Raw genomic sequence first — 72,089 nt, forward strand, 5'->3', positions numbered from 1 at the left:
AATATAAATATTGGACACCAAATGGGGCACTGACAAACACCAATCACATGTACTTTTAATGTTAAGTATAAATTAAGACTCGATTATTATTCCCTCCGCCCCATACCAGTCCATATTATTAAAATAACTATTCCAATTTAGTTGTTGATTTTTAAAACTAAGATATAATTAATTATATTTTTATTTTATCTTTATAATTATTATTTTTTGGAATGTGTAAGTAAATTTGAAAAAATTTAAAAAAAAACTTTAAGAGGTAAATTAGTAAAACTATTCTTCTCATTTATAATTTCTCAAAAAATGTGTACAAAATAAATTAAACAACTAATATGTTCAATATAAATATTGGACACCAAATGGGGCACTGACAAACACCAATCACATGTACTTTTAATGTTAAGTATAAATTAAGACTCGATTATTATTCCCTCCGCCCCATACCAGTCCATATTATTAAAATAACTATTCCAATTTAGTTGTTGATTTTTAAAACTAAGATATAATTAATTATATTTTTATTTAATCTTTATAATTATTATTTTTTGGAATGTGTAAGTAAATTTGGAAAAATTTTAAAAAAAACTTTAAGAGGTAAATTAGTAAAACTATTCTTCTCATTTATAATTTCTCAAAAAATGTGTACAAAATAAATTAAACAACTAATATGTAACGGAGAAAAGTAATTACTAGGTGTGTTTTGTCTATATTTATAAGAGTATTTTTTGGTGTCAAGGTTAGTGATAAACTAGTTTATTGATTGGAAATCTATCTATCTATATATATATATATATATATATATATAAAGGTAGATAAAAAAAAGTGATGTGGCACCTCTCAATGACCAAGAATCATATTTATTTATTTTTTGTGGTTTTTTTTATATTTATTCTATTTTATTTCAATTATTTTATTTATAAAATCATTTCTTTAATTCATACATCTTCAATTACATAATTATATTAGTAACATCTATAACTCCTAACCTTTCATATTCATAACCTTCAAATCATTTAATATACAATTTTATAACTCCTCAACATCACACTTATAAAAACCTATTTTGAGACATATATGATGATTGCTATTTTCATTTTTTTTTATTCCTCATCTTTTGTCTTATTTGCAGGAGAGATATATATAATGAAGAATATTAGACAATTTTGCATAGTTTACTTTTACGAGGTAAAATGATTTGATATGCATAATATAATTATCATTTTTTCTATTGTAATTATATATTTAATTATTTTTTTGGATTCTTGATTATATGAATCATGAGTTTTCTTTTAGAGAAAATTATTTGACTTTTTTTCTTTGCTTCTCTTTGTAGGTTCCTTATTTCCTCTTTAACTCATAACTAAATATTCTTTAAGGTTTTTACTTGATTAGTTAATTTTATTTTTATGTTTTTTTATTGTTAAGGTTAACTTACCGTGTTTTCAGGTATGGATATTTTTAAAAATAAAAATAGAAAAGGGAGTTAACATATACATGTATGCTACTCAAGAAAGCATGATGTAATTTTATAGTTATGTGGATCAACTTTTTATTAATTATAATGATAGAACATGAGAATGTAAAGTTAATTAATTTTCAAAATACAGTATAATTCATAGAAGGATTCACTATTAATACGTAACTTTGTGATCTTCTTATTTTTATTTATTTATTTATTATTAAAAGTTCTTAAGTTTTTGATTCCCTCTTTTTAAAAATACATAGATAAATAAAATAATAATTCTATTAAATATTTAACATTTGTTGTTTGAAAGATTAATACTAATTAGGAGTATATAGGTTTCCGTATAGTGCTTCAGTGAGTCTTCACTATCGGAAATGTCTATTGATTATAGTGCTTTAAGATAATGTGTTATTGCAAAATTTATTAAAATTTACTTTTGTAAATGATAATAATAGTAATTATTATTATTATTTAAAAATGTGTTTCATGAGTTACAAAAAAAAAATATCTATGTATTTGCATTTTCTACTTAAATATCATGCATGTCTTCTCAACTTCCTTCTATTTATTTTTTCATGGTTAATCAATCTATAAATAGCAATTCTCCATGGAGTTATTTCAAAAATAAGCTCATTATTTAGAAGAATTAAATGGAGAGCACAACCAAGGAAGGAAAAAAGTTGTACAATATACTAATTTTTCAAAAGAGAAAATACCAACAATATTACAAAATCATGTAACATATGCGTTAATGAACTTACATATGAATTACTTTTTATCAATTACATCATTCTAAACTAATCCTTTACACCTTTTTCATTTACTATATTTGCATAACATATCTTTCATAATAAATAAATAACGATACAAATCCCCAACTTTCCTCCAATTATTTATCAAAATCTTGACACTTACTTTTACACAAACATTTAATAAATAAATAAAATTAATTCATAATTTAAACAATTAAATGGATAGCACAACTAACAAATGAAAAAAGTGGTTTAAATACCATAAACAAAACTAAAAACATCAAGACACACCATTTATCTTCATTGCCACTATATGCTCATAGTAATTAATTGAGGTTAATTTTTCAAATGTTCAATATTATTATATTTAAATTAGATTTTATTGCAACACTTTATCTTAGTTTGACTTTGACAAATACTTATACAAAAGTACTACAATTGAATAAGAAAATTATGGATCATATTAGTTCGGAGAATTGTCAAGGTAAAATATTAATGTTAATATTCATAACTATATTAAGGTGTAAAACATTTATTTTTGAATACAGATGCAACTGAAAAATCAAGCAAAGCGCTTAAAGTGATGTATGAAAACATTATAGCGAATTGCATATTTCAGAAAGAAACAAGAGCACTTGAAAAAATATGTACACAAAGGAATTTCACTAGATCAATCTTACAAATAATGATGAGACGTTTTCCATGTATTGGTTTTAATGTAATAGGGAGATGAAATAATTTTTGATTAAAGAATATATTTTGTAAAACTCAATCTAATAACAAATGATACAACGTTGTCATACTAACAATTCCCCCATTTAGTGCAATGGAAATAAAATAAATTTTTATAGAGCATGTATCATTTCAAATGAAGAGATAATGATATGGTTGGATGATATAACGATATAATTAATCCACAAGAAAAATTATTCTAACACATACTTTTAACCCTCGCGCGAAGCGCGACCATGTTCTCTAGTAAAAGCACTAAATTGTAGTGCGCCATTAAACAATTTTCTAGAACTTTCCAGCTTTAATCCATGATTTATCCTCCCAATATATACGATTAATCTATTATGACTATATTAAACTACTAAGTACTAATTACGTTTCAAAATCAAACTTCTCACTTATTCTTCTTTAATTTTCTTAATTGACAACGTCGCAATTACATGTACTTTTCTAATTATAGACCAGTTCAGACGTACATTTTAGATTAAAAAACAACATATAAGTAGACTCATCAAAAAAAGAAAAAAAGGTAACTGATTTGTTTTCAACAAACACTAAAAAAGTACTTGGTAAATTTTAACTCATATTTCAAAGTCAAAATAAGTACTCCATTTAATTTGAAATAGGAATGAGCAACAGAATAATAAGACGAACAAAACAAAAAAGTCCCTCAACTTTATCCTTTTTACAAAAAAAGTTTTATTTATATAATTATTTATTCTGTATAAAATTAATAAAAATATTACTATAAGATCAAAAAGTTATTTAGTCAAATTGACTACAGGTCTTCATCTACTAATTACTCTCCATGCACATGGAATTAAAGTCAATACTTCAAGTCTTCAACTGCTCCAACGACTTTGCTTCTTAATCAATTGTTATTACAATAAAATAACCTTCTAATGGTGTTTCTATATGTGTTTTAATTTTCAAATAACACAATCTTATTACCCCACATGATATATTGCCTTCATTGTGACACAACTCACAAGCAATAAATAAAATATTCACAAATCTCATTTTTACTTTTACGAAATATAAGAATTATTTTTGATAAATCAGCAATTAAAAAAAAATTATATTAGGACAACGAACAGATTGAATATTTTATTTTGTATCCTTGATTATCTCTATCCTTCGTGTGAGCTCTACGTAATAAGCACTTGTTTCAACATGAAAATTAAGATATAAATTCAACATCAATTTGGCATACGCCTCGCAATACGTATAAAAATGTGTTTTTCTGCCGGAAATGTATAGTCTTTTCGTATTCAAACTATCCGTCCCTGTAAAAGTATATAAGAGCTGAATACGGCCGGCTGCTGTAGTCCACGTGATCACCAGTCTCTTTCAAGCTGGGACCTAGCAACCTTTATAAGCAGTATTCAACACGCATCTTAATTTGTGTACAAATTTTAATTTGGAAAAAATTGCTGTTAACTTTTCTCACAACTGAATGCATCCTTCCTTGATGTTTCTGTTTTCTATGGGATTCCTCTCAAGTTTATGCAGTTGTTTCGAGAAACGGCAGAAACGCCGCGGCGGAGACGAAGCAGATGACAATGGAGAAGAATCGTTTGATTTGTTCTATGAGCTCCGCGCTTTGCAAATTGCTACTAACTTCTTCTCTGACCTTAATCAGCTTGGTCACGGAGGGTTTGGACCCGTTTACAAGGTACGTACGGCTTATCGGATTTTGATTTTTCTCTATAGGTAACCATAGTTCGTTTTTACTCAAAAAGAACACTCGAAATTCACTTCGTTTGGCATTACTTTTATGAAATTAATACTGCATAATTGGCAAAGTTGCTGTCATGGATCTAGGTTCGAGCTGTGTAAACGAAATGCAGGCTAAGATGGCCTACAATAAAACCTTTTAGTCCGGCCTTTCCCTATGAGCATAACGGAAAAGCTTAGTGCAGCAGACTGCTCGTAAAAAAAGTAAATCCAAATTAGGTATTGAAAGAGTATCCAATTAGGGGAAGAATTGGGGTTGTTTGGTTGCATAATTGTTACATTGTGCATTAATATTCCTTTTGTGACTCCGATTCTCCTATTCATGAATCCCTAAATTCTCATTTCGTTCTACTAATGTTTGTATTTAATGGTTTTGAAACTATAAGAAGCTGCACGATATAGGATTTTTTCATGTCTAGAAAAGCAATGCGAGGTTCACTAATTAAATTATCTCATATTTTAAAAATATACTTCATTTAAGCTTTCCTCTTGTAATTGTTATGTATTCAGAACATATATTTAAATTTAATAAGTATAATGTTACATTCTTTTTTCTTATTATTACTCGCATGTATTTAAAACTAAGTGCTGTATAATATAATCTTTCCTCTTAAGATTGTTGTTTTATTTAGAAGTTAGAACATATGTTATGTAGAAGTAATGTTATGCAAATTCTCCATGTAGTACCATCGCGGACTCCTGTTGCTTAGGAACTGAACCTGTAAGATGGTATTCATTAATAACTAACAAGTTTTCATACATCAGAAATCATTCTAATCTCATCAGTTTGTGAAAACTAAAATTTTTGAAATTCCAGAACTCCAGTTAATAATTGACACAGCTGTCTGACCTAATGAACTTCATATGGTTGCTATAGTTTGTTTAGTTCAATGAGGAGATCCAGAGTCTATCTTGATTATGTTTCATTAACTTTCTTCACAGGGACTGATGCCAAATGGTCAGGAAGTTGCTGTAAAGAAGTTATCCGTAGATTCAAGACAGGGAATAAAAGAATTCACTAATGAGGTGAAACTATTATTGAAAATTCAGCATAAAAATCTGGTTGTTTTGTTCGGATGTTGCATAGAAGGACCTGCAAAGATGCTTGTGTATGAGTATCTGCCAAATAAAAGCCTCGACTGCTTCCTCTTCGGTAAAATGAACACTCATGATGCCGAGAATTTCTTTAATACCATCAGGTCAGGAAAAACTAACAAAATGTGATTTTTCAGCTAAGGAGAAGTCTCCATCTTTGGATTGGACGAAGAGATTCCAAATAATTACTGGTATTGTAAGAGGTCTTCTCTATTTGCATGAAGAAGCCCCTGTAAGAATCATACATAGAGACATTAAGGCCAGTAATATATTACTGGACGAGCAATTAAATCCAAAGATCTCAGACTTCGGTCTGGCTAGGCTGTTTCCAGAGGACGGCACTCATGTAAATACATTTAAAATCTCTGGTACATAGTGAGTATTATTTTTCTTTACTTGTATTGTTTTCCAAAGGGGAAAAAAGATTCCTCTGCCCCATTTCCTCCTCCCCTAATTGGCATCTGAGCTGCTTCTACTGAATGCAGTGGTTATATGGCTCCGGAGTATGCATTACATGGTTATTTGTCCGTGAAGGCAGATGTGTTTAGCTTCGGTGTTTTGCTATTGGAGATCGTGAGTGGAAGGAAGAACAGTGATGGGCGGCTTGGTCCTCAAAAGGCAGACCTCTTAAGCTATGTAAGTTCCAGTCCAGAAACTTCAATATATGAGTATTTGCTGATGTGATTGAGTGTGTTTGGTTCATGAGTTTTGAATCTATTTCCTACTTGAGTATCACTAAATACTAAAACAACGTGGGGTTGGAAACCGGATATTCAAAACTTATATCAAAATACAAAATTCTCGTCATGAGCATCCCTAAAGCAGTACATCTTAGAGCACAGTCTGTCCAACAACTAGTCAACTAGTTTCATTCAGATGCTGAAAAAATGGCTTAAGCCAGCAAACGTTCCATATATCATTTCTAGGAAGGAAAAATTATAGAAAGCCTCTGCTATTTTACTGTCCACTGTCTGCTATCTTGCTTTCACAAGTTTACTCCTCTCATTTTACAGGCATGGGGACTGTTTCAAGAAAGGAAGACTTTGGAGCTGGTTGATTCCAGCCTAGAAAACTATGATGCTGATGAAGCAGTAATGTGTATTCAGTTAGGACTACTATGCTGTCAATCTACTGTTTCAGATAGACCAGATATGAACTCTGTCAATCTCTCTCTTTCAAGTGATTCATTTAAGTTACCAAGACCTGGGAAACCTGCAATTCACGGCCGTGTGAGCAGATGGACAACTGATAGTTCTAGTGCCTTTACCAAAAATACTACTAATGCTAGTAGTACATTAACTGGTGTGACAAATGCTACTAGTACTACTAGGGCTTCCGGAGGCAGTAATTTTGTTGAGGATTTTTCTAGAAATTCAATCTCATGTTCTTCTATGAACGAAGGTAGATGACCCCATTTGTATTGTAAATTTGTAACGAGTTTGTTGTTTACCACTTTTTAAATTTGTATTTACCTTATTGTTTAGATCACCATGTGTTTGAGTGAGTTTACTGTATGTAAAATTTGTTCTCAACTTCAGATCAAAAGCAAACCTTTATCAGCATAGAGAATTTCTCTTGTTTTCTCGTTGATACTGCACTTGTTTGAAGTACCAAAAGATTAGTCACAATAATTTTCAGGACCGTAGTATTTTTGTAGCTTATCTGATGCCAGGGACCAGGCATCTGGCGTTTTCTTTCAAGTCTGGATTCTTGTAAAGTTGCACAGTATACACTGAATTCAAAGGCGGATATAGTTGTTACGAATTCAAATCAACTCATTGCTTGTAGCTCCATTTGTATATATATATATATATAGTAGACTACGCACATTCTGAACTCACCCTCATCTGATTAAATTTAGACTTTCAAAAATGAAATATGGAGATGTCTTGGGTAATACAGTATTTTTTTTGTTTCTTTAATCTTATATTGTGTATGAGATCCAAAACCAAGATCCGAGAAAGTTGATGCTCGAGTCAAAATGTTTTTTCCCAAGACAATTTTCAATAAACTTAAATAGACGACTTATGTCAGTACTATTTGTTAATTAAATTGAGTGTAGAAGTAGACAAAGTGTACTCCCTCAATGAATTGTTGAGACTTTTTATAGTCCAAAATAAGTAAATTGTTCAAAGTTCAAAAAAAATTTTAGACTTCTCGTCATGTACCCTATAATTTAATGAGATTTTAACTACATTACATATTTTCTAAAGTGTGTCGTATCACCAATAATTCAATTAATATGAAGTAGACAGAGTAGAGAGATTGGGTGCATGTGGCATGGGTTTCAATTTCATTAAAACAACAAGAACCCACACTGCAGTTAATTATAGCACCGACGAGAGGAGTCAGAATAAACTACTAACACCCATTCCCATTCTGCGATTGAGTATCAGCCAATCTCATTCTCTCTGCTCTTTTCCCATTCAGTCTCTGAACTCTGGCCCTTTAACCACAACAAACAAAAACAAAAACAAAAACAAAAAAAGCCGCTAATTGTGTAAAAGTTCACTAACTGCAACTCATCACCTCCAAATTTCTTTACTTTTCAAGCTGGAAACAAAAAAGAAGGAACAAAGTCACTTTTAAAAGTTTTGCACTCACACCCACTTGAGAAAAAAAGATTCTTGATCCCTTTTGCCCTGAAAATACCAGTTTGAACAAAAAAATTTTTTGCTGTTGTAAAGCATGCCAAATTGGGAGCTGAAGCATTGTTGCAAGCATGAACAAATCGTTTTTCTCGCAACTCTTGGCGTTTGTGCTGTTGTCATTCTTGCTGTACTTACTCTTCTTGTTTCTTCCTTTTTTTACTTTTGGATCACATTTATACTCTTACAAATTCAATGAAAAAACAACCCCTTTATCTTCTTTTTTTCAAGAAAAAGGAACTTTCTTGGATGTCTTAACAATAGATCTTAATTGTGGGAATGTTATATGTATTGCTTTGAATGATCCTTTCCCTTTCTATGGATGCTCTGTTTTCCGCTTTAATTGTTGTTTATTGTAAGAAGCTTCTTAACCCCAAAAGAGCATTTGCAGTTTATGTTAAACTGTGAGTTGGGTTTGGCCCCTTTTCATCAGTATAAGCATTGAGCTGTGAGTGCTGAATAAAGTGTATTATTGCCTACTATAATTTCTAAACTCAGGAAGTTTACTAATGTGTTAAGGGAGGGGAACTGCTAAAGGTTGATTCTTTAACCGAGTGAAATTAGTATAAAAGAGTCGAGCACGAGCATGGATTAATAAGTATTTGATTCATGTTGGACCCATAGCAATGAATTATGAATTTGATTTTTGTAATTTTCTTGATTGTTCATGGTGTGTTAGTGTTGTAGTTATAGTAAATCATTAACAGTTAAAATTAACATCTCTTCCACTTCTTCTTTTTTTGGAAATTTAAGCTGTTATGACTTACTAGTCTATCTGTGGCCTTTCCTCTTGGTGACAATCTGTTGGTTCTTTTCTTGCAGCTCTGGAGAACAGTGCTGCTACTACCTTTCAAGCTCGTTACCGTGTTTATTCATGAAGCTAGTCATGCTATAGCTTGCAAACTTACTTGCGGACATGTGAAAAATCCCCCTCTCTTTTTTTTTTAAATTTTAATATTTAGCATATGATGCTGTTGGTTCATACTTCCTGAGAGTTAATTGCTGTAGTAATTAAAGCAAGTTAAAGATTGATTGTTGTTAGCTAATAAAGTAAACACTACTTCAAATATTCAACAACAATGAGATTGATTATATTTAACGAACTGAAATAGAGAATTTACAATAGGAAAACTAAGCAATGAAACAGTAACAAAGAAGGGGATGAGATGCCAGAAGAATCGGAGGTGAGAAATATAGACTTTGCCAAAGCACAATACACAATAGACTCTCTTTGCTTGCCTCCACAGGGGCATATTTGTATGTTGGTTCATAACAGGTAATATACAATCATAGGTTGAACTGTCGTATTATCATGCTTCATAGCAGAAGTAAGAAAAAGAGTACCTTGAACATATTCTGTCTTCAATTCTTGCTTCAAGTTCCTTATACCCGATATATTTCTGACTGAACTGGGAAACATTTTCTGTTGTCTGTACTAATTGCTAATTAGCTACGCCATTGCCTTATACATCTGGACATATATACCAGTCAATAAATAGTCCCATCTTCAGCCTTATGTCATTCCTATTTTAGCTTATTTTGTGATGCTTGTATCACCTGCAGGTTGAGGGAATACAGGTTCATGCTAATGAGGGTGGCACCACACAAACGCGTGGAGGTGTATATTGGTTCATCTTGCCAGCTGGATGTATATTTCTATAACTTCCCTGGTTACATTTTAATTTCAGCGTGCAGCAAATTTCTTATCAACATGAGCTATGAACTTATTTATTTAGTTTTGTTCGGTTGATTTGATATGTAAATAATCTTAGTACTAGCATAATGTTCAGTATTTTCTTATGTCCAAATAATATTACAAACTACTGTAAGATGCCCATGATGAGTTTTCTCTTTCAATGACTGATGTTAACTCATATGACACTCTTGTTTGGTTCATGGAATCGACTCTATTTTCTCCTTATAGATCTTGGTTCAGCATTTTGGGGAATGGTTTTAGTGCTTGCGTCCACCAAGCTCCTTTCAGCAAGAATTGCAGCAGGCTGTTTAGTGGTCACTCTAATTGTTGTTCTTTTTGTGGCTAAAAATGTGAGTGACAATCGATTCCCTTAGAGCGTCTCAAAACTCATCTTGTCAATGAAATTACATGTATAATTAATGGCAGAGCATCTTGGATTGAAATGACTTCAATAAATTTCCAAGTGTATCCATTGGAAAGGTCGGAGATGTTATTTATTTCGAGCTAGTTGATGTTGGATATTCTAAATGATAATGGTCTTAATATGCATGGTTCTACATTGAAGTTGCAGTACCTTTCTTGCTGAACATGTCTCATCTCTTTTGTGCAGTGGACACTCCGGGGCCTTTGTATAGGTAAGATCATTCACCCTGCAAGGTTTTTCTACTATTTTGAGGCCATGAGAACTAGGCCAAACTGATATTTAAACTTCAAACCATCAGGATTTGTTCTCTTCCTTGCTGTTGTATGGGTTCTGCAAGAAACAACAAAGATTAAAATTCTGCGGTACATCATTTTGTTCATTGGTAATTTTCAATCCCTTTACCAACTCTAAGTTTCATGCACCATTGATTTTCTTTTTCCAATGTCTAGACTCATTTTCGCTCATTAAAGTGTTATTGATATGCAGGTGTAATGAACAGCTTATTTTCTGTATATGGTAGGCTCTGGAGATACACAACTGTTTCACGTACTTTCTCATTAGATAAAATTCTACATTAGCATATTGATGCCTATACATGTATTGAATTGTTGCAGATATATACGATGATCTGATATCACGAAGAGTTAACTCGAGTGATGCTGAGAAGTTTGCTGAAGTGTGTCCCTGTCCTTGTACTGGTGTTGGCTGGGGAGTCATCTGGTGAGCACTCCTACAACCTAAAAAGCATTGAACTTCTAAAATAACAGAACTTTTACTGAAGGGAAAGTCACTTGCAGGGGACTCATTTCTTTCTTGTTTCTCTGTGGAGCCACATATCTTGGTTTGGTGATCTTGTCCTGAGGTACGCCTGCTTTAGACCGCTCATTACAAGTTTTTATGATTTTAGTCTAGTTTGATGCTACTCATATATAACTTGTTTTAGGTATGCCGTGGTTTAAGTCTATTTTCATGGTATTCATATATTACTAGTTTTAGTTAGTTCTTCCAAGCTACAAAGAGTTTATACCTATGGATATCTAAAAATGAACATAGGGAGGAAAAAAAATTCCAGTCTATCACTCTTTTGGAAGATTTTCTAATTCAAACATCTTCCCTTTGCCCAGTCTATTACTTGTTATCATGTGCTTGGGTTGTTCTTCCCTGCGACAAAAATGAAGAAACTATATAGGCCTTCATATTAAGTGTCCTAAGCAACAGAGTTGCAGGCTGAGGAGCTGGATACTTGACACAACTCAAGGGACTTCCATTCATACACGTTCAAGAGCATTCGTTTACCCCTTACGTTGGTTGGCTTCTTACTATTTATGGGACTGTATTTGCCAAATCATTTTTACAAGCTGGATTACTGCAGCATAACTTACAATACAAACATGATTGGGTGCGGCAAGAGGAGAATCAGAGTACTATAGTGATACAATTATAACATTGTTCTTTTCACTTGAGCATGTATTACCTTTCTCATACACCAAAAGGAATCTCAGTATGATACATTTCCTCATGACTTGGTCTGTTTGACATTTGCTGTTGTACATATCAGTTTCATGTTCTTCATAGAACTCTATAGCTTTCTAGTTTTGGATATTTTGTTAAGTTTCAATTGGTCATACCTACTAGTACAAGTTACAACAACAACATACCCACCCCAATGTAATTCCACAAGTTAAACTTCTAAACAAATAACAAATTCAATAGTAACAAATAAGCCTTTACTAGAAAATCCATATATCCCATGGACAGCTTTTATATCTACATCACGTAGATTAAAATAGTAAACGGAAGTTAATTCACAATAGTTTCTTGATCATTTAAACAAAAAAGAACAAAAATATAATTTACATAGTGTTTAGAGCTAATTACATTATTTTCTTGCTATTTTTCAAACGGAAAAGGGTCAAAATTGCCCCCGAACTACATGAAATAGACCATTTATACCCTTCGTTATATTTTGGGATAAAAAATGCCCCTGTTGTTATCCTAAGAGACCACAAATACCCTCAAGAGTTAACACCCCAAATTTTTGTTGACGTGGCAAGCCACGTGGGACTAATCCTTCCACCTAAGCGTTGCCAATTAGGATTCACTACAAAAGAACTAAACCTTTAGCGGCAACAACAGTCGCCACAAAAGCCCAGAAAATCGTCACTAAAAGTTTTTAACATTAAATTCTAATTTTGTGTTTTTTTCTTCATTGTTTTTAAAAAACCAAATATGATATCGATTAAGTAGGAGTTTGAAGACACTATATGTTTTATTTTTATGTCATATGTAAATGTATAAAATGTACAATGATGCATTATATATTTAGTAGGAGATTTGAATCGAGAAGTAATTTTGATTATTTTTCGTAATAATATTGGATGTTTTTAAAATGGATATTGCAAGTTATTTATTTTAGAAAATTAGGTCGCAATCGAAAATTAATTATCATATTTTTTTGTTGAAAAAATAGGTTTTACTAGCGAATGGTTGTTGGAGCCTTAGTCGCCACTAAAAATCACTCATAACCTTTAGTGGCAATATTTTGGGATTTTGTGGCGACAAAAGTCGCCACAAAAAGTCAAGTTCTTTTGTAGTGAATCTTAGTTGGCAATACTTAGGTGGAAGGATTAGTCCCATGTGGCTTGCCACGTCACTAAAAAATTGGGGTGTTAACTCTTGAGGATATTTGTGGTCTCCTAGGATAACTGCGGGGATATTTTTGATCCCAAAATGTAATGGAGGGTATAAGTGGTCTATTTCGCATAGTTCAGGGACAATTTTGACCCTTTTCCATTTTTCAAATTACAAGAATCCCTCAAAACTTATGAATACATAAGGGGAGGATGTATGCAAAAGGAAAGGGATGTATCAGAGCGAGGAACATCCGAACAAGAGAGAAATGTAGAGATATCCATTAGAGAAGGGTTGTATAAGAAAGAAAGAGGAAAGGATGTATCCATAAGAAAAGGGAAGGAAGTATCCAAAAAGAAGTGATGTAATCAAAAGGGAATTTTTGAAATTTTTTAAAATGGTAGAAAATTCTAGAAATTATGATAAAATAAGATGTGTTAGGTAATTTTTCCAAAAAAAATATGGTATAATTATTAACCTAGAATCACCAATACCATGTAAAACCTAATGGAGACAAACAATTGGGTCACCAAAGGATAAACATGATACGGATGCGAAGTATGCCAATAAATAATTGCAAGCACCAGATTATGAAACTCTAACAAGACTTTAAATCCTAGGTACAACAGCACATAATGGGAGGACGAGCACAACACTAGATTTAACAAACAAGCCGAATAATCTAAGGGCATTGTAACAAAGTTTCAACGAGATCCAATAATTGTCTAAATACTGTTCTCTGCCTTCAAAACAAAATTTAAACGCCAAAACTTTATAAAGTAGCCACTAATTTTGTAGTTTTGCAACAAAGAGATCAAACATCACTATTTTGTATCTTCAAGCCTCGGTGATGGGGTACTCAAACACGACATCTTTGCCTGAAAGCTTCCGGTAAACTGCAGAAAAAGTCTCCAGCTTGTACTCTGTGTTATTACGCTCCTTGGGGTCCAAGTAGACCTGTCCAAAACAAGTACAACAAGTATTGAGATAGTGAGGAAAGTTTGGAGTTATAAATAAAAGAGAAGATAAGTGTCAAAAGATTGATAGTGGTTTTTCTTTCCAATTAGATAGAGCAAGGAGTTACTCCAATATTTTTAGAAATAAGCAGTAAAAGTGGACACTTTCAACTCAAAAGAGCTACTTCTCCTGTAAAAAGTTTCTCATAGCAGGAGTGATTACTCAAAAAAGTAGCAACAAGATAAAACTACCAGTAATTCCAGCAGCCTACCTTCATTATCTTGGATCCATCAACGCGATATCTAGTTCGCTTCCCTACAATCTCTGCAGGGACAACCAAATCCTCCAACATGGCATCATGGACAGAAGTAAGGGTCCTGGTGCGGGGACGCTGAGCAGCAGAGCCTCTCTTTGGGGGCCTCACTATCCTCCTGGTGGCAATGAAGATCACGTCCTACAAGAAACACAGGTAATGTTAAAAGAGAATGTCCCCTTCCTGGTAAAGGGTTGAATGAATGATCTAAGCTATTCAGCAACCACCAAGAGAATATATAGGACAACTCAAAAATGAAAATGTAGCCACATCTTACACTGTAAGCAAACTGTCATCCAATTAAAAAAGCAGGCAAGAGCATAACTTCAGATTTATGTTACATAAGTTAGTTAATTTATAATCTAAAATGTACAGAAAATACCAAAAATGAAATGTTTAAATAATTACCGTTAAGTTTGCACAGGAATCAGATGAATGAATAAAACTAATAAAAAGTAGCACATGAACCGAAGGTGTAGAACATGAAATAAAGGATTGGACTTTGGAGTACACAATTAATAGTAGATATTCCGTGGCGAGAATGGTGTAAAGAGGACATAAAATAGAGTATATGACTAATTTTTGCCTAATCATAAAAGAGATATTTCATCGAATCCAGCAAGTGAGTTACGCGATATTATATTAGATGAATCACCTTCAGAATTAAGCACAAGTTAGCTACGAAAATCACCATTGTCAAAAAATGTCTTATTAATGAGTGACAAAATGTCATTAATTCTGATCATCTGATGGGACAGATTCCTAAACAGACAACTTTTAAAACACACCGAAAGCATAAACTAGGAAGTGTTTAATGGGTTACCTTTCCACTGAATTTCTTCTCCAGCTCCCTAACAAGTCTGACATGGACCTTGCGGAAAGCTTTCCTCAGTCTGTAAGGCACGTGAATAACAACAGCTTTCCTATTTCCTGACACATCAATTTGACTGCAGCAGCAGTGAACAGAGTAAATGCCATTGTGCAGTCAGATACATATTTACTAACGGAATCTGTAAACAGCACCCTTACACTGCTGAATTGATGTATAGATCCTTCAATTCACTTTTCAGCTCTTGGTTGGTGTTTTCCAAATCAAACAAAGCCTGTTGAGCAAAAGCTTACAATCTTTATTTCACAGAAACAAAATTATCAAATGATGAAATGAAGATATACAATAACCGGAACTATCAAAGGAACAACCAACCAACCTGTCCAACAGACACCTCAAATTCAGATGGTTCAGCATCTTTGTCTTTGTGAATCTTTTGCTTTGATGTGTACATCTTCACAGATCTAATCAATTAACATATTAGAAATACAAACCTAACAATCACTATATAGCTTATGTAAAAACCAACTGACAAAATTAAACAAACAAAATACAACACTCCCTTCTCTAAAAAATTTCTTAAGGATGATGATATGAAATGAACAGCTATTGAGATATAAATCTCTATCCTAACAATAAAAAGACTTTGAATACATACAGGCATTAAGATATAAATCTCTATCCTGACAATACAGCACGAACGACTGTGAAACCATACTAGCATTGATTTATAAATCTCAATCCCGGCAATACAACAAAAACGACTTTGAAACCATACCAGCATTGAGATATAAAGTTCTATCCCGGTGATGCGAAATGAACGGGACTTTGACATATAAAATCTAGTCTAGCTGCTTCAATTATTTCATCAATGAAATCGCAGAAACATTACTATATTACAGATATTTATGCATTGGCCGTTCGTTCTTTATTAATATCTACTACTTCAGCAATCAGATGACAAACATCAATTGAATTAATTCATATACTTATCATCAAAGGAGTAAAATGCAATAGAAAACATATATATTTCTGAACATTCTCAGGTATCATATCCTTCGGTTTACGATGATTATCATACTTGCAAGACGCCGCTAAAAACGAAATTGAAATTTGGCATATAATTGAAGAGAAGTCAGTTTGAAGAGGTAAGAAAAATGGAGGAGAAGAGTACCTCTGAGCGTTCGGCGACGGCGGACAGATCTGTGAGGGTGCCGGAATCACTTGCTCTGACAGAAGATAAAAACCCTAGGTTTGGAGAGTTAAATGTATTATAAAGGAATAATAAACGGGCCGGATGAGACGTTGTGCGGTTTGGATTGAGTGGGCCGAACTCGAATTAACAGAATTTCAGCCCATTCTGTAATTCTTTTGAATATTTTCGAGGTCCAATGTTTCTACCTAGCCCATCATGTTTATTGGTCAATACGGATAAAAAGTGGACGTCCATTTGTCTATAACCTTAAACTTACGTAGGTAGTAATAATAATATAGAAATTAATTATGAAAAAGTTTAGGTATTGTTTTTTATAAGTGTTATATAATAATAGAAGGATTAGTTGTGCAAAAAATACATGTATTATTTTATATAGGATTTAGTTATTTAAATATTAATTATTCCATCTTATATCATGCATAAAATATTACACAAATTTTCTCATAATTTATACATGTATTAGTTATGCGGATTTTCATTTTGCAAATCAAATATGGTAGGTGTGTTGATTTTATATATAGCAAAAAAATGTTATCAAATATAATTTCCCTTATGCAAGATTTAATACATGAATAACTTAGCTTTTAACCAGCTACCGAATATGAAATAACCCCTAAGTGAAGTATTCATGTATTAAAACAAACATAGCTTGTACTATCATATTTGATGGCTTTAGAATTATCATGTATAAAATTCAACAAATACGATATTTGATTACCGGTTTACAATCTCAAATTACTAATATATTAATCATACAAAATTAAACGGTTTTAAAATAACTAATACATGATAAATTATAAACATTGCACAACTAATTCAAAAAGAATTGATTTTGTAAGTCATTTACATTTTTATTTAATTTTGATGATCTTTTCGTAAGAGATTTTAATTTTTACCCATAAAAAATCTAAAAATATAATTTTCTTCTATTCTATTTATAAATAACCGCATTTATTTACAAATCATGCATTACTAATATATATCGATTGTCTAACTTTAACCAGCAATCAAACAACCCCTTATACATTAATTAATTAGGGAGAAATCCACTTTTAGATGGGGTGGTTGTTTAAAACATCGTCTTGCAATGTATGAAATAAAATACCCGCTTCCTACATTTCATTCATCGCACAAAGTTTATTAAAAAATAAAAAAGGATTCTTTTAAAATTCGATAAGTTAGATGAGTACGTAACATGACAAGCCACATTATTTTCATTGTTAGGAAAAAATCAAATGTGACATTACTGTGTTAGTTTCACAGCTCAGATGACTTTTTAAGTAATTAACTCACATTTGTTTTAATTTTTTTTTTAATTTTTCACCTGGTGTTCCATACTTACATTGAAGCCCGATTAAATTTGGATTCACATCGGAAAGTCCCATATTGGGGCATTTGTTTTAAAATTCAATATTGTAAGTATGAAAAGAAATGAAAATAGTGTTGAATGAATCTCCATTTCTCTGAATATTATGGCAGAGACGAGAAGTGTATGGAAAAAATGTTTCCATTTGTGGTGAAATTTGGAAAATGGAAACAGAATAGTCAAATTCTTTTACAAAGAAAATCGACAAGTTGTGCCTTTTTTTTTTCAAAATCTTTTTATGCACCAAGTCAACTTAATTCTCATCATATCATTATTTTTGTACTATTTTGAAAATACTCAATTCCTTGCATCCATTTCTAAGATTATGTATAATTTCAGGAGAATTATAGGTGCAAATGACGAAAAAGTTCCATATATGTTTAAAATGATCTCTTAAGTATACTTCTCATGAGCAGTTTTCATCCTTTAAGTTTGTAAGGAATAAAATTTTTTTATGACTTATGGTGTCCGGATCAACTTTTACACATTTTAATTAATTCTATGAAATATATGTCATCTCCCATCAACAACAAGAATGAACACTTTTATCAAATATTTAATCAGTTTTGACTATTAAATATAACGAAAAATGTGAAAGAAACTTGTGATACTAGACGCACTAGAAACTAGAAATAAATTAAAATGTTTGTAAAAATTATTTCTTCCTTTTTTCATTTAAAAAATCTTGTACAATGATGAGATTGAATTGTTCCAAAGCTTAGACTCAGTCATCCACTAAGAGTTGATAGTAATTATTACTGTAAAATGTTTCATACATTATATACATAACAGACCGAAGAAAAAAAAAAGAAAAATGCAAGTCTTACAATTCTTTAATGGGCGGCCGGAAATATCTTCCTCCTTTGATATTTTTCTGTTTCCAAATTTTTAATCTGTTTTTTTTTTGTTGTGGAATCTCAAGACTTTCTAAAAAAGTTGGAGTGACTTCATTTAGTTGTAAAAGTTGTTGAAATATGATAAGAGATATTTTCTTCGAGTTTTAAAGTTGTTATGAGGTAACACATGACACATCGTATTAGAGTGGATGAGTAAAATAGAGATTTACTTATGGGATAATTTGTCATAAGAATGTATCGTCAAATAAATTTTATAGAGGACTAGTTAGATCAAGATTATTATATGTAGTAGAGTGTTGATAAGTCAAAAATATTTACGCTTAAAAGATGAGTATAGCATAAATGAGGATATACTTATTAATGTGTGGGCACAATATATACTTTGAAAGATATTATTAGGAATGAAGTTATAGGGACTAAGGTGAAAGTGTCACCATATATAACAAATAAGATGAGGGAAACAAGATTGAGATTATTTAAACATGTAAAAAGGATATACGTGAATGTGCCAGTAAAAAGGTGTGAGAAGTTGACTGTAGAAAAAGTTAAGAGAAGTAGAGATAGACCAAAGAAAAATTAAGGATGTAATTAGACATGACATGACCTAACATCAACTAACAAAAAGCATGATCCTAATTAAAAAAAAAAAATAAGTCAAGAATTATGCTAGAAGGCTACCAAAAATAGTATCTTTCAAATAATTATGATCCACGTAGAACACTTCCTTTTCAAATAATCTGATATCTCATATTAACTGATCATCTTACTAAAAATAGTTATTTCATATTAGTAGTTTACCTTACTAAATCAAGAAAGTATTCATTTAATTTTTGTTATATTACTCTTGTAATTAACTTTTTTGAAAGTATTCACATTTGTTTATAAAATTTTAAAAAGTTTTATTAGGGATAAGCTAGTAAAATTATCTTTTTATTTATAATTTATGCCTGTAAAAAAAAAGACCAACTAATATGAAACGGAGCTTTCATTTTTCTATCACACACAGTAAAAGTCTTGTATCAATTAATGAATCTCCCTGTTTACATGAACTGACTCAATAAGAACCAAAGGAGGAAACTAGGAATTTTCAAAAGGAACAATATTCTTGCTTTCAATGACCTTTCTATCAATCCCCTCTATTACGAAATGGAAGTGTCGAAACAGGAAAATACTATCGGGTCATTTTTACTTGTTCGGTATTGATTTAACACATTCTTTAACGAGCAATAAATAAAATGACAATTTTATTATTACACTTTAAATATAATAAATTCAATGTTTTGAAATGATTATAGTTAAAAATAATAATAATTAGGATATCATTGAGAAATTCTACCTTATTTTCTAAACTGAACAAATAAAAGTCGTGGAAAGGAGTACTACTCTCTCCTTAAGAAAAGAAACAGTTTTTTTAAAAAACTTGCTTCAATCAAGCCATATCAACTACTACTAGTACTATTTACAATTGCTCATATCCTGTTTTTTGGTAGAAAAAATCATCCATATTGCTCCAAAAACTGTCAGCTATAACATCACCTTTCAACTTGTTTTGATCTCCACTAATTTGATCATAATCCATCACCTCATTAAAGTTTCCAGTTTCGAATTGTCCAAAATTATCCATCTCATAACTGTTGTCAAATGGAAAATGAGCCTTGACGAATGAATTTAAGTCAGAATCATCAATCTCGCGTGGTGTAATTTGAGGACATTCTGAAGTAATTTTGGGAGAATTATAGATACTACCGGAATGTGAACTCGAATTACTGCTGGTGCTGGTGCTGAAACCTGGAGGGGTTGATGATTGTGAACCCTGAATTGATGGCGGAACAGAGGAGCTCTGTATCTTCTGAAGAAGCCGCGGGATCCACAAAGAACGAATCATTTCTTGAAATGCTGCACTATTCGAGTCAATCTTCAGATTCCTAGCTTGTTTCTGCACTCTCGTTCTCCAGTAATTCTTGATTTCATTGTCCGTTCTTCCAGGTAGATATTGCGCGATTTTTGACCATCTATTAGTAAGAAAAACAGAATTTTGATCAAAAACAGGATTTTTAAGTAATCGCATATACATACTAAGTACTAGAAATCAGGCATATGACAACAATTCTAAAACAGTTGTAATAGATCTATTGCAATGGCACGGGAGCCAGAACTTTCACTAAGAGAGTCACAAGCTGAGGAGATTGTAATTGTCTATCGAGGAGGTTCCCTAGCTCCACCCCTGATTGCAATAGTCTATTTGAAAGAAGAAATATACCTGTTGCCCAATTTGGAATGAAGTTCAAGAATCAGGAGCTGTTCCTGAGGAGTGAGATTTCCCCGTTTAACGTCCGGTTTAAGATAATTCAACCATCTCAATCTGCAACTCTTGCCTGTTCTCTTCAATCCTATAGAAAAGAACATATGGTGCTAACTTTAGTTTTAAAAAACCCCAAAAAAACAAAAATTACGCGCAAAAGTGAAAGACTCAAAAATGACTATATAGAAGAATTACCAGCATGTTTCGCTAGCATATTCCATCGTCCTTCGCCATGATTAGTAATGTAATGAACAAGGAGTTTATCTTCTTCAATAGTCCATGGACCTCTCCTCAATTCAATATCATCATCACTAGAACTACTACTTGAACTTTTAGACAAGAAAGACATTTCTGTTTCCATATTAAGAGACTTGGTAGAAATATTATTGTTTGAAGGCAAGCTAAAGAGGTCAGATTTTTTAAGTGTACAAGTTTCAAAGTCTAGTACAACTTTATATTAGTACTACTAGAAGTAGATGCTGCGTGGAACTTGCCTATAAAGTTAAACCTCAAAAAGTCTTAAACCAAATAAAAAGGTTGAGAAATTAACAAGAAAAATAGATGACTTTTTTCATGTATTTGGAAAGTTTAATCCCTAAGTCGGTTAGAAATTAAAAGTAAAGTCGTCCATTAAGGTGACCAAAACGGTTTTTTGGTTTAGGCTACAATAACGAATATTAAACATCTATGGTTAATTAAATAGGATTAAAGTCATAGTATCTAGATTTAAATAAATAAAAAAAAGTAGCGTGGAGTATTCGCAGGTCCTATAAAATATAGGGTCAATCTGATAATTTTTTAAAATTTTTTAAGAGGAAAAAAGGCGGTTATAAAATTTCCGACAAGGACACAAAAATTATCAAATGTTGCTGTGGCCCGGGGATGAATTTTAACTTTTAACAGAAAATACTTAACAATAGTGTTTACACCCAAAGGCCAAAAGTCTAAAACAACTCATTTCATTGAATTATAAGAGTCCAAAATTAAAATGAATATAATGATTATTAAATAATAAAAGTTTATAAGCAAAATACATATGTTACATTCATTTTCTTCGCACAAATATTAAGTGTTGATAAAAAAATAATAGAGTTCAATTTTGAAAGTATTTTTAGGTAAGCAAGGTCATGGTCTAACCGTTAATTAAATAAGTTTATATTTTGAGGATCAGAGTTCAAGTTCAAAAAAAGAAAATAATCAACTAGCATATATATATTTAAATTAGTTAGTTATCTAAACTTTTAATTTTCATCCCCATCCTTCGTTTTTCATGTAATATATTTTTTTCTTTTAAAAAAAAACAAGTGAAATATTATGGTTATATGAAAATAAAAACAAAATATAAAAAGGAGGGTGTCAATTTTTCCAAGATTCTCGATAAATACAACGTGGTTGACTGAAACACATGTAGCAAAACAACTATTTCCAAAGAGTTAACAAAACTGTACAAATAAAACATGGGATTTTTTTTTTTTTTTTTTTTTAGAGTTAGCTAAGTTGGTAAGAAAGGCGGCACTTTAAGCCGTTGTTTGCATTTTCATTACAAAATTCCCCACTCTTACTTGGACGATGTCGACTTATCCTCTCTATATTATGTGGTTCTTATTTTTTCATACAAAATACTACTAGAATAATTACACAAACTAAAGTTTTTTTTTCTTTTTATTGAAATAAAGTCTTGTATTGCGGCTAGTCGATTTGACTCAAATATCATCAATCAATTCAAGTGTACAAATTTATTAAAGAGATAAGTCCTAATAAAAGGTAACAAACATGTGTTTGAGAAAATTGAACACAAAATTGCTGCGCCTAGCAAGAAATTAAAAGCTAATGGTGATTGTCATGTGATACCATTTTGATACCATTTATGTGTAGCAATGAATACCTTACCTACATTACAAATGCAGCAATGTTAAGAAGGTGTGCAATCTCAACAAAAAGTGGTCCAAGTTCTTTTAATAACTATCTTGTGTTTTATTAGTTCAGTGATTCACAACAGGAAAGAGAAATCATTTAACAAGAAGGTTAAAAATTATAGCCTAAAGTATCATATCGTGTTGTGTTGTGTTGTATTGTACTGTATTATTTTTATGAAAATTAACATCTGAATAGATTGATGTATCATATGCTGTGATCAGTGGTGAAGTCAGAAGTTTTACTAAGTGGGTTCAAAATATGAAAAAGTAAACAAACGAAGAAGTTAAAAGGAGTTCAACTTATAGAAAAAATAAATCCAATCATGTATAAACAATGTAATTTTCTACCGAAAGAGGTATGGATGAACCCATCTCCAATATTAGAGACGGATCCAGAATTTTGAAGTTCCGGATGCCACATGACCATATCCTTTGAACATTAGTGTGATTCCTATATGTACATTGGATAGACTAAATAGGTTATATGATTGAGTTTTGTCAATAGCAATACCTTTGGCTCGTTGGCTCTTTTGAGTCTTTAGGTGCAACGAACCTGGACTAATCCAGATAGAGTCGTGGACAACATGAATTCGTGACATATCGAGATTGATTCATTTCATCGATGGAAATGAGTCAAGTTACCTAACGCGACACACTATATACATCTTTCTCTTGGACGAGCATAAGACTCTAAGCCCTTTGTTTACGACCTCCTAACAAGATAGCACGATACGATCTCCCGCTGTGAAGTACAAGGTTTTCACCGACAGAGCGCAACATATTAGACCACAACTGAAAGAGAAGGACTTTCCACGGTACATTCTAACTTTGGGTGACATGTTATATATTTATACAAATTCTTATATATACAGTGTTTCAATTGAGACCATCAAGTGTCGTGGCACTTTCAAGCTTGTACGTAGATCCACCCCGATGAATATAACGATACAATATAACAAAATGTAAATAATAATCAAAATAAATATTATATTTAAACTAACAATACAGTAAGTAACAACCATCCAAACAAGAAAAGTAGACTTGATATTTGTGTGTTCTTAATGAAAATATCACTCAAAGGAAGAAAAAAATTTTGTACCAACTTAATTTGAATAGTTCAAAAGATGCCCTAAATTTATGTAGTCATAAAAGTTTACCAGTGGCCATTTTGGAAGAGAAACAAAATCAGAGGAGAAGTCTATAAATCCTTCCCTTGTCAAAGTGTTTTCTTTTGTTCTATCCTATACAGACATTGGAGTCTGACTAAATTCTGATTAACACAGAAAAGTCTCAAATTGAGGTAAAACACTTTCGCGACTCCGTACCTCGAGAACTCGAAACCGAAACATCTGATTAAGGACGAAGGAATACTCACCACTCCATCACAATCCTCGTTGGCTCCATTTTCAAAGTTGATGTGACATTATACATGACTTCATATTTTCAGAACGTGTGATGTGACGAATGAAATTTAACTCCTATAATTCAGTAGGACTAAAACACTTCATTCCAAACCGACAAAACTCTGATTTGTCAAACTCAGACTTTTTTAACTGCTTAGTTAAACAGTAGCCGACAGTCAATGAATCAGAGGCGTATCCAGGATTTTGAGATGATAGGTGCACTGTTATAAAAAGGTTGATCTCTAATATAAATTTGATCGGTTCGACATTTAGATTTTTACTACTGAAAACCATTAAATTTTTAAAACTATAGATCTAAAATTAATTCTTATATATATACACACCAATTACCACTTAGAGAAGTGTTATCTAATTTTAGAAAGAAAAATAAAACAAGATAAATATAAATTTCAAATTTCTAACCTCGCGGAGAAAGGTGAACCCAGTCATAATCGCATTATGTGATACTTCAAGTGTGGGTTCACACATCTATATTTCAATATTTTTTCAAAAATATAACAGTACAATATATGATCTCGGGAGGGAACCATGGGTTCACGTGAACCCGGTGACCCCCTTAGATACGCCTCTGCAATGAATGTATATATTAACTATAAATGGCATACTTTGATCAGATGAAGTTAAAAAGAGAAAGCCCTTTGTCCACAAACATCAGTGTCATGGCTAAGTATACAAGCCCAATTTTCTACAAAGGCAGCAACATATTATATAAAGAGATTAAATCATATTGACAAGTCTTATAGAAGTGTCAAAGAAGACAATTCATCATAGTTTAATTTCTCAATTAAAGTGTGATTAGGCGTGATAAACGGACGTCATTAGAATAATAAGACAAGGAATTAACCAAATAGTTTTGAGTATAAATCCAAATCCAAAGGTAGATAAGAGGACTAAACTGTTTTTATAAAGTGAAGGAAGACAAGAGATCACGATTCCTTGTAGAAAAAATGATTTGCTGAGGCGGAAAAAAAAGATATCAAATTTCTACCAAGATAACGGAAAGTTCTAACTAATAAGAAGCCTATAATGAACCTTAAAATGGGATAAAAGCCTAGTAGAAATTACTTATTTTTTGAAATCCTGTTATAATTCTATGATCCAGGGGCGGACCCACAGTGGTTCAAGTGGGTTCACTTGATCGAAATTTTTTGTTTTATACATATATAAATTATTTGTGAAGTTGTGTATATAAACAAAATGAACCCTCTTTTAATCAAATGAATGGCCGTGGTGAATGGGTTCATTTTCACCTTGTGAATCCAAGTTCGATCCCCAGTCAATGCATAATTTTTTTCCGTTTTTTGTTCTCTTTTGTATTTTCCAAATACTTTTTCTTTGGTGAATGGATATCTTTGGATGTTAAACACTACAATAGTAGAAAGAGAAACAAGTTTGAAACACCACAATAATCTTAAAAGAGTTTAATTTGTAAACTCATACTAACTAAAAAGAACTGTTTACACTATATATCATGTTTCTTTGAATAAAGTCAGTTGCAAATAACTTTTTTTTTATAGCAAACATGGATTTGTACCTTTGAAAAAATATCTTCCACGTGTGTATCTATCTATAAAAGATAAGGTATTTAACTACATTATATTAGTGTATAAAATCTTCACTATATATAAAATTGAAAACTATATGTTACTACCTTTTGAGTATTTTATTTCTTTTTAGTGGGGAGGGGTATAACGAGTACGACAAATGATGACTTGGATAAAACTTTAGTAGAAGTAGTTTTATTATTGTGACGACAATAAGTGAAATTGTAGGGAAAAGATTAACACATTCCAAGAAGTTTGCCGTTTGTGACATTTCAGGACGATAGTAGCAATCCGCCACGGATTACAAGAAATGACACAACTTCAGCTAGTGGAACCAGTGGTAGGCCTTTAAAGACATTCCAAAGTGCTACTGTTTCTGTTGATGTTGATTATTTTCTCGCCATAAATATCATTTTTGAGGTAAATTTCTATATTAATCTTATGATCTTGTCAAATGTCAAGTTGTTCATTAGATTAGACCAATATGCATACGATTAAAATACGAATTTAAGATACATGCACCAACAGTTCCCTACGTATGACATAAGGCCGTGACAGTGTTCTATAAGGTTCGTTTGTCACATGGAATTTTTTTACAAGTGCGTAGTTGAAGCCTTGAAGGTTAAATTCTACTGCCATACAAATATTCCAACAGATAAAACAAAAAATGAAGAAGCATTAACATATACTGTCACCACCTTTTAAAATTAAATTACTCTCGTCATTCCAATTTAAGTGTCTTAGTTTGACTGGGCATACAGTTACGAAATAAAGGGAGACTTGTGGTCTTAAACTTACTAGATAGAATGTTCAAATTAAAAACTTACGGTACTAAATATGAAAAAAAAAATCACTTTCTCAAACAGATTAAAAAAGAAAATAAGACATTTAAAATTGTCCTCTTTTCTTCATTAAACAGAGGACGTACTAAATAACAATCACGGAGTAACTAGTGTTCTTATTAATGAAATCATCAGTGCCGCACAGTGTGCTAAAAATATTTTTTTATTGTAGCGGCAAAGGTAGTTAAAAACTTAGGGTCACGACACAAATTTTTTTATTAAAATTTCTAGCTCTAGTACTGTTGACGATGGAGGTAGATAACAAGTTACGAATGGTTCAATTAAAATCAAGTTATTATATATCTGGATCAATGGCCTTTTGTATCAGGAATGAAGCAGGGGAGTTGATATATGCGGAATCAAGGTTAATAGAGAAGGTTTCTGTTATTGAAGTTGAAATTAAGGCTATTAGAATTGGTATAGACTATTGTTTACAACACGGTCTAGTACCTTTGATTATTGAAACTGATTCATTAATGGCTCAAAAGGTTCTAATGGAATATGGAGGTCCCTTGGTTGATAACTCTGGATGTAAGCTACATAAAGAGCTTGCTGATGAATAGAGAGGTGGAGGTGGTGCTTACTTATCGAGAGGGAAACACATTAGCAGACTTTTTCACTAACTATGCTTTCGATTTTGCAGGAACACAGACACCAATTTTATAATATGCAAGAAATCCCACCGCAAGCACAAGCAATAATAGAACTGGAAAAGAACAATGTGCCAAACCTAAGAATACGAAGAGTCCGAAACACTGGCTACAGGCTACAGAGCTAAATATCAGGCGGTCTGAATCGATGAAGCTAAATATACCAACAACTACAACTGAAGAAGCATAAGGATTTTCTCAAATACCTTATTTGGCAGCCGAAAAATTGTTTTCTTTAACAGTGGTATCAATTCCTTTGGGGTTCAATCTGTTGAGAGGATAATTTGTAAGTTGTAATAATAAGGAAATGAGAAATTTATGGACAGCAATTTAAAACCGACTCAAACCTCTTGCTCTAGAATAACTATGTCACATTCATGTTGAAGAAGTCTTCATTGGTGGTGAATCATGTTATCTGTGAGAATTTTTGATGTCCAGATGATTACAAGCCGAACATCGAAGGTGTTTGTAGATTGTTACTGGTGGTCGGAGGTGCTGTTGGGTGTGGATGTCGCCGGCGCAGCTGAAGACAGCAGATGGAGCTGAGGAGTTTCTCGTCTGTTATTTGATTTCTCTCCCTTTCTGATTTAGAACATTGCCATTTTGGCTTTTCCGGGTCCAGGCCACTTTCGGGCCTGGAACATTGTATATTGCATTCTGTTGCTTTGTTAATAAAAGGCCCATTTTTGGGCAACTTTAAATTAAAATAAAATAAAACATATGGATCTTAGGAATCCATCAAATTTTAAAATTTCAATGAATTTAACGATAAGAACCTAAAAATTGAATATATGAAAGCTGGAGGTAGCACTTTGGTTTTGCAGAATACAACACCCCATGTGGTTGGAATGGCAGGAGAACAAGCAGTGGCACTAAGAATATCAGGGAACAAAACAGCATTTTACAATTGCAGTTTCTACGGAAGCCAAGACACACTTTATGATCACAAGGGACTTCACTATTTCAACAATTGTTTCATTCAAGGCTCTGTTGATTTCATCTTTGGCCATGGTAGATCCCTATATGAGGTCAGTTGCATTTTAACTTATATAGACATCGTCATTCTCTACTGTCTAAAATATGCCATGAAAAGTTACATTTCTTTCATGTACCTTATGTGAACATGAGATGCTTTGTGCACTAAGCTGTCAATTGTCCGAAATGTAATTACATTTTTATATTACTAGGTAAGAGTTGCCCGTGCAGTATTCAAATATGTAGATATAGTTATATATAGATATTATAAATATGGTTGGCAGTTGTTTTGTTTGTTGTCATGGTTGACGCTTACATTGGATATTTACATAATGCTGCATTTTGGCCCCTTATACAGCGTTATTCAGCACCAGATCTGTGAAATAAAAGGGAAACATGAATTTAGTGTGTAGTTATGGGGAGGAGTAAATGTGTGATGGGAAGATTTAAGTACCTGACAGTTTGCAAGAAGCAGCAACAGAGTCCACGCTATCAACAGCAAAAGTGTCCGCCATCAACATTTGTAGTAGTTGAGTAGACAAAAGGGTGGTGCCAGCCATATCGCAAAAAAGTAGTATATACTACATTGATAACAAAAGGAGAAAACATCAGTTGTTGAAGAAATAGAGTGTTGAAAAAATATATGCTAAGTGGCAATAAGGTGAGTCATGTAGGTTGTCATCCAAATCTAGGCATAATTCTGAGGAAACATGGGTCCAAAAAACAAAAGAAAAAGCAAATGAAAGTGTACATATTGAACAAAATATCAACAAGCATGTGGGTCATGGAGAGTACATCCCCTCCCTCCTTGTATAATCAATGTTCTGATGAGACTACAAGTTGCTGAGTCAAGTTACTGAAAAGCAATATGTGAACAATTACGTCAACAATCAATGACAGTTTTAGAGTTAATGAATCCTCAAGGCATTGTCCTCCTCTTTACCACTAAAGAAAAGACTCACTGGACAAGTTAGGTACCTATTCTATGCACAACATTTTGTTCAGCTCAAAACTCTGAAGCTTCACACCACTCTATACACATGTGACACAAACAAACGCCTAAATCAATAGAACAGAAAAAGGAAAACTTAGCCTCTTATTCACTCCACAAACATCTCTCATGCGAAGGCAATGATTATAGGAACAAAACCATTAATCAAGTGAAAACCAACCTGCATTCCCAATAGAAATATCTTGGTGCCATAATTTACACATATCATTTAGTATCATCCAAATCCTCATTTCTGTAAGCATTTAAACTTAACAAAAGACAAAGGCAACAAGTAAATTATTACAAAACAAGAAACCCAAATAGTATTAAGGGGTCATGGAGCAACCAAATATAACAAACAAAAACTTTAGGAAAACATTAGTATAATCATATAACATAAGGTAAAAAGAATGAAACTTTAGAGAGGAACAGAAAGACTCAAAAATGCCATAGGCACAACAACAGTAGCTCTATTTCTTCTGTGTGTAGCAGCATTTTTCTTTTGGTTTTTATGCCAGTTGAAAGTTTGTGATGTATGTTTGTATCTGATGACAGTATATATCAAGTTATAAAAATAAATTGAATATATTGTTGGATAAAAATTAAAAGTCCCGTAGAGAGAATACCTTTAGTCTTCCTTTGTCATGATTTGCTTCAGCTTGCGTTTGCTGCTTTCTGGAGTTGTTGGTGCAGTGAGTGGCAATGCCAGGTTGCTAGCAATATCTTCTTCGGTGATTGACATGATGAACAATTTTGCTGAAGACGCATCCTTGTGTTTTGCGAACAGCTTCTTTATTTGGATAGTGAATGTCTTCCCTAGCAGTTTGTGTTGCACGGGTATGAGTGGCAACAATTGTTTCTGAAAGATGAAAGGAAATCATGTAAGATAGATTTTTAAGCAAGAAGCAAGAGGCTGTAGAGTGTCTTACCTTGATGCAACGTATTTCATGAATATCTGCCACAGTGAGAGACAGTAGTGCTCCTCCAATTTTGTCTGAAATCATAGCTGTTGTTGAACCAGTACCATCTTGGATGGTTACTTCGAACTGGCATCTGTTACGGAAGCAAAACTCAATATGCTTATGTTCGGAAAGAACTTTTTAAATTGAAAATTGTTATTTAGTTAGCAACAAATTAGTTCAACTGGAGGAGAAGTAAAAAATATATTAACAATTGTATATCCAGATAAGATACGGATATGTCTATACCTGGGTGTGAGATGTGTTGATCGATGGCAGGTCGTACAATAGAATCTTCTCTGTGACCAATTCCTTGGAAAGATTTGCTTGCAGTCGGAGCAGAGTAAAACACAGAATCGTTGAGTTTCATTGGATATTAACAATTGAGCTTGCACATGGAATATTTGGCCCTGGGAATATATATGAAATGGTAAATTGTATTAACAGTTTAATCTATAAACTAAATTTAAGATGTAGATGATGTATGTACCAAAGATTGTTGCTGGATATGACAATAGGCACAATGTGTTCTTCAAATGGCACAAATAAAAGAGATCCTGTAGCTGTGGTGCTTTTTGTTATGTATGTGCTAAGAAGTGGTTTTATTTCATTGGACCTATATGTAAGTTAAAAATGTTAAGATGTGAACGCATTTATTTATTCGTAGAAAGAGGTGTATTTTGAATACCATGTCTTTAGTTCGATAGCTTGTGGGTACGGGGGATCAATCTGGATTGTTGTACCAAATCTATTTGAAAGGCCTGCAGATTGTTGAATAGTTGGTGTTAATTTGAGCAATATGTGTTTCAGCATAGGAGATATTGTTAGTATGTCTGTATTTTACCTGAAGATGATTTTGGTTTGACCACTTTTCTGGCAAGAATTACTGGGAAATCTTGAAGTTCTTTCAGATGTTTGAGAAGTTTATTCCCATATAGGTCTATGAATTCTTCCCAGAGAGTGAGTTTTGTTGGTTTTTTCCTGTTTACATAGAAAAAAAGATAAATAGTGTTATAATAGATCTAGCTTACATAGATACAAGCTGAAATGGAAAAAAGTTTATGGAAGAAAGTATTTTTGATAAAAGGGTGCTACAATTGTTGCTTAAGCAACAGTGTGGAATTTGGTTGTAAGGCATTTTGATAAGCATTTTGATTTCTATTACATTTCTGAATTGCCAGAGTAGTAGGCACAACATCATGTGACAGCCAATTAAAAAAACATCAAGTAAATCTTTCATTGCCATGATTTTGCAGACAACTATTTAGAGCTAAAACTTTTCTCATAAAAAGCAACAGAGTAACAACATTAAACAAAAGAAAGTAAAGAAGAATTTTGAATCTAGTGGAGACAAACTGTCGTGAGCTTCAGATAAACAGGTGAGATTCTTAGTTGGCATCAACCCATAGAAAACATACAAGGAAAGATCAAGGTGATGAAGGTCAAGTGATTCACTTTTTGAAAGTGCAACGGATTAACTTTATTTAAAAAAGAGAACATTGAAGTACAGAAGTCTCTAGCCTCTTTTATCAAAGAACAAACGTGGCATAAATGTCTTAATTAGGTATATTTCAGGCATGGTTATTATTTCATTACTTGTGTTGTCGTGTTCTGCCCTAACAGAAGGTTGTTTGTATATGAATTGATCAGCATTGTTACAAGTTGGACAAGCTATTTAGAAGTGTGTCAATTACAATGCTAAACTAATTATCAGAGAATTTTGAATAATGTCTTAATCTAATTTACTACTTTACTTAAGGGTTCTATTGGTCTCAACTGTTCAGCGTTAGATTCTCGATGAAAAGAAAGAATAAGAAAGACTCTATTTCCAAAACATCTTTTAGTGCTCTTCAATCAAAGAATAAACAAAAAAAACTCTCTTTATATTTTGAGTTGCTTCTTTTCTTTGTGCTACTCCTATCTCTGTATTTAGGCATAACCTACTACTACAGTAATACTGGAGAGTAACCAAAATGTAGCAGTACGTAAATAATATAGGATGAACAAACAATTTCTAACCATTTATATAATATTTATGTGTATATATATAGTTTTTGTGAGCGTTTATCCAGCAAAAATATTCAAGAAAAATGCATGATCAGTTATAATTTATAAGGGGAAGATAAAACAGTTGGCATATAGCTATAAAGGAAAAGATGATCAAAATTTTCAGTTTTGAAAAGTTTGGAAGTAAAATTGTACTTACTGATAGTCGATGATGATGAATTTTGCTCCCATTTGAGGCATATGATGGAGGGCTACCATTTATCACGAGGGCAAGAATATCTTGCAGAAAGTAAAGAGGTTTAATAAGGTAGAGTAGTTATGAAAATGGATAATATGTGTCGTAAGTATAGTGTAAAGATATGTTGAGAGGTACCGAATTTGAAACCTATAGCTTGATAGTCAAAACTGTCAAACGATGTAACTTTTAGCAGCGTTGGTGGCAACAATGGTGGTTCAGGGGGTATAACCTGTTCTATTGGTTCAACAATTGTGCCCTTACCAATTGTCCAAGTTAATTCATGAAGAGGATTTCCATATGCCTTGGTTGATTCAGTGACATATGCCATTGATAGCAAATATGTTTGGAAAGGAACAAACTCTCTTTCATAATGTGTGATATCTTTACCGTACATGGTAACTTGTATTTGAGTTTCCTATTAGAAAATTAGTTAAGTTAGAAAAATATAAGGCAACACAAAATAAGAGATAGTATAGATATTCAAAAGTTCATGATTTTGCAGATTACTATTTAGAGGTAAAACTTTTTTACAAAAAACAACACAATAACATTAAACAAAAGAGGCCCTAGGCTTGGGTCGTGACAAGCTATTGAAATGACCCAAAAGGTTCTTAAAAATGTGCTTCGGAAGTTACCGGAAACTTGTTTAGCTATATCAAAAAAAATCCGTTTCGTTTTTTGAAAATCCGACTTTATATTCTTGTTTAGGGGGTCAAATTGAGTGGGAAATGGGTCTAACCCAAATTTTAGAGCAACCGTATCAAAATCCGAAATTTCCAAGTAAAGCCTTTTTCGAGGGTCATATCTCCTAGCACACAAATAATTGGGTGGCCCATAACATATCCATGGAAAGCCCTTTGAGTTAGCTACCTAACGCACTTCGTTTCACCTCATTCGGAGTTCGGACGAAGAAGTTATACCCATTTTCGTAAAATCTGTCCGGCAGGAAATGCAATTTCCAGTGAGCGTTTTTACTGTTCACCCGCCTCATTTTTTTTTCTAAGTGTTGGACCATTTTTCCAAAGGGCATATGTTATTTCCTATATACCATTAGTTCAATTCCCATCTCTAAAACATTTCCCAAAACACCTCTCCCATACTTAGACACATTTTCTCTCAAGTTCTCTCAAGAACCCTAATCCAAAACCTTTCTCAAGGTTGAAGAGACTCTTGCTCCAAACTTCCATTGAAGACACTCTCAAGACCTTCATAAGAACTCAAGGTATGATCAAAGTGAAGTCAAATCATGTTTAAGTAAATCTATACTAATTGTAGATATCATATGTGTATGCATGATCCAACCAATCTATAACCCCAACTTAGGATGGGGCATGCCGTTCACACCCGGACACCCTGGTGGCAAGGTATAAACCCCTCACATGGTTGATGTTGGTCACACCTCAAGCATCCTAGGTGGTGAGATATAAACCTCTCAAATGGTTGATGTTGGTCACACCCCAAGCATCCTAGGTGGTGAGATATAAACCTCTCACATGGTTGTCCGGTTCTTTTCCCCCGGACCGGGCATGGTCATGCACCACTTTATAAAGGAAATTCTCATTAGGCTCTAATGCAATCTCACGTATGGAATGAACATATACACAAGTTTAGTTTGTCATCAACACATCTCTGGATTGCCATACATCTCATAACTCAAGCTTTAAAGCATCGATTCATCAATTCTCCATAGTTGGACATTTTGTCAAACACCTTGAAGGCATGTAATGGAATCAAAGAGCATGGAAAATAGGGTAGTAATTATGCAGCCAAACCAGTGAACAACCTACAACAACACCTTTTAACACCCACAATACCACATGAAAATCTCCATATCCATTCCAAATTTAGATTCAAGTTCTAGAGTCACAACATGCTCAAAACAATCACTTTTCATGTTTAAAATTCAATGTGCAGGAAATTATTACAAAGAACAAGACTAATTTATGAATCTTAAACCATGAATTAGTGAGTAGAATAGAGTCTAGGCACTATGGGTGGAAGGACCCATGAGTTCAACACCACATACCTTGAGTTCTTATGAAGGTCTTGAGAGTGTCTTCAATGGAAGCTTGGAACTTGGAGCAAGAGTCTCTTCAAACTTGAGGAAGGTTTTGGATTAGGGTTCTTGAGAGAACTTGAGAGAAAATGTGTCTAAGTATGGGAGAGGTGTTTTGGGAAATGTTTTAGAGATGGGAATTGAACTAATGGTATATAGGAAATAACATATGCCCTTTGGAAAAATGGTCCAACACTTAGAAAAAAAAAGAGGCGGGTGAACAGTAAAAACGCTCACTGCTCACTGGAAATTGCATTTCCTGCCGGACAGATTTTACGAAAATGGGTATAACTTCTTTGTCTGAATGAGGTGAAACGAAGTGTGTTAGGTAGCTAACTCAAAGGGCTTTCCATGGATATGTTATAGGCCACCCAATTATTTGTGTGCTAGGATATATGACCCTCCAAAGTAGACCCTCGAAAAAGGCTTTACTTGGTAATTTTGGATTTTGATACGGTTGCTCTAAAATTTGGGTTAGACCCATTTCCCACTCAATTTGACCCCCTAAACAAGAATATGAAGTCGGATTTTCGAAAAACGAAAGAGATTTTTTTTGATATAGCTAAACAAGTTTCGATAACTTCCGAAGCACATTTTTAAGAACCTTTTGGGTCATTTCAATATCTCCCCCTTGGGAACATTCGTCCCCGAATGTGGAAGAGACGTACAAGGCAAGACTTAGTAAGAACATATCAGCCCCAACATGAATGCAAATTTTTATTTAAACATCACTTCAAGATTTCAAAACTTAGTGTAAAACATCCATAACTCATCAATTTAAACATATATGCACATTAATGATTCAGGGGCTGAAATGTAAGACTCAATGGAGTACAAAGGACTTGATTTAATACCTTAGGCTTGAGTGGAGTTGAATAGATAAGGATAACGTCTTTTCATGTCCGCTTCGACCTCCCAAGTAGCACTCTCCACTTGTTGATTTCTCCAAAGCACCTTAACGGACGCCACTTATTTGTTCCTCAACCTTTTAACTTGTCTATCTAGATCTGAACCGGGACTTCTTCATACGTCAAATTATCTTCTACAACACCCACAACCTCAAGAGGTACAATAGCGTTAGGATCACCAACACATTTCCTCAACATCGATACATGGAATACCGGATGAACTAATTCCATCTCCTTGGGCAACCCCAACTCATAGGCTACTTTACCAACCCTTCTTATTATCTCATAAGGACCGACATACCTAGGACTTAATTTCCCCTTCTTACCAAAACGAACCACACCTTTCATTGGAGAAACTTTCAAATAAACCCAATCACCCACTTTGAATTCAAGATCCCGTCTCCTCACATCGGCATAAGACTTTTGACGACTTTGGGCTGTTTTCAACCTCTCCCTAATCATCCTTACCTTCTCAAGAGCATCCATGACCAGATCCGGACCCAACAAGGCCACCTCTCCAACTTCAAACCACCCAACCGGTGACCTACACCGTCTACCATAAAGTGCCTCAAAAGGAGCCATACCGATACTAGAATGATAACTATTGTTGTATGCAAATTCAATCAAAGGAAGATGATCATCCCAACTACCTTTCAACTCCAATACACAAGCTCTAAGCATATCCTCCAAGGTTTGAATTGTTCTTTTGGCTTGGCCATCCGTTTGAGGGTGGAAGGCCGTGCTAAGCTTTACCTTTGTACCAAGACCCCTTTGGAATGACCTCCAAAAATGAGAAGTGAATTGGGCACCACGATCCGAGATGATAGACAAAGGAATCCCATGCAACCTTACCAATTCATGAATGTACAACTTGGCATACTCTTCAGCCCCGTAAGTAGTTTTAACCGGTAGGAAATGAGCCGACTTTGTCATCCGATCAACCACTACCCAAACCGAATCAAAGCCTCTTCTAGCCTTGGGTAAGCCCACTAAAAAATCCATGTTGATTTCTTCCCACTTCCAAGTAGGTATCTCAATGTCTTGAGTTAGGCCACCCGGCCTTTGATGTTCGTCCTTGTCTATTGTTGTGTTGCACCCCACATACTTAGTACATTCCAAGTACTAACGCATATTTTGCCTACATGATGTCACCATGTAGGGACCGGAGCTACTCTTGATCCTTCTCTCCATTCACGTGGCTAGTACGGTGCTTATCCGAGTTTGTTGGTGAGTCCTCAATAATTCGAGGGCTATGTTATGTTTCCTACTCCTATGTTTTGATACTTTAGCTTGCAATTGTATTTTGACTATGAGGGGAGCCGGTAGTATGTCATGGCCCCCGTCCTATTTATGTATGTAGAGGTGTGCGTTGGACAAGTATTTTGTAAATGAGCTGGACTCTTGTTCTATGATGTCTTTTTGAAATGGTTTGCCCTTAGTCCCTATTTCCCGTTAATTAATGTTGATTGTACTTCCGCGACCGATGAAGTGTGATGACAAGTTTGAGAGGCTTGTTTGGGGTTCCTTCGGGTTCCTCATTCGCCATGTCACGTCTAGGCCCTAGGCTTGGGTCGTGACAAGCTATTGAAATGACCCAAAATGTTCTTAAAAATGTGCTTCGGAAGTTACCGGAAACTTGTTTAGCTATATCAAAACAAATCCGTTTTGTTTTTCGAAAATCCGACTTCATATTCTTGTTTAGGGGGTCAAATTGAGTGGGAAATGGGTCTAACCCAAATTTTAGAGCAACCGTATCAAAATCCAAAATTTCCAAGTAAAGCCTTTTTCGAGGGTCTACTTTGGAGGGTCATATATCCTAGCACACAAATAATTGGGTGGCCTATAACATATCCATGGAAAGCCCTTTGAGTTAGCTACCTAACGCACTTCGTTTCACCTCATTCAGACGAAGAAGTTATACCCATTTTTGTAAAATCTGTCCGGCAGGAAATGCAATTTCCAGTGAACGTTTTTACTGTTCACCCGCCTCATTTTTTTTTCTAAGTGTTGGACCATTTTTCCAAAGGGCATATGTTATTTCCTATATACCATTAGTTCAATTCCCATCTCTAAAACATTTCCCAAAACACCTCTCCCATACTTAGACACATTTTCTCTCAAGTTCTCTCAAGAACCCTAATCCAAAACCTTCCTCAAGTTTGAAGAGACTCTTGCTCCAAGTTCCAAGCTTCCATTGAAGACACTCTCAAGACCTTCATAAGAACTCAAGGTATGTGGTGTTGAACTCATGGGTCCTTCCACCCATAGTGCCTAGACTCTATTCTACTCACTAATTCATGGTTTAAGATTCATAAATTAGTCTTGTTCTTTGTAATAATTTCCTGCACATTGAATTTTAAACATGAAAAGTGATTGTTTTGAGCATGTTGTGACTCTAGAACTTGAATCTAAATTTGGAATGGATGTGGAGATTTTCATGTGGTATTGTGGGTGTTAAAAGGTGTTGTTGTAGGTTGTTCACTGGTTTGGCTGCATAATTACTACCCTATTTTCCATGCTCTTTGATTCCATTACATGCCTTCAAGGTGTTTGACAAAATGTCCAACTATGGAGAATTGATGAATCGATGCTTTAAAGCTTGAGTTATGAGATGTATGGCAATCCAGAGATGTGTTGATGACAAACTAAGCTTGTGTATATGTTCATTCCATACGTGAGATTGCATTAGAGCCTAATGGGAATTTTCTATATAAAGTGTTGCATGACCATGCCCGGTCCGGGGGAAAAGAACTGGACAACCATGTGAGAGGTTTATATCTCACCACCTAGGATGCTTGGGGTGTGACCAACATCAACCATGTGAGGGGTTTATACCTTGCCACCAGGGTGTCCGGGTGTGAACGGCATGCCCCATCCTAAGTTGGGGTTATAGATTGGTTGGATCATGCATACACATATGATATTTACTATTAGTATAGATTTACTTAAACATGTTTTGACTTCACTTTGATCATGCACCCTCATATTGTTATTCATAATGCCTATGAAACTATTTCTTGTATTTCGATTGTGTCCTTGTCTATTGTTGTGTTGCACCCCGCATACTTAGGGCTCGTTTGGTGTGAGGTATAGTAACAAATAGTCCCGGGATTAAATTATAGTACCGCTTATTTTGTTGTTTGGTTGGCAAGTTCGGGATAACTTATCCCGGGATTAATAATTAGTACCGGGATAAGTTATCCCTCTCCTTGGGTGGTATAGTAATCCCGGGATAACTTATCCCGGGATAAAATAGGTAAATGACAAAAATGTCTCTTTCAACCCTTTTGTTATATCACTTTTTACATTAATGAAGGGCATTTTTGTAAACAAATAAATTGTTCTTAAAATTTATTATTTTGAATACAACAAACCAAACACTCAATAAAAAATAATCCCAACACAACTTATCCCATCATAACTAATCCCAACATAACTTATCCCAACATAACTTATCCCATCATAACTCATTTTCAAACCAAACGACCCCTTAGTACATTCCAAGTACTAACGCATATTTTGCCTACATGATGTCACCATGTAGGGACCGGAGCTACTCTTAATCCTTCTCTCCATTCACGTGGCTAGTACGGTGCTTATCCGAGTTTGTTGGTGAGTCCTCAATTATTCGAGGGCTATGTTATGTTTCCTACTCCTATGTTTTGAGACTTTAGCTTGCAATTGTATTTTGACTATGAGGGGAGCAGGTAGTATGTCATGGCCCCCGTCCTATCTATGTATGTAGAGGTGTGCGTTGGACAAGTATTTTGTAAATGAGCTGGACTCTTGTTCTATGATGTCTTTTTGAAATGGTTTGCCCTTAGTTCCTATTTCCCGTTAATTAATGTTGATTGTACTTCCGCGACCGATGAAGTGTGATGACAAGTTTGAGAGGCTTGTTTGGGGTTCCTTCGGGTTCCTCATTCGCCATGTCACGTTTAGGCCCTAGGCTTGGGTCGTGACAAGCTTGGTATCAGAGCACTAGGTTGTTAAATCCTCGGAGTCCAACACACCGCGTTGAGTAGAGTCCTAATCATGGTTGTGAAGCGCGCCACGACTATGAATGGGAGGCTACAAAACGTTTTAGGAAAGGTTTCCCTTCTTCATGTTTTATGTCGTGCTTAGAGTGCGATAAGGTGATTCCTCCCTAACGCTTGTTCTTTGGATTGCTAGATCATCATGCCAAACATGAGGGGAAGAAGGGCCCGATCACCGGAAGAGCCACCCACCGATGGTGAGCTCCTTGATGCACTCACCATGCTTGCACAAGTGGTAGCTAACCAAGTGCAACAAGGAGCCCAAGCTCCTCGAACTACCACCCCGGGGGAAAGGGTGAGAGATTTCATGAGGATGAACCCTCCGGTCTTCCATGGTTCAAAGGTGGATGAGGACCCGCAAGAGTTCATCGATGAGGTATGCAAAATCTTGACCATTATGGATGTTGGTGCTTGTGAGAAGGCGGAATTGGCGGCCTACCAACTCAAGGGGGTTGCTCAAATTTGGTTTGTCAAATTTGCGTTGACAAAATGCACACAACATTCAAATTTCATGCTCAATGACTGATTAAGATTGCAAACTGGAAAAAGATTAGGGTATTGGGGGTGAGAATTAAACAGCATAGCAGACGAACCTGGAATAACAAATGATTGCACATCATCTCGTGTGTTGATCTCATTAAACCATCAGCATTGTTGCAAAGACCACTGAACAATGAACGACCCACTGCTGCAAATTCATCATAAATTTTTTAAAGCACAGGTCATGCATATACACAAGGGAATAAGGAAGAGCTGATGATTAGGCAATGTGGATAGCATAGGAAGGCAGTTGATTCAATGAGCTGGTACAGGGAGCATAGTATCCAGTTGCAGTTGCTAACGGGCTTCGTAATGCACATAAAACCATCAATATTGGATTAACCATTTCCACAAAATTGTCTAAGTGCAAAATTTGTTGGTGACTTTATGGCTGATAAAAATCACACTACCTCCTTTTTCCAAATTGAATTATCATGTTCAACTTTAAAATGATTAAATAAGCTTATAGGTGTAGAAGTTTCACACTGCAACTTTGAGACCAAGTATCAGTTAAATTTTTTTTCCTTTAAGAACATTAAAAAGAAACAAGAATGAAAAGTTGTATCAAGTAGAAAAAACGAGACCATAAACATCATTTAGGACAATGAGGGTATACAACTTGGAATGGAGCAAATTGATTCAGCAGAAGTCTTATTCACACAAGAGAATAAATCTCCAATGATCCAGACTTTACAGTAAATGGGTAAAGTCCCTCCCTTTACAACTATAAATCTAAGTTCTACTTGCTACGCTGTAAAGAATGAAGATGACATTCACTGCTCAAAGATTTTGATACCAAACCCCACTGAATGAGTAGATTAGTCGGTAATAGTGACGAATGCACTACTTAATCGCTTCTCTGGTTCCAATGGAAAAATTCCAGAGAAAGAAAAAAGGGAAAAATGGTCCAACATCTAACTACACCCTCTTACCCAATTTATATGGTGGCCCTTTTTGCTTTTCGACATCCAAACTATGTAAACTTGACCTCACTTTAAAATGTATTTCTTTGTAATGTTGACATGAGAAGAATTGCAATTTGTGGTACTTTTCATATAGTTTGTGAATATAAATTATAATTATAAAATGTTGAGTTGATCTATTCCAATCACAGATTAGTCATACTCTCAGGATACAGAACGTGCCATACAAATTGGAAGGGGGCAGTAATACATTATATCACTAGAGACAAAACATGTAGTTCCTGTTTATGAGCTGCTCCGTGCAATAAATATAAAATAAGTTTGTTGTGTGGAGAATAACTAGAACATGTACATGCAAAACCTAATCTGAGTTCATTAGACCATCCACCAATGAGCAAAGATGTAAACTGCCTTTCTGCAGATCAAAAAATGGAGTATCCCGGCCTGTAACCCCTAAAACTTACTCTTATACACTCCTTTTTTCATTAGTTTATCTGCCTGAAACAACATCACCTTTTCCCATGAGGCAGGGGGGAGAGAGAATATCATTGGCATTTTAATATATTATCATTGAAAAAGAATGAGAGTCACACATCTCACACAAATGTATATCATACCGCTCCATATTAGCAATCAAAGCAAGTAAAGCCCCTTACCACGAACCAACCGAGAAGAAGAAGACGATGCAGCCATATTTGGAAAAAATTCTGTGATAGGAATGAGAAAGTCAGATACGATATAATCCACGAATAGACATAACACAATCATTACAAAATTAGAACACCAATTCTACCAATAGGTGTAAACAATATTCAAATAGATTAAGTGTAATTAATAATCAAATTATGTGAAGTACAGTAGTAAGTCAGCAACATGTGATACAGTGATCGGGGAAAGAAAGTAGAGAGAGAAAGAAAGGGAAAAAATAGCTTTCATTTCACGAAATATACATTATTTACTATTATTTCTGCTCCAAATAATAATTCAATCTCTTTATTTCTTTCATTTCACGGAATAGACATTATTCTTGAACCTTTTACTTGTTTATTTACTATTATTTCTGCTCCAAATAGATGAATGAATGGATCCTTGCTTTTATTTCTGTGAATTGTTGCATAAAAATTGGGTTGTGTATAATTATTGCATAAAAATCAAATAGCTAAGGTTGCCGGATTTGGGATTGAAAATAGTAAAACTTTCGCCTTTCTTCAAACTAGTTTAGGACGAAATAATGCCTCAAAAAATACTAACATCTCACCAATTTGTACTACCACTAATACAACTAAAACCCAGAAAAAAAAATACTGATGTGAAGATTAATACTTATTAGCATAAGAGACAGTAGAAAGATGAATTGATAACTGATATTGTCGATGGTTGTTCTCTGCTTTCTTTTGAGGATACAATGCTCTCTGGTTTACTACTATTAATTTTCTCTCTTATTCCCTCTTAGTTTTTTCTTTTAGCTTCTTCTTTGTCTAATTTTTTTTTTTCTTAAAAGAATGTAACAAATACAAGATACTTTTAAAAATTGTTTTCCCAACTAGACATACGAAATTGTATCCTCCTATATACTCCTTTTGTTCACTTGTACTTGTCATATTTCACTTCGTGATAATCAATTTGACTAATTTTTAATGTGTACATCTTCACAGATCTAATCAATTAACATATTAGAAATACAAACCTAACCATCACTATATAGCTTATGTAGAAACCAATTGACAAAACTAAACAAACAAAAATACAACACTCCTTCTCTAAAATTTCTTGTATGAAATGAACAGCTTTCAAATCATAAAAGCATAGAGATGTAAAACTCTAGCATTGAGATATAAATCTCTATCCTGACAATAAAAAGACTTCGAAAACATACAGGCATTAAGATATAAATCTCTATTCTGACGATACAACACGAACGACTTTGAAACCATACCAGCATTGATTTATAAATTTCAATCCCGGTGATACAACAAGAACGACTTTGAAACCATATCAGCATTGAGATATAAAGCTCTATCCTGGTGATTCGAAATGAACGGGACTTTGACATATAAAATCTAGTCTAGCTGCTTCAATTATTTCATCAGTGAAATCGCAGAAACATTACTATATTACAGATATTTAAGCATTGGCCGTTCGTTCTTTATTAATATCTACTACTTCAGCAATCAGATGACAAACCTCAATTGAATTAATTCATGTACTTATCATCAAAGGAGTAAAATGCAATAGAAACATATAGAACATTGTCAGGTATCATATCCTTCGGTTTACTATGATTATCATACTTGCAAGACGCCGCTAAAAACGAAATTGAAATTTGGCATATAATTGAAGAGAAGTCAGTATAAAGAGGTAAGAAAAATGGATGAGAAGAGTACCTCTGAGCGTTCGGCGATGGCGGACAGATCTGCAAGGGTGCCGGAATCACTTGCTCTGACAGAAGGTAAAAACCCTAGGTTTGGAGAGTTAAATTATTATTATTACGGAAATGGGTCAAAATTGTCCTAAACTATGCGAAATAGACCACTTATATCCTCCATTACATTTTAGAATAAAAAATATCCCGCAGTTATCCCAGGAGACCACAAATATCCTCAAGAGTTAACATCCCAATTTTTTAGTGACGTGGCAAGCCATATGGGACTAATCCCTCCACCTAAGCATTGCCAACTAAGATTCACTACAAAAGAACTTGACTTTTAGTAGCGACAAAGTCGCCACAAAATCCCAAAATATTGTCACTAAAGGTTATGAGTGATTTTTAGTGGCGACTAAGGCTCCAACAACCATTTGCTAGTAAAACCTATTTTTTCTTCAAACTCCTACTTAATTAATATCATATTTGGTTTTTTAAAAACAATGAAGAAAAAAAACATAAAATTAAAATTTAATGTTAAAAACTTTTAGTGACGATTTTCTGGGCATTTGTGGCGACTGTTGTTGCCGCTAAAAGTCTAGTTCTTTTGTAGTGAATCCTAATTGGCAACGCTTAGGTGGAAGGATTAGTCCCACGTGGCTTGCCACGTCAACAAAAATTTGGGGTGTTAACTCTTGAGGGTATTTGTGGTCTCTTAGGATAACAGCAGGGACATTTTTTATCCCAAAATGTAACGAAGGGTATAAATTGTTTATTTCATATAGTTCGAGAGTAATTTTAACCCTTTTCTGTTATTATTATTATCCTATTTAATAAGCCAACAAGGCTTGGACGAACACAACATCTATTAATTGTACCAAAAGTAGTATAAGTAGTACCCTTTAGTGAATTTATGACAACACGTGTAGTTGAATAAATTACTCTTAGTCTTCTCTCAATGAAACTTTTTTAGGAACTATTCTCTATTTCTCCTCCTCCCTTTCTATTACCCTAATTAAGCTAGATCTTCAATGTTTTAGCCATTTTGACTTTGTTACTTACTGTATTAATTTTGTTGGGCTTATTTCACAAATTCCTTTCTTAATTAAACTTATTGACCATCTTTGTTTGTTGGGTATTAAAGGTTCCCTCTTCTCCCGACAAATACTTTAGTTTTTCTATTTTTTCTGTAATTCCTTGTGGCAATCGCTACTGTAGATTTTTTCCCATTTAACTGTTGTTAATTTCTGGTGAGTTTTCTTTTTTTTCAATATTGTGTTGTTCTATATATTGGACATAATATATTGGACATATATAATCTTATATATATATATATATATATATATATGTGTGTGTGTGTGTGTGTAATCTTATCTTTCTCATATTTGATGGCTTGCTGGGTATTTATATTTCCCTCTTTCAGTGTTGGATATTTGTGGTTTCTCTGTTGATAGTGAGATGATGATTGATGTTATGTTTTTCTTTTTTAAAAAAAAATAATTGATGTTATGTTTCTTCTCTCTCTGTTTATAGATAAGTGATGACTTTAAGGCGTTTGATAATATGCCAAAGCGATTGGATATTTTTTTATTTTCTTATTTTTACCCACACTTTATCCGCAACATACTTCTCTATCAGTCCATTATGTATTTTCTACTTGTGTATTACTAAAGGAATAATAAACGGGCCGGATGAGACGTTGTGTGGTTTGAATTAATTGGGCCTAACTCGAATTAACAGCCCATTCTGTTTTTGTTTTGTATATTTTCGAGGCCCAATGCTTCTACCTAGCCCATCATGTTTATTGGTCAAACATACTGAATAATGGATAAATATTGAACGTTCCATTTGTATATAACGGTTAGAGTTAAGTAGGTATTAACAATATAGAAATCAATTATGAAAAATTTTATGTATTATTTTTTATAGATATTAATAATAGAAATATTAGTTATGAGAAAATACATGTATAAGATTTAGCTATTCATATATTAATTATTTTATCATATGTCATGCATAAAATATACTAACTATAAATGGCATACTTTGATCAGATGAAGTTAAAAAGAGAAATCCCTTTCTCCACAAACATCAGTGTCATGGCTAAGTATACAAGCCCAATTTTCTACAAAGGCAGCAACATATTATATAAAGAGATTAAATCATATTGACAAGTCTTATAGAAGTGTCAAAGAAGACAATTCATCATAGTTTAATTTCTCAATCTAAGTGTGACAAACGGACGTCATTAGAATAATAAGACAAGTAATTATCCAAATAGTTGAGTATAAATCCAAATGCAAAGGTAGATAAGAGGACTAAACTGTTTTTATAAGGTGAAGGAAGACAAGACATCACGATTCTTTGTGGAAAAAATGATTTGCTGAGGCGGAAAAAAAAGATAACAAATTTCTACCAAGATTATTGGAAGTTCTAACTAATAAGAAGCCTATAATGAACCTAAAAATGGGATAAAAAACCTAGTAGAAATTACTTATGTTTTGAAATCCCGTTATAAGTTCTGATGGCAAAGTCATACTTTACTCGATTATATTTTATTGGAATTGAGATAATACTAGCAGAGAAATTTAACTAGACCTTTTTGTTTCCGAAGTAACTCTCATCAACTAGTATTAGTTTGATGTCAACCTTTAGGAGTAATTCATGAGAATGCATGGTTAAATCTATATTCACCATAATTTTTTAATCAAAGTAATTAGGCATGATAAACAGCAGCAATAAAAAAAAAAGGACAAGTAATGCAATGTAGTGGTTGGTAAAGAGAACATATATCACTTCTCAATAGCAAGTGAGGTCAAGAAGCTGCATTCTTGACGGGCACTTTCACTGGTATTCCAGCAGATTAAATACGTTCTATTTCTGATCAAGTTCCCGTTGTGCGATTTTCAAATTCAAGAGCCTATCAACAACTCCCTGCATATTCATAGTGCTCAATTTCTCTGCAATTACAAGTCTACAGCCTGGAAATATATGTTGAGCATAAAAGAGCAATGATGTTGAAGCTTATTAACATAAAACAATCACAAAAAATGCATCTTCATATCATCCTTCGTGTCTTTCATCGCGTTCTAGTTGGGTCCAATTTATAAAAAGAATCTAAAAACTCAGTCTTATAGAACATGTCTCTTGTTTCCTTTATCTACAAATTAAACTGAGGATATAATTCAAACATATTTGTCTGTCGACTGCCATAATGGTAGAATAAATAAACACAAAGAATCAAATGGCGTTTGGAGATAGATTTTTGGGATAGTTTTTTGAAAATTTATTAGCAAATATTTGTTTGATCAGATTTTATTTTTCAAGTTCCCAAAAATGGGCTAGAACCAATTTGAGCCCCAACTTCCACTTACAAAATATTAAATTTATTCCTACATGTCCCAACATAAATTCTAATTTCAGAAATCCCAACTTCAAAAACTCAAATTTTCAACTTCAAAATCCATGCCAAAGTGGAGTGAATCAATAGTTGTTGTATCGAAAAATACCTAATTAAATCTCGAAGAAATTCAGATATTAAAGCAGACCAAATTAACATTTAGGAGCACAACTGAAGTAATAAAAAAACATAACACTTATTACAAAAATTATTGAATCGCTAGAAGGAGGGGTCGAACCTCCGACCTTATGGTTAACAGCCATACGCTCTAACCAACTGAGCTATTCCAGCTTTGTTGATACTTCAATCTATATTTACAATTTTAATCTTTAAAAGAATCAACGACTCCTGCAACTAAGGGTCCTCCATGTTTTTTTTTTTTTGATTTTCCATTAGGTATAAAGCCCAGCTAACTGGGATTCACCTACGTGAGGCTCCATTCAGGTAAAACACCCCATACTTTTTTCATATCAGGCTCGATTCGAGACTTTTGAATAGAGAAGGAACAGTCTTATCAACTGCGCCATATCCTTTGATGGTGTTCTTATGAATTTTTTTTGTTAGTTTTTTATTAATAAAATAATAGTAGTTTTTTTTTATGAATTTATAATTATAAAGAATAATTATGATAGATTTTAAATTTGACAAAAATAAATTGAAAGATATCAAAACGTATTGATTAAATTTATGTGTAAAATATACTATTATATAATGTGAATTTCAAATATAACAAAGCTTTTTTTTTTTGTGATAAAATGGCTAAAAGCTTACGGCTGAAGTCCCAATTCCAAATCTACAATGCTAATTCTAATAAAATTAACTTAATTACTACATCTTCAGTCGCAAATCACGAAGTATTGAGTAATTTTGTAATTTTGAATAGAAAGCTACAAGACATTGAATATTTTTTTTCGTAATTTGATTTGAATTTCTCTCTTAATCTTAGTAAAATCAAGTCTTAATCTTATTTTGATTAATATCTTTCCACTTTCTCGTATTTGCTTAGTTTATTTTATACTACAATAAAATAGTTGTAAATCTTTTTTTTGATTCACTAATTCGATTATGAATACATGTGTGTAAATTAAACTCATATAAGAGAAGACATTCTCTAGGAGAATATTTTTCACTCCAAAGGAGATGAATTAATAGTTGAAAACTTGATTTTGTAAAATTTTGAAGGAATTATTTATTAATCCGTACAACAACTAAATGAAAGACCTAATTTTTTTAAGAACACGAAATCTCTATTAAAACCGAATCTTTTCCGTAACCAGGGATCGAACTCAAAACTTTTTCAATAGTAAATTACTCTATCAAACACCGAATTATTCAATTTCCTGTTTTCCTACTCAAAAGTTGTAACACCAATTAACATCAAATCGTTACATTGAATATTTCCATTCTAATAACATTGTTTTAAGTACTCTTATGATGCTAAGCCACGTTCATTGAGATGTCATTTTAGCTTTGAGTTAGTGGAAATTAACAATCACCAGACAATTAAGTTCAATATTGTAATAATGACACTTAAAAGAGTCAAATGACTAATAGTGACTAATAACATGATATGATCACTCAATACTCTCTAGTCTCCACTAATATAATCTTTGAATTAGTTCAATTAAAAATGAGGAGAAAATACATCATTACTCCATTTAACTATAACACTTTTTCTAAAAAGACATTGAAATTTTACAAAGATCCTAACACCTCCTTAAACAATTTAAGGGGTCGTTTGGTAGAGTGTATAAGAATAATGTTGAATATGATGTATTAGTAATGCATGCATTAGTAATGCAAGCATTAGTAATGCTTGCATTAGTTATGCTTGCATTATTTCTTATACATTGTTTGGTTTAATGTATTGGAAATAGCAAGCCTTGTATAAAGACTATTAAAAAAATATTTGTTTACAAAAATACCCCCACATTCTTTTACAAAAAAAATTATTATTATTATTATTATAATAATAATAATTATTATTATTATTAATAATAATAATAATAGAGGGTAGTTTTGTCATTAGTTAATCTAATGCATGCATTAAAACCATTGTATTGCTAATACCTAGAAATCCATGGTATTAGCAATACACACTTTAATACACAATAGAGTGTATAACTAATGCAAGCATTAGTTATACATAGGTTGGAAAAGAGTACCAAACAAGGTACTAGTAATACACAGTGCTAATGCATGCGTTATTTTTCCTAATACACTCTACCAAACGACCCCTAAAAGTGTTAAAATTATTTCATTTTTCGATCAATCCCAAGTATAATGAAGAAAGTGCATACACGCACCTTACCACCTGTTAATTCTTTTTATTTTCATATATATTATTTCTTATTTTAAAAAAAAATAAAAAAAATTGTCTTTTTCCTCTTCTTCTTCAATGTTCAACCGCAGGTAACCCTCCTCTTCGTCGCCGCCACCATCTCAATCATTTGCTGAGCGGATAAAAATCGAAATTAACTAATAAAAAGCTCTATCAAATCAATGGCTAAGCAAAATTTCCTCTATTTTCTCCAATGATTATTTTTCTTTTTTGTGTACATTATCTTTGATTTTTTCTCAAAATTAAGATATTATCTGCAAAGATTGGAACTCTCTCTCTAATTCAGATAGGGTATTTGTGCAACATATCCCCCGACGATTCTCCCTCACGTCGTTCGCCATTGCCGTCAATCTCTCTAATGCTTCTCTCACTAGCCCTTTCCGATCTTCCCCTACCACCTACCTCGCTTTCATTTCTTTCTCTTTTCAATAATCTGATCAATTTCCATCTCCCTGAGCTAAACAGAAATCAGTTTTGAAAACTTAGTCTTCTGGGTAAAAGAAGAATTTTTTTTGTGGGTCTTTTGCTTCATTATATAACTATTATTAACAATATAATTAGCATATTTCCAAGTGCAAAGAATTATGTTGCTGAAATAGTAAAAGAATGAGACAGACGGAGAAATTTTCTATGGCAGCCAATTTATCTTCCAAGTACAAATATTGCAGCTTCATCATCAGTGTTGACAGGTCCGAATTGAAAAAATATATTAATAAATCAAATAGAGTAAAAAAGGAAATAATATTTCTAATTAAATAAATGCTAAAACAAATAAAATTATAATTTTTTGCTTATCTCACTCGCTAGTAATGGCGAGTGAAAAACACTCTAGGTGCCACGTAAGATCACAAGGGGTAGTAAATCCAAGCTGAAATAAAATAAGGGGATACTAGGACCCTTTTGACGTTATAATGTCTTTTTAAAAAAAGTATTATAGTTTAAGGGGATAATGATGTACTTTTTAGAGATCATCTATATAGTGTTTTATTATAGAGCAAACTACATAAATCTCACTAATTTAGATCCTAATTACTAGAATTCATGATAGTTTCGAAAATTACTTCTTGTACCATATTTCTTCCTTTAAATACATGTATCATTACTCATCAGATACATGTAGGGGTGTGCACTATTCAGATTAAACCGAATAACCAAACCAAATCAAACCAAATTTTTATTTGGATTGTTTTTTTGGTTTTTGGATTGGTTTTGGATTAATAAATTACTTTGTTTGGTTTTTTGGTTTGGTTTCGGATTTTAAAAGATAAAAACCAAAAAAACCCGAATTATATATATATATACTGCGTGGAGTCGCGTGGTGTGCCACATAAGTCAAAAGGTGTACAAAATTACAAAAAAAATGAGTTCAAGGGGGGGTAATAGGACCTTAATTTAGTTAAGGTGTGTCTCTGTGATTTCGGTCATAGTCTAGGGGGTACTTGTGTCTTCTCCCTTTTATGTTTGAATTACATCTATAAGGTGTGTTTCTGTGATTTCGGTCATAGTCTAGGGGGTACTTGTGTCTTCTCCCTTTTATGTTTGTATTACATCTATAATAAGTATACTTATAAGTATTGTGTTTTAAGTTTTACTTATGATTTATATTAGAAAGTATATTTAAGGGATTAAATATTATTACTTTGGTTATATATGTTATTAATTATTGACATAACCGAATAACCAAATCGAAGAAAGCCAAACCGAATAGAGGAAAACCAAACCAAACCAAATTTATTTTGGATAGGATTGGGTTACACTTTTACAAAACCAAAACCGAAAATCCAAACCGAATAGTGTAAAACCAAACAAAAAAACCGAATGCACACCCCTAGATACATGTATCCAACAATTTTAAAAATCGGGATACATGTTTAATTAATTCACATGGACAGTTAATTAATTATGGAAATATTAATCAAATTCCTTAATATAAATCAAGGAGTGTATCTTTGTTTAATTAATTTCATTTTATTACTCGTTATAATAATAAATTCATTAATATTATTAATAAAAGACAAAAACATGTATGTCTTGGTTATGAAATTTGATTAATTTCAACTTATTACTCTTAAAATAATAAATTCATTAATTTGATGTATTTATTATCATTATATGATGTATCCAATAAAATAAACACTTAGATACATTAGTGTACGGTATCTAGTATTAATTCATGTATCTATTTATACGATCTAATATTAAATTCATGTATCTAGTATTAATTTGATGTATCAAGTATCAATTTCATACGTTATATCCAACAACATGTATCTCGAATACATATTGATAAGGAGATACATTTAATTATGTGTATCTAAATATAAAAAGTAACTGAAACACATGAATTTAGGAACAAATCACGATTGTAGAGTATTTGTCTATCATTAATTGAAAAAAAAATCAAAATTAATACCCAAGAAAGATTAGATACATGCATACTTAATAAGATATACCGATAAAACTAAATACATATAATCACAAAAATTATGTGTCAGATACATCGATAATGTATCAAAAATATGCGTAAATCTCCATTTATTGAAACTTTTCGATTATGTTAGTGGTTGCTCAGGAAATCTCACCACGGCGGTGTTTGCTTCACTTTTAATTTATCGATGTTGCTCATTGCTCGCTGCAATTAGATCTAACGGACCTCCGCCAGATCAACCGAAAAATCAACATAAGCACTCCTCCAATTGAGCCTTTTGACCTCCAAATTGTCTCCAACGTCGATGTGATCTCCGGATAGTTATAACAATTTGAAAACGAAAGGATATAGATTAATTATATGAATATGCGTGCATTGATACATTTAATTTAAGGTAAGAAGCAAGAAATTGATGAACAACTTGTACATAACTTCTGGTTGGTGGCCGCATAAACAATTTTAGGAGTAAAAATGTTGACTAATCGTTAATTAGTAGGGGTGGGGGGAGATATTGATAGGGTTGGAGATTGGTTGTTATTAAAACACTAATTGTGGATTCTAAATATAAAGATAATTAATCAATTCTAATTTTAAGGGATGTGGTATCTTTTATTGTATGTTAAAAAATATATGGTATAAAATATTAAAAGTGATAATATATGTAATTGTTTAAAAGTAAAGGTAAAATGAGTATATATGGTGCTGATATATGTCTAGGTAGTTTTTCCTTTATTAGAGTAATTATGAGAGGTGATTGTCCCCATCTCGAATCAACCACTTTGATAGTGATTATTAATAATCAAATGAAGTGCATCCATATCATTCTCAATCTTTTAATATGTCTTATCCTTGTCCCTTTTTTTCTCCAAAACTTTATTTTAACTCATACTACCAAATAATACTATACTGTCTATAAGACTATAGTTTTTAAATACTATACTGTCTATACCTTCTTGTCCCCCCTTTTTTTTTAATAAAGTTAAAAATACATGTCTAAGTTTATATTTTGATCTTTATACTCTGAATCTGTTACTAATTCTTTTCTTTATGGAGAGGAAATAAAATTTTATTTAATATTTATTGGAAAAGGGACCAGCCCACCAAACTAAAGAGAAAAAACATAAAGCCACCACTAAAGTTGTTTCAAATTTTTAAAAAAGACACATTAATTTTGTAATCGTTCTATTACCTACTAAACAATTTTGAACAAATGTTATTATATCATTTTTTTAGAGTAACTTTCACATATAACAAACACAAAATTCATATTTGTATGTTATAGCAAAGTTTGCATAATTGCACTCCATAGCAAACACATATATGTATAATTCGCTATACATATACAAAAAAATAGTTGTATATATAATTCGCTATACATATACAAAGAAGACAGTTGTATAATACGCTATACATATACAAAAAAACAGTTATATATATAATTCGCTATACATATACAAAGAAAACTGTTGAAAAGTAAAAAAAAATTATTTTTAAAATTGAGGTGTTTAACGAAGCTTTAAACGAGAAATGAATAAATTTGAGGAGTTTTAGAAACATTTTTCAAAAACTAAACAAGATAAAAAAATAATTTACACTTTTAGAATATCAGTGTAACTATAAAATATTATTCTAAAAATATTTTTCAAATTGGTTAGCTAATCGAAATTACCCTCTAAATATAATTTTTTTGATAAGGAAAATCCGCAATTACTATTTTGTTGAATGTGTACAAGGTAAAATCTTTGCTCCTATGCAATAGCTTGTAAATCACATAGGAGAAGTAATCCTCCTCACTGGAGAAGTCCGATCCGATGAGCTAGACCCAAAAGACAAAATATACTTTTCAAACCAAGCAGATTTTAAAAGTTTAACCAAATCGACTTATTATATATTGCTAATAATTTGCTGGTTGGAAACCAATGCCTGAAAGTGGGTCCCATTGTAATTGGATATATCTCCTGAATATTGGGTCCAGCAAGGGGAACAAAACCATAGAAGCTCAAGATTCCACGTGGCCTCTAAAAATGCTTCACTTTTTTCACTCTTTAATTGTAATATTTTTTATAAAAATAAAAAATCAATTCAAAATTCAACACTCCATGTTCCCTATATATATATCACTCATCACAAAACTCTCTTATCACAAACTAAAAAAACACACACAACATAAAGGACCAGTTCCTTCATACACACAAAAATGGCTGATCATCAATTCAACTCAGACATACAAAATTTTATCACAAATTCACCATTTTCTCTATTAAATTTTGATTCGAGTATCGATTTATTGAACCAATTTCCAGATATGATGAACATTCCTTGTTCATCAGACATGTCAAGTTTCAATATACAGAGTTCAATGGAATTTTCGAATGATAATGTTTTCATTCAAGTAGCTGATCAGTTTCCAGGAAGTTTACAAGAAATATTTCAAGGAAATATACAACAAGAAAGCCAAAAAGAGGAAATTAATGATAGTAAAAAAAGGAAAATTAGTGATACTCCTGAAAGCAGCTCAGCTTATTCATCCCCTGCAGCTTCTGCTACGGGGAATAAAAGAAGAAATGTAAGTTAGTTTTAAATTGTTACTCTGTTCGTTCCAATTTAAGTGTCTTAGTTTAATCAGACACTAAAATTGGAACAGAGAAAGTACTTTGTTAACGATCAAATTAAATAAATTTGTATGTTTTTAAAAAAATTGCAGACTAAAGGAAGAGGAAATAGAGTGAAAAGTGATGAAAAGGAAGAAGAAAAACCAAGAGAAGTGGTTCATGTTAGAGCTAAAAGAGGCCAAGCAACTGATAGTCACAGCTTAGCAGAAAGGGTAATTAATTAAGAATATATTCTAATTTTTTTAATAATTATTTGGTAAAATTAATTGTGAATTATTCAATAATGTAAAAACTTGTGATGATTAATGTAATTTTATTTTTATATGGTTCAGGTTAGAAGAGGAAAAATTAATGAAAGACTTAGGTGCTTGCAAGATATTGTTCCAGGATGCTACAAGGTATATTTATATTTATACTGATAATATGTAGTATTACTTAAACTCGAAAAAATAATTTTAAAAAAATAGAATTTTAATTGACTAACAATTTTCCATTTTAATCATATTCCAGACAATGGGCATGGCGGGAATGTTGGATGAAATTATTAATTACGTGCAATCCTTGCAAAATCAAGTTGACGTGAGTTTAATTTCCATAATTACTAAAAAAAAATTGAATATAAAAAGATAAAAACAAATAAATTGATTTATTTCGAATTTGTTGGATCCAGTTCCTCTCCATGAAACTTACCGCAGCAAGCTCATACTACGATTTCAACTCGGAATCTGACATTCTCGTGTCATTGCAGGTAATTTTTTGCATTTTTTTCTATTTAATTGTATCAATACAACAAATAAAATTTTACATAATACATAACCATGACTACTTAAATCGTGATTTTTTTTTTACTTTTTGTGACTGACTAAAAAGGAACGATCGGAATATTTTTTATGTTGCAGAGAGCAAAGGCACATGAAGCACTAAAAATGCAGAAAATGATGAAGAAGGAAATTGGATGTGAAGTGATGTCTTCAAATCAAGTTGGCCCTAGTTTTGGAAGTTATCCAATGTTGCCATACAACACCTGAAGATTCCCCCCAATTATTTTTTTATTTTCAATCAAACTTTTTTTCCACTTGGTGCTATACATTTGTAATCTTTGTACACATTGGAAAAAAGAAATTCAGACATTTATATATTAATATACTTGTATTAGGACTCACTCATCTTTTATGTGGGTACTTAACCAAATTATATGTAGTGAATTGTTTGATTTTCTCTAAATTTCTTTATTGGAATATGATTAAAATGAAGAATCTATGTTGAATTTGATTACTTCTAGCAATTACTTGTCTTATCTTGAATTACGCTTTTGATATCTTTATTATGTAAATTAATCGAAAGGAGTAACTCAAAAGTGCTCGAATTGATGTAACATGAAATCTGATAGGCCAAAAGTTTCAGGGAGGCAACAAAGTTCACAAATCTTCTAATTGACACTAACAAATTGTTAGTAACAAGCATATTAACAACAATGAATGTGTTAAACTATTAGCAGGAGCAGAAATTACAATCATTATAAAATTGTAGTATTTCAAAAAAAAAAATTGACAAATTTATAGACGTACCATGAATTTATAATTTATTTTTATTTTTACATGTGTAACATTTCCCTACATCAAAATAGGCACAAAGAAAGATCAACAAATCGAACTAACATACCTAAAACAAAAATAATTCCTCTGTAACCAATCATCCATAATACTAAAATTCAGAATATCTTTTTACTTGTTACAAAGTCAATAGATACTTGTTTTAAACGAGTGAATAGTTATATCTATAGTCCAAAACCTCATTTTTCACCTAGTTTTTGAAATTACTTGACTACTAGATCTACACAACAAAATATAATTGTTTCTCTGTAGTTGAAATCTCATTGTTCAATTATTATTTTCACATAAATATCTTAATCATATTCCTATTGATTTTTTATTTCTTTGTTAACTCAAAAGGACAAAAGGATTGTCCGTCTGATATATTAAACTTTCGCTATGTGTAAAATTCGAGATAATTCCACAAAGAATCGAATTATTATAAGGTAAATTGTTAACTCAAAGGATCACATCAAAATAGCAATCTTACCTTATCCAAAAGCATGTGATTAAACTTTGATTAATTGGACATGATGAGATGATGTGTTTGTATTGCTTATTCATTTTCCAACTAAATGATAAATTATAACAGCCAAATTTTCTTTTTGACTTGTTGATCCTCCAATGTAATGCTACCAAGCAAAACCATTAATGTCCCACTTTATTTTGCTATATAATTATAATTTTAATTAGTTGCAATCACTTGAGAATATTACCATCATTTTCATATCCAGTTAATATCAACTAACATAATTATGGTTGTCAAATGATGACCATGTATAGAAGAGTAAAAATAGCTTGAATGGACACAAATTATTTTATTTGAGTAAAGATCCATAAAGTCACTTTTTTCCACTATAAATTATTTGAGGATTATTTCAATTGAAATAATAATAGTTTTACTACCAATGAACGTGATAAAAGAGATGAGGTTGTGTTTGAGTTCTGAATATGAAAAAATTCTTGATAGAAAGTGTTTCCCTCCGAATGGAAAATCAAAAAAGGAAATAATAATCATTTTCATTAGTACATCTTCAACATTTTTTTTCTAAGTAATTACCGTTCATGTTCAAACATAATTTTAATTTTCAATATTTCAACTTTAATTTTTTTTTTTCAATTTCAACCAAATATTAATCGAATCTAAACGTAATACTATCGTTGTCTTCAAGATGTATAATGAAGCTACTCATTGACCAAAAAATAATAATTGCATAACTGGATCTCACAAAATGTATATAATACACTATTTATTTATTTTCCTTTTTCTTATCGCTAAATTATTTTCTCTTATCAATCTAAATTTGTCCCGTCTTATCACTTATGTTTGAAACGTTCTCTCTATTATTAATTAATCAATTTATTTATAGGTACCAATGTAATATTAAATTTAATTAATTATGTTGTAAATTGAGGTTGACTTAATCCTCCTATTAATATATTTTCTTCAATTGAATGTGAGCTTTTAATCCCACTACTATTGAAACACTTTTTCAGACATATGCACGAACCTTCGAGGTTTTAAAAGATATGTTCACTTTTATTCTTTTTAAAAATAAAATAAAATAATACACATGGATGCATTACACTAACTATATACACTTTATTAATATAAACAACGTGGAATATTACGTAAGAGATTTTCTATTAATAAAAACACAATTAAAATCACACCAAATTCAAGACACCAACCAGCAAATCTTTTTTAAATGGAACAAAAGTACTAATATAATTAATTATAATTAATTAAGTGGATACATCAATTAATCTAAGTTGTTGAAAGGGTAATGTGGGGGCCATTGTGAAACAAGTTAGTAAGTTAGAGGGCAACAAGTTGTAAAAAAATGTTTTTGTAAGAATAATTAAACAACAGTATGTTTCCATTTAGATGTAAAGGAAACATCAAAAATGACCCTACAATTTAATTGAGTGTCCATTCAGGGAACAACACAACTTTTTTTATTTTTTCTGACGAGAAACCAACAGCTCAAAAATCCAAGTCGGTAAATCCTCGTTTCAATTTATGTGACAAGTTCAGAACGTATGGGTCAAATAAAAAATAAATTGATATGAATTTAGACATAAAAAGTAAAATAAAAATTACTAGAATTATATGATAATTATACAAATATAAGTATTGCAGTTAATAATTCACCATATTTGTTAAAATTTAAGGAATATAAGAAAAATATATTTGATAATTGATTACATTTTTATAGTCCATACTTAATAAAATCAAAATAAGCAGGAATACTATTTTGACGAAAGATATCATATATGTGATTTTATTTGAGATATTAGAACATAATGTTAATCCACTTTCGAGTTCTCTGGTACGAAATAAACCACTCAAATAAGTTCATTTTTGGGCCAAGAATAAGATTAATTCAACATGAATTATAGTTTTTACAAACAACCTAGTAAATTTATCATGACACGCCAAATTAAGGACCTATATTCACCCGAAATAGTTGTAGTTTAAAAAGTTACACAATATGACGATCATTTGAGATTTTTAAAGCAAATACGCTTGCATACACTTATTATCAATGCAGAGACAATTAGACAAAGATGTTGTATATGCATGAATACATTTATTAACCGTGCAAATTCAATGTATTCAACTACAGAGAAATGTATTGTATACACCCGAATACACTTATTATGTTAACAAATACAATATATTTCACTATTATTACGCCCGCGAATATAGCTAATGTATTTCTGTTGCTTGCGAATACATTATATCCACTATAATTTAAAGCAAACTATTGCTACGTTTCATAAATACACAAACTATCACTATATTTCGTAATTACACGCGGCATTATCACCATACACAATTTTTTCTCAAAAATGAAATAGACACAATAATTAGGTAGCAAGGACAAGAAACTCAATAAATTGAAATGTTCATTTGTTTTATTAGAACTTATAACACGCAATATAAATTGTGACTTTGTAGCCACTAAACTGTGCTTGAGGGACTCCAAAACAGTAAATTAGGGGATAGAACATAAATCTGATGGATGTTGCCAATTCATTGGCTAAATGATTAATTTTGAGAAAGATTGCAAATGACAAAATTCCAAACCCCCTTTATTCCTATTTATAATCTTGAGGACCCCTGACAAAATTCCAAACCCCCTTTATTCCTATTTATAATCTTGAGGACCCCTTTTTTTCAAAATCCCAAATAAAAAACAAATAGAAGAAATAATTTGATATTATTTATTTGTATAAGATGTAAATGTTTTAAAGGCAGATACGTTGTATGAGACAGCTTGAAATGGACAAGTGGGGTTATAGGCCAAAAGAAAAAGGGTCAATTATCCAAAATTTCACTAAAATGTTATATAAGAGATTAATGAACCTTCAAAGCTACTTTTGTTTTTTCTCAATTCCCACTAAGATAGAAAGAAAAAAAATGAACATCTTTTCAAGTTGACTCCTTTTTGACCAAAAATTTGTTGCCTGGTTTGTTGGAGTATACATGCATAAGGAAGGAGGAACAACATTGTTTGGGACCTACTTGTATACTTAACAAATTGGATAAACATTTATGGTAGATCACATAAGATTCAAGAAGACAAATATTTGGCATAATACAATAATACATAGCATACATATACATTGTGTTTTGCAAAAAAATAAAATAAAAATTACTCTATCAAGTCATTCAAATTATATTTACAGATAATTTTCTTGGAATAAGACAGTGTAACGACCTGTTTACGACCTGTTTCCGTCGTTATAGAAAAATTCAATGGGGAAAGAATTGGGGCCAGAAAACTTTTGAGTAGTAACTTGAAATTTCCCAACCTAGTCCAGATTTGAACGAAATCAGAGTCGTTAAGGTGTAGGGAAATCTGGTAACAATCGGGTGACTTATTTATGATTTTGATTACATGAGTGGTTAGATAAGTCGTTAAGGAATCTGTACGACTTTATGGAATTGAATTCGGGTGAGTAGAACTTCCAGAATTGATCTTAGCATAAACGGTATTTTTTTAGCGTCGTTGGTTAAAGGTGTGATGTGAAATGGGGTCTTGAAATTATTAAAATAACTCACTGGTTCCGTGCAAGCCACTGGGGCTGGATTTCTGCCGCCAGGGCGGGTACGCTATAGCCAGTGGCAAATCTAGAGCAAAAAAAAAGGGCATCCGCACCCGTGGTCTTTTCGTAAAACTAGATATTTTATATGTATATTTTTTAAGATTTTGTATAATATTATATTCTTGCACCCGTACTATAAGAAGTCTAAATGGTCCACATGGTTAAATGTTGAGCTTTTGACCTTGAGGATGAATGATCAATTCTCACTTTAATACATTTTTCTTGGTGCACCCATGTTCGAAAAATCCTAGATTCGCCTCTGGCTATAGCGGGGTGAGGACCTCTGTGGCGGGTTCGACACGACTTATGGTCGTAAATAAACCCCAAAACGTCTTTGTTCTGCACTTCTCGATTTTTGGAGCTAAGGAACGAACCCCAGGTGACTCTTGACAATTTTCCACCATTCTTGAGGCTAAAGGTAAGTTTTTCACTCCCCGAATCCGTTTTTCGATCCGTAGAACGTAGTTTCTTGAGTAATTATCATTGGAGAAAGGTTTTGATCTAAAGTTAATGGTGGAAAAAACCCTTATCTGGGTATGGGGATCGAGGTTTGACCTAGGGTTGATATTATTGATTATGATCCGGGTAATTAGGCCTCGTTTATTGATCCTTGCGTTAATTGTATGTTTTTAGACCACGAACAAGCAGGAAGAATTCGGAAAGGGAAAACTCAAGTTCCTTAAGGGATTCAAGCTTGGATTTGAGGTAGGTGATGATTGTGATTTTATGTTGGTGTGATATATGTTTGTAATTGCTCATTATAATGCATGTATGTATGCGAATGTTGCATTATTGATCACCCTAATCGTAAATGAGGATAATTGAATAATTGTATGCCATGAATCACCTCTTGTTGTATGATTGTGAGAATATACATTGTGATTGTGATTGTGGTGTTTTGAATGGATCGGTTGCCACGTTTCGTCATAACTAACTTGGATCGGTTGTCACGTTCTAACATAATTATGGGATCAGTTGCCACGTTCCGGTATAAACATGGGATCGGTTGCCACGTTCTGGCATAAACATTGGATCGGATACCACGTTCCGGTATGCTAACAGTTTGGGTGTGGGTTCCATGAAAGGACCATTGAATTAGGTTCTGTGAGAGAACCATTTAATTGTGTTGTTTATCTACATGTGATGATTACGTTCATATCTAATGATGGTTGATATTGGAAGACTGTTTGTTGCTCTAAATTGATAACCAATGTGTATTATTGAGAACGTGTGATGCTACATTGATCTTGAAAAGATGACTACTATTGTATATGTTCGGTATATGCCTGTTTTATAATGTTGTGGTTACTTGCATGTGTTTCACTTATTGGGATAGCCGTGTGATCTTACCAGTACACTGTGGTTGTGTACTGATACTGCACTTGCTTATTCTTTGTTGAGTACAGGGCATCTTCAGGCGGCTATTGATAGACCTCAGTTAGGTGACTATTGAGCATGACCGGATTCAAAGGTGAGACAGTTCTTTCAGGCTGCCATGGATCTATCTTGTTTAAGTCCACTCATTTCGGACTCAGACTATTTGTTTAAGGTGTTTGTTTAGTTTCGGGGTTGTACCCCTTATTCTTAGATTTGTCGTTAGTAAAGTTTTGGTACATTGACTTTCAGGTTCTAGGGGATGTTCTTCCGCATTAGTTTGGTTAGTTGTTTGTTAAAACCTTGGAGTTTATGGGGACTCCATTTTTATTGTCATTTAAACATGCTTTTGTATCTTTAAATGCCTTAGTTTTTAGTTAAGTTATTAGTTGAGTTGTAGTAATGGTTCTCCCACCGGAAGGTTTGTGTGGGTGCCAATTACGACGGTCCGGATCGTGACAGACAGACTATCTACTATAACAGTAAAATTTGACATGATATGATGAAGTAAAAAAAAAATTAAACTATGTAACTTAAATTCATATATTAACAGTAGTATCCCAATCTAATTCAGTCTAGTGAAATTTTCACTAAAACGCTTGTGTTTAGTGATGTTCATAGTTTAATATATTGTGTAAAATGTATTTTCTTAGTTTCAATTTATGTGATGATATTTGACTGGCCATGAAATTGAGAATGAAAGAATGATTTTTGAAACTTAAGATAAAAATATTTCATATATATTTTTGTGACTATTAATCAATGATCTCATTAAAGATAACTAAAAAGTTTGAAGTAATTTTTTTTTTGGTTTCCCATCTAGTGTCCTGAGCCCGTATTGGAGTACCTACTAAATTTGAATCGCGTACTGCAAGGCCTATTCTGAGGTGGAGCTCACAACATGATCATTTTCTCTGTACCTAGCTAGGACCAAGACCCATTCGGAGGTGAAGCTCCCAACATGATTTTCTCCGTATCTAGGACTCGAACTTGAGACATCTGATTAAAAATAAAGCAGTTCAACCATTACACCACAACTCATGTTAATAAGTTTGAAGTACTAATTTATTTGTACTAATTACTAAATGTAAACTATGTCATTGTAATTTTTTAGTGAAGTTTAGTGGGTGTTAGCTGCACAGAATGCACATGCCCCAGTGACAAGTAGGTAAGTTGGGAAATAGCTAGCTGGGACAGATAAGAATTAGAAAGGGAATTAATATGCAAAATTGGGACAAATTCATGAATCCTTAGCACAGTGTCTACTTTCATCACAAAAAAGCCTATAAATTTGGGAAGAATGTCGACTGTTAGTATGTTACCATCACTAAATTAAAATAAATTGAATATGCAAGGTTCTAATTAGCTTCTTGTTGCATGTTCTTTTTTCGATCATATTTCAATTGTGCCATGCACATAAATCGGGACATAGAGAATATATATTTAATGAAGATGTTTTTTCTTGTTGTTTCACACTGCGTGTCTAATATTTGTATTGACATCTTATTTAAGAGGGTAAATTCTCTCTAATAGGATTCTTTTTCCATATTCATGAATCAAATCTAAGACAGAGTGAGGGATTCTATTTACCCCACAACAACTCTTTTTGGTCCGGAAGATGTTTTTTTTTTTTGGTTTTCCACTCGATGTTCGGAGCCCACATTGAAAGCTCCTACTAAGTCCGGATCGCACACTGCATGGTTCATTCGAGAATGACGCTCCCAACATGATTTTCTCCATACCTAGGGTTCGAACCCGAGACCTCTGGTTAAGAGTGAAGCACTCCCACCAATACACCATAACCCACTTTGATGTGGTAGAACATGAATTCTACAAATGTGGACCCTAAATCGGTGATTTACAATAACAATTGAATTTGTCTAATCAGGAAATCAAGTACACTTGAATTATTACGAACAAATATTATACGTTTGATGCTATATAAATTGCTAAATAAAATTATCTTAATAGTAAGTGAGGACAATGAACTGTAAAGTTATGAAATAAAGAAAGAAAGTTCTCCTATTTCTTATGCATTGTTACGTTCTCCGGCGCAATTATCAAGGAACCTCATAGAAAAAATAATTGGCCATAAAACTTTTTGAAAGTTATTATCTTAAACATGTCATATTATTTGTGCAACGTAAAAATTCCGTCTTGAGGAGAGATAGGAATGTGCATATCTTTTTTTGAACGAACTGACTAACAAAATATTCTCTCTATTCCATATTTACTGAATTTGTGAGACAACACATACTTATTAAGAAAAACATTTGAAGACATAATTTGAACCATACTTCTCATTATTTTACTTTGTGAAATAAAAAATATAACTTTATAAATAGTGGATTTTATCTTCTAGAAAATATAAAATTTCACTGAAGGAAAGGGCAAACATGTTAAAAAAATTTAACATTCATCTTGAACTTTGAACAATTATACTTTTTTTTTTTTACCCTCCCTAGGAGCTCCCACCCCTTTTGCTCCCTTGGTGACTCGAACTCGCAACTTTCGGGTTGAAAGTGAGGGGTGCTTACCATCCGAGCAACTCCCTCTCGTCCAATTATACTATTTTGCACAATAAAAAAAGATTAAAAAATTCACATAATATGAAATAGAAGGAGTAGAAAGGACAAAAATATCATTTTTGTTATCACTTTTATATCCCACTAGTCTGTTGAAATACTAAGAGCATATTTGGATTGACTTTTAGTTTTTCACTTACAAATCAAAAACCATATGTTATTTTAGCTTATAAGCATTTTTTAAATTTATTCAAACACTCTAAAAACACATTTTAAAACACTGATTTACATCATTCATTTTTTACATGACTAAAGTACACGCATGGGGTGACCGATCACCGATGGCACTGTAAAAACTAAGCCTAAGAGGACAAACAGTTTTCTTTAAAAAAATAAAATAAATCAACCATGGTGAAAATTATACTCTATGTGAACTATGTTTAATACTTCACAATGGGTTTGTGAGAAAATGGGTCAAAATGGTCTTTTTACAACGATATTTAATACTTTTATGAGGTAATAGAGCATCCGCATAATTAAGGTATTTTTTGAAAATTTGAGACAATTTTAGATGTCACTTTATGTATTTTCTCATTTAAGTTGGTAAAACGAGATGGATATGACATGATACTTTTAGCTATGGACTCTATGTTGGGCTCAAATCATTTCATGTAACCTTTGTTGTGAACCTATGAGCCCATAATGAGCTTGGCAAAAATAGGTACTGAATTCTATTAGAAATCAACACCTAATGGGATATTATTTACCAAAGAGACCTACAATTACATAAGGGCCGTTAGGTAGAGTGTATAAAAATGACAATTTATGTCAATGCTTGCATTAGTAACGTCTTTATTAGTTATGCATAGTTTGGTTTGATGAATTAAAAATAGCATGCATCGTACAAAAAAAACCTCCACAATTATGGTGAAAAAGATGTAAAAGGAACTTTGAAAGGGTAATTATATCTTTAAAATGCTAATGCATGCATTAAACCCCTTTGCATTACTAATACCTAGAAATTCATGATATTAGTAATACACTCTCCAATACACAATAGAGTGTATATTAGTTATACATAACATGAAAAAGTGCACCAAACAAGGTACTTCTAATACATAAAGCTAATGCATGCATTAATTTTGCTAATACACTCTACCAAACGACCCCCTAAGGAAACATAACTTCAATTGAATATAGAAAATTACTAGAGCAATAAAATCACCTATTTTATGGCTTATTTGAAGTATATAACAGATTCTCCACTAGAGCCCCTTTAAAGGTATAATAATAAATTCTGCTTGCCAGTCGCAGTGATTATGCTCAAGAAAATATTGAGCACATCTACCACCAATGTCAGTCTGTCACATTGTCAAGTTAGCATGAGGCACATTAAATATTGCTACCAGTACACCAAGGTGTATACCTACTGAGGAACTCATTGAAACTCGGTGGATAATGGACCTGCACCTCTATAACAGGTTCTTGTTATGCGAACACGTGAGCTTAACCCACATATCACTTGTTGGTCTGGATGTTACTGTTAGACTAAAGCACTGGGGGCAAGTTGGATAAAGGAAACCTGCACGAGCTCAAGCTACTAAGTGCTTCACCTTGACAGTACAACAACAGTCGATTCCAAATAATCAAAATGGAACCAACCAAAAGAAAAAACCTACAAGGTCAACACAGATGGTGCCTTTAATGCTAAAACTAGACAAAGTGACATAGGAGGTGTCATAAGAAACTATAGAGGGGAAAGGATTAAAGGGTTCTTGAAAACTATAAAGGGTGATGTTTCATCCTTCCTTTTGTCCTCCACATTGTCCATGTTAAACATTCCTTCTTCCAATTTCCCTTTCTTTATCTACTAAGATGTTTCACTATGTTTGGAAAGTCCAAAAAGCACAGACTAGAGGTAAGGTCTCGCTTTCCTTTTCCACTCAAACACATATGTCGTGCTTAGGCCCCTTCTTCCCTTTATCTAATGAAAGAGTCCACCAAACATTGAACTTAAACTAGTAGCTGCCATTGAAAGAGAAGAGCTCTTTTGCAATGTAGATAAATAAAGCGGTATTTTCTCTTTCAGTTGCACTTAACCCGGTTGTTACCTCCCACCTCTGATCAGCATAGTTCAATAATGGAAGTAAAGGTCAACCAGAGGAGGCCTTACCTCTTAGATGACCCAAGCAAGTCATTAAGCTATTGGATAGATCCTCCTAACTATAGTTGCTTACATCTGCAGAAAACCCTGCTGGTAATAGCAACATATAATACAAACAAACCTTACAAATTCCTATGCTTCTAGCGTAGCAGCTGAACTAAAAAAGGAATGGAAATTGCAGGACAACTTAATCTAACTCCGCTAGATATTTTCATCGACTCACAAAAACTTTTATACTTTCACCAAGTAATATTAACAAATTTATCACATATGACAATGGACTGCAAGTTGCTGTTGGATTACTTGATAAGCCAGACCACTTCTCACATCTTTGGGGAAGGGAATCATCAGAAACTGCTTAGCAAATATAGTATCTTTTTAGGAGAAAATAATGTATCATGATTCTTCCCCTTGTTTTGTTTAGGAATTTCTATTAAAGATTTAAAAGGAACTAGTCATAGTAGAATAGTTCCTTTGTGTAACATGAAACAATATACAATATTTTTTTCAAGCAAAATATAATAAATAAATGAAAACAACAAAAGTAGATACTGGAGAAACTGTATCGCAGGAACTGGGACTGTGAAAGATGGCTGTAAAGGGTTATGGGGTTGACGGAGTGACTTAAAAACTTAATATTAAATATAGTCAAGTGTGGAGTACTCAGCTTATACCAAAGCTGAAACAGATTATATGGTGAGAACAGTGTCAGTTCAAGATCAAGTTGATAATATATATTGGCAATATCAAAGTTATCAGAATAAAAAATGTTGAACAATGGGAGAAACTGCGTTATGATTCATTCACGATTAAAAACATAGCCTGAAAGAAAGATCTTTGCTAACTACCAAGCAAAACAAGGTAAAAACAATTGTAAGTCAGCATATGCTTGTATTTCAACACTACATAATAGGCCTAAAACAGCTTGAATGAACAAAATATGGTCCACTTAAAGAAGATAAGAATGTTCAACAATTCTAATCCAAGCTCTGAGTCCAAAGGGATTGTCTTACTGGTGTTGGCCACCAATTGAGGGTAATTGGTACCACATGATGTAACTCAACATCTGGTTCTAGTGATCTTGGCGATATCACCTTAAATAGAGAAACGAGGGTAGAGCTTTCCACTTTATCTGTTTGTATATTGTACACGACAACATGATCATTACCTACAAGAAAGCATATAAGATCCTCATTATATGGGTGAAAACCTAATACAGAAACCCATTGTGTGGCACGTTTAGGGACTCTAAACGCTTTGTCCGTTGGGATTCTCTGGTGCACCAATGTCCATTTCCCCATTCTGTGATCATCCCCAAGTTCCCATATACTTATACAGAGGTATCCACTTGGTTGGAGAATTAGTTGAGCAAACCGTAGACGACCTCCACACACCCCCAATTTACAAGCCAAACAACGAATATCACGAGCCTCAACTGGGAAATCTATAACACATAGAAACTGAGCAGGATCATTAGTGAATGGATCAAATGCAAGAACACAGTCAACCACATCACTTCTCTTATAAGTGAATGTATATAATATCCTTCCACAGGCAACAATCGAAGTCCTACGAGTTAAAATATTCAAATTCCTTGGAGATGTAACAACCAATCTGGTCCACTTTCCTTTCTCAGACGAAAACATCTGAATACTAAACTTAGAATCACCCCAAGGCATAAACCTCAACACCAAATACTCGTATCGAGCAGCATTATCCACACAATTAGGCTCAATCAAGAAACCAACACTTTCATCTTCTCTATAATGTGAGTTGTTTTCTAAAGGAGTCGGAGGAAGCTCAATCCATTGCTTAGTCAAAACATTAACAATATAATAATCAATAATATCAGATGAATTTCTAGAACATAAAATTAAGTCACCATATGATTCTTCCAAACTAATATGATACTTACTAGGCCTTCCCGAATATAGAAACCCTAAATTGACCCGTTTTGATAAACCCTTCTCAAGGCTACACTCAAATACATCTAAACCCTTTTCACTTATAAAAAAATCAAAAAAATTCCAATTAATTGAAAGAAAAGTAAAGGGACGGAGTGTTTTTTTGTCGTAATTGCGATTATGAATTAGAGAGGTATTAAGGAAGTAATCAGATGAGATTAGGGATAACCAGCGATTACAAACGGATTTGCATTGAATTGCTTCTTTGCTGCTTGGTAATCTAATAAATATTTCAATAAGCAGTTCATCTGTCAGATGATTCAAGAAAGATTGTTCCATATTTTGCCCGGAAGAAGATGACATGGGGATGCGATCCCTAAATATAATAACAGAATAAGTTTTTTCGTCCTATTTTATATAGCATTCTTAGACTTGAAAATAGAATCGTCAATATGGGCTAGACTCAACGGGCCTATTTGCCTTAATCCATGATTAGATAGGAATAGATTAAGATTTTTGAAATTCATTTGAGAAAATAATTTAGTCCAGTCTAGATAAGTCTGTAGATTTTGTGGGGCTTGAAAAATATGGGTAGGGTCGATCCGTGGGTCAAATTATAATTAACAAGAGGTCCAAAGTTTTAATATTAAATTTTCAAATACAAATTATGTTTATAAAATATGTACTACAAAAAATAAAAAATTTCTAAAATTTCTAGAAAATCGCTACGTAGGTCATAGCGTATGGAATATTGTAATGTTTTTTTTGTGTTTTATTATGATCATTAGAAAATAATTATGTTAATATTTCTATTTAGCCATTTATATTTTTACTTGAAATCAAATTTAATAAATATTATAAAGATAATTATATTGTGGATTTGATTAACAAATAGTAACACTAACACAATATAATATTGTCTTGTCCATTTTTATGATAATATTTTAAATTATAATTTGATTTAAAAATTATATAAAAAATATACTTTTAAAAAAAGTAGGTTGACCCACAGCACGTAGCCCACGTACTTGTAGGTTGACCGACCGTTTTCTTGCCCACAAAAATGGGCCAACCTGGCCTAGCCTGTCAAATTTCAAAGCCTATATGGGTTAGCCCGATGGAGTGGGTCAACCCGATTGACAGCTCTACTTGGAATATTGTTAAATAAAAAAATAAAATTGAAACTTGTAATTTAAAGCAATCCTTAAATATGTGTGGTTGATAATTATTTCATGAAAAGTAAACAGAGAATTTTAAAGATAAATTATTTATAATTATAATAAAACACATTCTATTTTAAACGGACCCAAAAAAAGTGTTACATATTACGAGTCGGAGAAAATAATAAGTAATATGTTTAGTCTTAAATTTCTATTTCTATTATATAGAAGAGGCATGAGAAGGACGACCAATGGCATTTTAGTAATTTTAACATCATTTAAGGACAAAATAATAATTGAATAATTAATGGTCAAAATGAAAATCTAGAAGAATCCATACATGTCTTAACTTTTGTTATGGGCCCATAAGGATATTATGTTAAAATGAAGAGTTTCAACTAGTTAACTTCTTACAAACAATAATAAATGCTAAGCTTGTTTTCACATATTTTAGAAAGAAAAATTTGAACTAATTAAAATAAAATGTGTTTGAATAGTTAATATTTTGTTCCTAGAAATACTTCAAAGGATTATTGCATAAACATATTTTTAATATTATGTTACATAATATGACCACTAAATTCGTATCTTGATTATTAAAATAGTCCTTAAAATGACGTATCAATATCTTTTAATTAATTTGAAGAAAATATCAAATTTCGTGACTAAAAGAATGAACAATGTTTGACTATCAAGAAATTAATAATTTGATAATGTATTCATCGAAAGTTTAAAAATATAAATTTTTCATTTCTATATTTTCTTAATATCAAATATGATAAACTATTTAACAGAGAAAATTTGACAAGGAAAACGTTTAACATTCAAATTCTAATGAATATTAAAATTCAAACTAAAGAAAAATGAGTAGTTAAAAAATAAAGAAGAACAACAAAAGAAAATGTCAATAGAAAAAAGACTTTGTTGAGAAATATAGAGGAAGAAAAAAAGTAATAAATACATAAATTAGGAAAAAACAACCCGAAAAAAGTATATTGGTTATTTTGTGGGGGTAAGATTTAGAGTTTTCTTTATGGCATGATATTAAGAGTGTAGTATCAAAAAAATTAATTAATGTAATTTAGAATATAACATTACGATAATTGTTATTGTATATAGAAATAAAGTTTCTTTAATGATTGTTTTAGTTGATGTGGAGTTAATTTTTTTTTTTTAATAAATACTTTTAATAGCTAGAATATAACATTACGATAATTGTTATTGTATATAGAAATAAAGTTGCTTTCTTGATTGTTTTTATTGTTGTGAAGTTAGAAATCAATTTTTAAGTATTTCTATTTATCGAAGACAATAATAAAATGTATTACAAAATTCATCGATAAAGCCAATTACAAACACAATATACTTAAGTTGAAGCAATAGAGATTTGAAAGACTTTAAATCGATCTTTGTGAATTGATTGATCAATGATTCGTATTTTATCATATGCAAAGCTTATGGTGCAAATATTACAAAACGAAGATAATAACATTGTGAAAAACAAATACCACTTGCGAATATATATGAAGATCGACGAACTTTTTCAAAGATATCAACATTTTATATATTCCTCGAATACGAAATGTTTTAACTCATAATCTAACGCAATTCTTTATTTCCCTGCTGCATAGAATTTTTTAGAATTCAACTTTCTCAATTTAGGTTGTAAACGACACATTTATATCGTATGACCATTTGAAATAGATTATAAAGTAATATATTAAAGTTGTTTACTAAAGAAAAATAGTATAAAGTACAGAAATCTCATATCTTTGAAGGCTAATTACATCATATCCGGGAAGTTTCCTCAATTTCAAAATTTTCAAAATTTTCATTGCTCTCGAATACATTCCTTGGTTGTCCAATACATTGCAAATGACATATTACTTCGGGGGAGGGATGTATTCGAGAGGGAATAGATGTATCCGAGGAAATAGAGATGTATCAGAGAGAGGATTATAATATCTTAAGTTGTGAATTTATGTAATTTTTCCAACAAAATATGTGAAATTATATTGGGCCCGTATCACGCGCCTTAAATTATCTAGTCATATAAATAAATCCAATGTTATTTTTGGGATAAAAATAAAAGGATGCAATAATGTGCACTGCACGCGAGCTATCAAACTACCATAAAAAAAACGCATTTTTGTATCATTTAATTTCGTAGAAAAACGACCAGAGGAAGTTGCTCGGATGATAAGCACTTCTCACTTCCAACCCGAAGGTTGCGAATTCAAGTCACCAAGGAAGAAGGGGTGGGAGCTCCTAAGGAGGGTAAAAAAAAAAGTGTAGAAAAACTTCTGATTTTTTTTATAATTATAGGTTCTTTGGTTTTCTGGCTGTAAAAAATTTAAACAAATATCACTCTTTTAATTAGTACTAGTATATGTATAGTAAAGTGTGGAGAAATCAGTTTTTACCAAAACTGAAACAGATTATATGGTGAGAGCAGTGTCTGTTCAAGATCAAGGTGACAATATAAATTGGCAGTATAAAAGTTATCAGAACTAAAAATATTAAACAATGGGAGAAGCCGAGGAGTTATAATTCATTTACATTATGAATATACCCGAAAGAAAGATCTTTGTTAATTACCAAGTAAAACCAATTGTAAGTCGGCATATGCTTGTAAATCAACACTATATTATAGGCCTACAACATCTTTTTTTTTATGACAAGGAAAACCCGCAGCCGCTACCCTTTGGGTGCGCACAGGATAAAACCCCTGCTCCTATGTAATAGCTCGCAAATCACATAGGAGAGGTAACCCACACTAGGCAGGCCCGGTGCGACGAGCACTACAACATCTTGAATTAACAAAATATGGACCACTAAAAGAAGATAAGAATGCTCAACAGCTCTAATCCAAGCTTTGAGTTCAAAGGGATGTTGGCCACCAATTGCGGGTAATTGGTACCACATGAACATTTAGTGATTTCTTGAATAGAGAAGTGAGGGTAGAGCTTTCCACTTTATCTGTTTGTATATTGTACACGATATGATCATTGCCTACAAGAAAACATATAAGATCCTCATTATATGGGTGAAAAGTTAGTACAGACACCCATTTTGTGGCAAGTG

General features: G+C 32.6%; 6 protein-coding genes and 1 non-coding gene across 10 annotated transcripts; 3 read left to right on the forward strand and 4 right to left on the reverse strand.

Moving 5' to 3' along the window:
* Window positions 1–4,349: 4,349 nt before the first annotated feature.
* Window positions 4,350–7,313, forward strand: LOC125832272 (cysteine-rich receptor-like protein kinase 43). Its single transcript, XM_049511416.1, has 5 exons — window positions 4,350–4,621; window positions 5,626–5,836; window positions 5,916–6,153; window positions 6,264–6,414; window positions 6,792–7,313. The coding sequence occupies exons 1-5, from the start codon at window positions 4,403–4,405 to the stop codon at window positions 7,185–7,187; spliced, it is 1,215 nt and encodes a 404-aa protein (XP_049367373.1). The 5' UTR covers window positions 4,350–4,402; the 3' UTR covers window positions 7,188–7,313.
* Window positions 7,314–8,249: 936 nt separating this feature from the next.
* LOC125832289 (uncharacterized) lies at window positions 8,250–11,996 on the forward strand. 3 transcript variants are annotated; one of them, XM_049511428.1, is made up of 10 exons: window positions 8,250–8,556; window positions 9,249–9,344; window positions 9,990–10,074; window positions 10,351–10,472; window positions 10,733–10,757; window positions 10,845–10,928; window positions 11,033–11,062; window positions 11,161–11,266; window positions 11,344–11,408; window positions 11,765–11,996. In XM_049511428.1, the coding sequence occupies exons 1-9, from the start codon at window positions 8,467–8,469 to the stop codon at window positions 11,405–11,407; spliced, it is 702 nt and encodes a 233-aa protein (XP_049367385.1). In that variant the 5' UTR covers window positions 8,250–8,466; the 3' UTR covers window position 11,408; window positions 11,765–11,996. The 3 variants fall into 3 exon arrangements, with proteins under 3 accessions (XP_049367385.1, XP_049367383.1, XP_049367386.1); XM_049511426.1 differs by having other exon boundaries at window positions 11,773–11,996; XM_049511429.1 differs by lacking the exon at window positions 9,249–9,344 and having other exon boundaries at window positions 11,773–11,996.
* Window positions 11,997–13,862: 1,866 nt separating this feature from the next.
* On the reverse strand, window positions 13,863–43,435 carry LOC125832161 (40S ribosomal protein S7-like). 2 transcript variants are annotated; one of them, XM_049511310.1, is made up of 6 exons: window positions 43,412–43,435; window positions 15,656–15,740; window positions 15,477–15,550; window positions 15,271–15,394; window positions 14,406–14,588; window positions 13,863–14,134 (listed from the first exon to the last, which is right to left on the reverse strand). In XM_049511310.1, the coding sequence occupies exons 2-6, from the start codon at window positions 15,728–15,730 to the stop codon at window positions 14,015–14,017; spliced, it is 576 nt and encodes a 191-aa protein (XP_049367267.1). In that variant the 5' UTR covers window positions 15,731–15,740; window positions 43,412–43,435; the 3' UTR covers window positions 13,863–14,014. The 2 variants fall into 2 exon arrangements, with proteins under 2 accessions (XP_049367267.1, XP_049367266.1); XM_049511309.1 differs by lacking the exon at window positions 43,412–43,435 and adding an exon at window positions 16,451–16,536.
* On the reverse strand, window positions 20,141–21,422 carry LOC125832160 (transcription factor MYB62-like). Its single transcript, XM_049511308.1, has 3 exons — window positions 21,213–21,422; window positions 20,976–21,105; window positions 20,141–20,727 (listed from the first exon to the last, which is right to left on the reverse strand). Exons 1-3 carry the CDS (start codon window positions 21,376–21,378, stop codon window positions 20,175–20,177), a joined length of 849 nt encoding a protein of 282 aa, XP_049367265.1. The 5' UTR covers window positions 21,379–21,422; the 3' UTR covers window positions 20,141–20,174.
* LOC125832300 (uncharacterized) lies at window positions 29,988–32,891 on the reverse strand. The gene is made up of 9 exons (XM_049511440.1): window positions 32,699–32,891; window positions 32,525–32,604; window positions 31,414–31,487; window positions 31,163–31,299; window positions 31,007–31,079; window positions 30,841–30,934; window positions 30,568–30,728; window positions 30,289–30,412; window positions 29,988–30,218 (listed from the first exon to the last, which is right to left on the reverse strand). The coding sequence occupies exons 1-9, from the start codon at window positions 32,889–32,891 to the stop codon at window positions 29,988–29,990; spliced, it is 1,167 nt and encodes a 388-aa protein (XP_049367397.1).
* A 3,571-nt stretch (window positions 43,436–47,006) lies between the features above and the next one.
* Window positions 47,007–47,080, reverse strand: TRNAN-GUU (transfer RNA asparagine (anticodon GUU)). The gene has a single exon. It is a non-coding gene; the product is annotated as a tRNA-Asn (tRNA).
* A 6,662-nt stretch (window positions 47,081–53,742) lies between these two features.
* On the forward strand, window positions 53,743–55,265 carry LOC125832380 (transcription factor BEE 3-like). Its single transcript, XM_049511521.1, has 6 exons — window positions 53,743–54,124; window positions 54,263–54,382; window positions 54,503–54,568; window positions 54,681–54,749; window positions 54,841–54,918; window positions 55,070–55,265. The coding sequence occupies exons 1-6, from the start codon at window positions 53,756–53,758 to the stop codon at window positions 55,196–55,198; spliced, it is 831 nt and encodes a 276-aa protein (XP_049367478.1). The 5' UTR covers window positions 53,743–53,755; the 3' UTR covers window positions 55,199–55,265.
* The last annotated feature ends 16,824 nt before the right edge of the window (window positions 55,266–72,089 follow it).

The sequence above is a fragment of the Solanum verrucosum genome, unplaced genomic scaffold, assembly GCF_900185275.1.
Source record: "Solanum verrucosum unplaced genomic scaffold, falcon-dt-bn FXZP01000009.1, whole genome shotgun sequence".
Taxonomy (NCBI): Eukaryota; Viridiplantae; Streptophyta; class Magnoliopsida; order Solanales; family Solanaceae; genus Solanum; species Solanum verrucosum.

Bases quoted from the DNA above. Each gene is read 5' to 3' on its own strand.
- LOC125832272 (XM_049511416.1), top strand. From the start codon at position 4,403: ATGCATCCTTCCTTGATGTTTCTGTTTTCTATGGGATTCCTCTCAAGT. The intron at 4,622-5,625 runs GTACGTACGGCT...CTTTCTTCACAG, and splicing joins GGTTTGGACCCGTTTACAAG to GGACTGATGCCAAATGGTCA. The intron at 6,415-6,791 runs GTAAGTTCCAGT...CTCATTTTACAG, and splicing joins AGGCAGACCTCTTAAGCTAT to GCATGGGGACTGTTTCAAGA.
- LOC125832289 (XM_049511428.1), top strand. From the start codon at position 8,467: ATGCCAAATTGGGAGCTGAAGCATTGTTGCAAGCATGAACAAATCGTT. The intron at 9,345-9,989 runs GTGAAAAATCCC...TATCACCTGCAG, and splicing joins GCAAACTTACTTGCGGACAT to GTTGAGGGAATACAGGTTCA. The intron at 11,267-11,343 runs GTGAGCACTCCT...AGTCACTTGCAG, and splicing joins GTTGGCTGGGGAGTCATCTG to GGGACTCATTTCTTTCTTGT.
- LOC125832161 (XM_049511310.1), bottom strand. From the start codon at position 15,730: ATGTACACATCAAAGCAAAAGATTCACAAAGACAAAGATGCTGAACCA. The intron at 15,551-15,655 runs GTTGGTTGGTTG...TTTGCTCAACAG, and splicing joins TTGAGGTGTCTGTTGGACAG to GCTTTGTTTGATTTGGAAAA. The intron at 15,395-15,476 runs GTAAGGGTGCTG...CTGCTGCTGCAG, and splicing joins CTATACATCAATTCAGCAGT to TCAAATTGATGTGTCAGGAA.
- LOC125832160 (XM_049511308.1), bottom strand. From the start codon at position 21,378: ATGGAAACAGAAATGTCTTTCTTGTCTAAAAGTTCAAGTAGTAGTTCT. The intron at 21,106-21,212 runs GTAATTCTTCTA...TCTTTTCTATAG, and splicing joins TATGCTAGCGAAACATGCTG to GATTGAAGAGAACAGGCAAG. The intron at 20,728-20,975 runs GTATATTTCTTC...TCTTACTAATAG, and splicing joins CATTCCAAATTGGGCAACAG to ATGGTCAAAAATCGCGCAAT.
- LOC125832300 (XM_049511440.1), bottom strand. From the start codon at position 32,891: ATGGCATATGTCACTGAATCAACCAAGGCATATGGAAATCCTCTTCAT. The intron at 32,605-32,698 runs GTACCTCTCAAC...ACTTTCTGCAAG, and splicing joins AGCTATAGGTTTCAAATTCG to ATATTCTTGCCCTCGTGATA. The intron at 31,300-31,413 runs GTAGCACCCTTT...CTATGTAAACAG, and splicing joins CTGTTGCTTAAGCAACAATT to GAAAAAACCAACAAAACTCA.
- LOC125832380 (XM_049511521.1), top strand. From the start codon at position 53,756: ATGGCTGATCATCAATTCAACTCAGACATACAAAATTTTATCACAAAT. The intron at 54,569-54,680 runs GTATATTTATAT...ATCATATTCCAG, and splicing joins TTGTTCCAGGATGCTACAAG to ACAATGGGCATGGCGGGAAT. The intron at 54,919-55,069 runs GTAATTTTTTGC...TTTATGTTGCAG, and splicing joins ACATTCTCGTGTCATTGCAG to AGAGCAAAGGCACATGAAGC.